General features: G+C 46.8%; 4 protein-coding genes across 4 annotated transcripts in view; 2 read left to right on the forward strand and 2 right to left on the reverse strand.

The window, feature by feature from the left end:
- Positions 1 to 993: 993 nt before the first annotated feature.
- Positions 994 to 30532, reverse strand: slc5a12 (solute carrier family 5 member 12). The gene is made up of 15 exons (XM_055933173.1): positions 30185 to 30532; positions 20480 to 20545; positions 19764 to 19815; positions 19560 to 19627; positions 15993 to 16147; positions 13941 to 14081; positions 13401 to 13530; positions 9531 to 9619; positions 9137 to 9249; positions 7788 to 7855; positions 7598 to 7684; positions 6962 to 7155; positions 5516 to 5619; positions 4366 to 4487; positions 994 to 1356 (listed from the first exon to the last, which is right to left on the reverse strand). The coding sequence occupies exons 1-15, from the start codon at positions 30527 to 30529 to the stop codon at positions 1186 to 1188; spliced, it is 1905 nt and encodes a 634-aa protein (XP_055789148.1). The 5' UTR covers positions 30530 to 30532; the 3' UTR covers positions 994 to 1185.
- A 7729-nt stretch (positions 30533 to 38261) lies between these two features.
- Positions 38262 to 41041, forward strand: LOC129861947 (fin bud initiation factor-like). The gene has a single exon (XM_055933174.1). The coding sequence runs from the start codon at positions 38389 to 38391 to the stop codon at positions 39016 to 39018; it is 630 nt and encodes a 209-aa protein (XP_055789149.1). The 5' UTR covers positions 38262 to 38388; the 3' UTR covers positions 39019 to 41041.
- A 3575-nt stretch (positions 41042 to 44616) lies between these two features.
- LOC129862939 (basic proline-rich protein-like) lies at positions 44617 to 51933 on the forward strand. The gene is made up of 11 exons (XM_055935042.1): positions 44617 to 44680; positions 44782 to 45179; positions 45310 to 45466; positions 45597 to 45731; positions 45862 to 46242; positions 47615 to 47788; positions 50197 to 50331; positions 50380 to 50700; positions 50872 to 51006; positions 51525 to 51639; positions 51729 to 51933. The coding sequence occupies exons 1-11, from the start codon at positions 44617 to 44619 to the stop codon at positions 51931 to 51933; spliced, it is 2220 nt and encodes a 739-aa protein (XP_055791017.1).
- A 15790-nt stretch (positions 51934 to 67723) lies between these two features.
- Positions 67724 to 72089, reverse strand: part of LOC129861948 (transmembrane protein 178B-like) — a 5500-nt gene continuing 1134 nt past the window's right edge. Inside the window, exons 2-4 of the mRNA XM_055933175.1 lie at positions 72087 to 72089; positions 71447 to 71584; positions 67724 to 70533 (exon numbers count right to left, since the gene is read on the reverse strand). The exon at positions 72087 to 72089 is cut by the window's right edge and continues 111 nt beyond it. Coding sequence (XP_055789150.1) covers positions 70271 to 70533; positions 71447 to 71584; positions 72087 to 72089 — 404 coding nt within the window. The 3' untranslated portion in view covers positions 67724 to 70270. The remainder of the gene's footprint in view (positions 70534 to 71446; positions 71585 to 72086) is intronic.

The raw sequence follows: 72089 nt of genomic DNA on the forward strand, positions 1-72089 counted from the left end.
AGGAAGTAGATTCTTATTCACTCCTCGTTTTGTGTTCCAGGAAGTCTATTCAGAATCACGCCTCGTTTTGTGTTCCAGGAAGTAGATTCTTATTCACTCCTCGTTTTGTGTTCCAGGAAGTAGATTCATATTCACGCCTCATTTTGTGTTCCAGGAAGTAGATTCATATTCACGCCTCATTTTGTGTTCCAGGAAGTAGATTCATATTCACGCCTCATTTTGTGTTCCAGGAAGTAGATTCTTATTCACGCCTCATTTTGTGTTCCAGGAAGTAGATTCAGATTCACGCCTCATTTTGTGTTCCAGGAAGTCTATTCAGATTCACGCCTCATTTTGTGTTCCAGGAAGTCTATTCAGATTCACGCCTCATTTTGTGTTCCAGGAAGTCTATTCAGATTCACGCCTCATTTTGTGTTCCAGGAAGTAGATTCATATTCACGCCTCATTTTGTGTTCCAGGAAGTACAAAGGAAAAACATCTGCACTCTTGATTGCTTCTTTAGACCAGAGCCCTATATAACCCTATTCCCTATTTTAGTGCACTACTTTAGATCAGAGCCCTTGTCACGACTTCTGACGAAGTTGGTGCCTCTCCTCGTTTGGCGCTCGTCGTCACCGACTTTCTAGCTGCCACCGATCCATGTTTCTGTTTACCACTTGTTATGTCTTGAGTGTACACACCTGGTTCCCATTAAGTTATTGTTATTTCCCTATTTAACCCTCTGGTTCCCAGTATGTGTTGTGTGTGATTGTTCCTGTTATGTGTTAGAGTTTGTTATTGCCTACGTGGATTCATTTTGTACTTGTATATTTTTCCCCCGAGTAAAGTACGTTATTTTTACTCAGTTCTGTTTCCTGCGCTTGACTACGTCCTCACCTATACACCACTAACGCTGACAGCCCTATAGAACCCTATTCTCTATATCAAGTGCACTACTTTAGACCAGAACCCCAATGAAAGGGTGCCATTTGGAACACACAGAATGTGTGTTTAGTGTGAAGCAGAGAGTTGGTGTCAGTGAGTGGGTGTTACTGCTTTTATCATGTAGTCACCAATCTAAGCATTTTATTACCTTTCAGAGACTAAACATTCTCATGCTTTTAACATACACATAAGAATTACAGTAAGTATTATATTACAGTAAGTGTTATATTACAGTAATTAGTAATTCTAGTTCTATGGCTTTTAAAAAGGCTTTGTGTCTTCGGTAAAGCCAGTGTTGTCATGTCCTTTCTCTCGCAGGTTATAACTGTTTTTGGCCGGTTGTACTTTTCTCCTCATCCCCTTTCTGCCGATATCTTCCTTGACAAAGGGACCTCCATCTTTAACCGTGTCTGTGTCTGGGCACTCCGTGTCCTACTAGACAAGAGAAAGAGGTATTGAGATGTCACACTAGACCCAAGCTGAACACATGCACTTTATTGGTTAAGACTTAGCATTGAGTTTCTCACATACCGGTGTAGTACTACCGTAATTACAGCTATACGCTACGCTATCCCGCTATGCCCTCCGACCAACCATCAATACAGGACTAAAATTTAATCCTACTACACTGGCTCTGACGCTCTTCAGATGTGACAGGGCTTGCAAACAATTACGGACTACAAAGGGAAACCTACCAGACAAGCTAAATTACTTATTTTTATTTAATAATTCACTTTTTTTCTCCCCAATGTTGATCTTGTGTCATCGCTGCAACTCCCCAATGGGAGACGAAGGTCGAGTCATGCGTCCGCTGAAAAATGACCCGCCAAACCGCGCTTCTTAACACCGTGCTCGCTTAACCCGAAAGCCATCCGCACCAATGTGTTGGAGCCCCTCCAGCCAAACCCTCCTCTAACTCGGACGATGCTGGGCCAATTGTGGGGTGTGTACTTAGTCCCCTCCTGTACTCCCTGTTCACCCACGACTGGTGTCCAGGCACGACTCCAACCTCATCATTAAGTTTGCCGACGACACAACGATGGTTGGCCTGATCACTGAATACGATGAGACGGCCTATAGGGAGGAGGTCAGAGACCTGGCCGTGTGGTGCCAAGACAACAACCTCTCCCTCAATGTGAACAAGACAAAGGAGATGATTGTGGACTACAGGAAAAGGAGAACCGAGCACGCCCTCATTCTCATTGACAGGGCTGTAGTGGAGCAGGTTGAGAGCTTCAAGTTCCTCGGTGTCCACAATCATGTTCCAAACACACCAAAACAATCGTGAAAAGGGCACCGCCTGGTACGGCAACTGTTCAACATCCGACCGCAAGGCGCTACAGAGGGTAGTGCATACGGCCCAGTACATCACTAGGGCCAAGCTTCCTGTCATCCAGGACCTCTACACCAAAGACTTTAGCCACCATAGTCATAAACTGTTCTCGCTACTACCGCACGGCAAGTGGTACCGGAGCACCGAGTCTAGGACCAAAAGGCTCATTAACAGCTTCTACCCCCAAGCCATAAGACCGCTGAATAGCTAATCAAATGGCTACCGGACTATTACATTGACCCCCCCCCCCCCCTTTTTTACGTTGCTGCTACTCACCGTTTATCTATGCAGTCACTTTACTCCTATGTACATATTACAGTGACTAACCTGTACCCCCAGCACAGTACCACTACTCGCTACCGATACCCCTGTATATAGCCTTCTTATTTTAAAATTATTGTATTTATTTACTTTTAAATGTTTTTACTTTTGTTTGTTTAGTAAATATTTTCTTAACGCTTCTCTTTCTTAAAACTGTTGGTTAAGGGCTTATAAGTAAGCATTTCATGGTGAGGTCTACACCTGTTGTATTCAGCATTTCACGGTAAGGTCTACTACACCTGTTGTATTCAGCATTTCACGGTAAGGTCTACTACACCTGTTGTATTCAGCATTTCATGGTGAGGTCTACACCTGTTGTATTCAGCATTTCACGGTAAGGTCTACTACACCTGTTGTATTCAGCATTTCACTGTAAGGTCTACTACACCTGTTGTATTCAGCATTTCACTGTAAGGTCTACTACACCTGTTGTATTCAGTATTTCACTGTGAGGTCTACTACACCTGTTGTATTCAGTATTTCACTGTCAGGTCTACTACACCTGTTGTATTCAGCATTTCACTGTAAGGTCTACTACACCTGTTGTATTCAGCATTTCACTGTAAGGTCTACTACACCTGTTGTATTCAGTATTTCACGGTAAGGTCTACTACACCTGTTGTATTCAGCATTTCACTGTGAGGTCTACTACACCTGTTGTATTCAGTATTTCACTGTAAGGTCTACTACACCTGTTGTATTCAGTATTTCACGGTAAGGTCTACTACACCTGTTGTATTCAGCATTTCACTGTAAGGTCTACTACACCTGTTCTATTCAGCATTTCACTGTGAGGTCTACTACACCTGTTGTATTCAGTATTTCACTGTAAGGTCTACTACACCTGTTGTATTCAGCATTTCACTGTAAGGTCTACTACACCTGTTGTATTCAGCATTTCACTGTGAGGTCTACTACTACACCTGTTGTATTCAGCATTTCACTGTAAGGTTTACTACACCTGTTGTATTCAGCATTTCACTGTGAGGTCTACTACACCTGTTGTATTCAGTATTTCACGGTAAGATCTACTACACCTGTTGTATTCAGCATTTCACTGTGAGGTCTACTACACCTGTTGTATTCAGCATTTCACTGTAAGGTCTACTACACCTGTTGTATTCAGCATTTCACTGTGAGGTCTACTACTACACCTGTTGTATTCAGCATTTCACTGTAAGGTTTACTACACCTGTTGTATTCAGCATTTCACTGTGAGGTCTACTACACCTGTTGTATTCAGTATTTCACGGTAAGATCTACTACACCTGTTGTATTCAGCATTTCACTGTGAGGTCTACTACACCTGTTGTATTCAGCATTTCACTGTAAGGTCTACTACACCTGTTGTATTCAGCATTTCACTGTGAGGTCTACTACACCTGTTGTATTCAGCATTTCACTGTGAGGTCTACTACACCTGTTGTATTCAGCATTTCACTGTGAGGTCTACTACACCTGTTGTATTCAGCATTTCACTGTGAGGTCTATTACACCTGTTGTATTCAGCATTTCACTGTAAGGTCTACTACAACTGTTGTATTCAGCATTTCACTGTGAGGTCTACTACACCTGTTGTATTCAGCATTTCACTGTGAGGTCTACTACACCTGTTGTATTCGGGCTCATGTGACAAATAAAATTTGATTTGATTTATATTTCCACTTTTATCTAGGATCAGATGCTACATGTCCTACAAGGTCCTTGTATGGCCATGCTGGTTATGCTATGTTATTTTCTGATATGTAAGCATGGTAATAAAAGTTAGTATGTCTTGTCTCTTTCACCTGTTTTAACTCGTGGTTGACGCCACACCAACACATCTTCTTGTACTTCTTTGACCAAAAGCAGAAGAGGTTACACACCGGTCGTAGGAGCCACGGTTTCACATCTTGACTCCTGGTGTGTCCTGTCAAGAGGTCGAAGATAGACACCACTTTGAAGTTCAGAGAATGACACATCCCAGCTCATGAAATATTGGTTCCCAGAATGTTGTGGGTACATTTAGAATTCAAGTAATGAAATGAGAACCTTTTAAGGGATGTTACAGGAACCCTTTGTGCTAGGTGGGATGGCTGGTAGGTATGTGGTATACTGACAACACGTTAGACCCACTGCAGTAAATACATGGCACACCATATAATATGTCTGCCAAATAGACTTTCCCTCCCTGGCCATTCAGTAATGAATGAGATCATTAATCTGTCTTTCTCAGTGCATTTGAACATATAATCAATGGGTTTTTCTAAATGGCCTTTGTGTGAGTGTAAAATACCACACGCATTAGGGACATAGTCTATAGCAGATGTAGTTAAATCCACACAGACAAACCAGTGTGTGTTGAACCTTTGCAGACAGGCAGGTAATGTGATGACCGAGAGTTCGGGAACCACAGCAACATAACCCAAGAGGTTTAGACCCCCTTTTCCCCCCCATGTCTTTCAGACAGTAGCCATTGATTCCTGTTCTGTATGACTGCTTCCTGCTGATTAATGTCTCTTCCAAGATGTCTTTGCAGCAGGACCACAGGAACGTGTAATAGTATAGAGGGGCTCTACAGCTCTGGAATGGGCTGATGTCTTTGCAGCAGGACCACAGGAGCGTGTAATAGTAGAGGGGCTCTACAGCTCTGGAATGTGCTGATGTCTATGACATCATTTCAGGAGACAAGCACAGCAGCAAAATAACATTTTGAAAGCTGCTCGTCCAATCAGCATCTACCCGTTGTATTTTTTTTTAAATGTTCTATTTGATTCTGTCATCTAATGTTGGTGCTGATGAATCCCCATTCTATGGTTCTAATTGTATGTCTACGCTGCAGACACACAGTACCTGTGATGTGTCTCCACGCTGCAGACACACAGTACCTGTGATGTGTCTCCACGCTGCAGACACACAGTGCCTGTGATGTGTCTCTACGCTGCAGACACACAGTACCTGTGATGAAGGAGATGAGCAGGCCAGCAGTAACGGTGGCTAAAAATCCAACAGCGCTATAGTACAGATAGGACATGGAGTACCAGTGATCAGCCAGGGGTGACCTGTGGAGGACAGAGGAGTCACAATATTCTGTTGTCCACAAGATAGCAACCATTTTGTAACCTTATTTGTAGACTAACTATCCCACAATTCCCAGTTTTTCCAGAAATCCTAGTTGGAGAATAACATCCTAGTTAACATTCTAAGTATTCATTCTAACTATCCCACAATTGTCACACCCTGGCCTTAGTTATCTTTGTTTTCTTTATTATATTAGTTAGGTCAGGGTGTGACATGGGGGATGTTTGTGTGTATTTGTCTCGTCTTGGGTGGTTGTATTGTATATGGGGGTTTTGTAGAGTGTATGGGGTTGTGTTCAGTGTAGGTGTTTAGGAAAGTCTATGGTTGCCTGGTTTGGTTCTCAATCAGAGACAGCTGTTTATTGTTGTCTCTGATTGGGAGCCATATTGAAGGCAGCCATAGGCTTTAGGTGTTTGTGGGTAATTGTCTATGTGATGTTGCATGTTTGCACTTAGTGTTATAGCGGTCACGTTATTTTGTATTGTTTGTTAAGTGTTCTTCATTATTAAAGGGAGGAATGTATTCTAATCACGCTGTGCCTTGGTCCTCTCTTTCACCTATAGACGATCGTGACACTCTCTTTCACTTATAGACGATCGTGACACTCTCTTTCACCTAACGACGATCGTGACAACAATTCCCAGTTTTTCCAGAAATGCTAGTTGGAGAATAGTGAATTTCCTGTTTATTCTATTCTCTCCGGGGAATTTTCAAATTGGGATTTTTGGAAAACCTAAAAAATGTGGGGAAATTATTGGAATTTTGCAACCCTAACTACAAATCACTTGGATGTAAAGTATGGGGAATCCAATGTCATCTTAATTTGATTACTCTTTTGTTTGTGTGAGAATGTTCCTGTACAGCAGGAAATGTACATGTGTAGTGTATTCAAGGTTTTTAAAAGACTTCTGAAGTTTGTAATTTCCACTTTTAAAATGTCAAACTTGATTTGCCCTAACGGAAATTGTATCAACCCCTACCAAAAAAAATGATTTTAATTATAATCAAAATAATAATTGAAATTTGCTGTTACTGCAGGATTATTTTCCCGCTGTAGCAAACTGTCTCAAAGATCCTACATAATTATTAAAGAGAGGTGTATATACACTGTACTGTACATAATACATTTAGTGTATCACAGCTGTGTAAACGTGGATTGTGTTCAGCGGGGAGAAATCGTTTTGAAATATTTTGAAGAGGTTCAGGCACAACCTGAACTTGTCCAGTCACAACACAGATTTAATCTTCCATTAAATCGTTTTGCTACATTTTTTCTCCCGAACTGAACATGGCCCTGGTGACAGAGACTATACAGTACTACACCTTGATGGTAGAGTGGTAGGGTCCAGGTAAGAAGGTGGAACAGTGGTGGTAGGGTCAGATGAGTTCGGTTGAAGACATCCCTCTATACTGAGAGACAGAGGTCTAGTGTTGATGTCTAGAGCAGGGTAGACGAAGGCTCCGACACCTGCCCAGAACGACAGGGCGACGCCCACTGTCAGACCGCCAGCTGCTCCCTGAAGGCAGACGTCAACAAGTTACCGTAACACTTTACAGCCTTCGGGTTTAACGTTTTTACAACTTGTTATAAGCATGTATGAGCCTTTTATAATGTCACATAGTAAGGCTTATGATAACTTATGTTAACATTTGCCCAGAACGACAAGGACCAAGTCAGACCACATTCTGCACCCTGAAGACGACCAGTACAGCACACGGACTGAATTGGGAAAGATAATCAGTTTACTTGATGACTGAATTTATTGAATGTATATGTATGTAGAATTGTTTGTGTTTATATGTGAGTTTTGGTAAAACCATTCCAAGGATAAGTTCCTTAGATAAAGCCTAATTTCTTAATCATTCATTATTCCTAATAGTGAAATAGTTTCTTAGTTCAGGAACTAGGCTTAATCTGTCTGGAAGCACTGTGGAGACAACGAAGAGGTATTTTCTGACCATAGAGTTGGTCCAGGGAAAGAGGATTCCCAGAGAGAAGAGTCCCAGCATGGGACCACCACACATACCATGGATACTCAAAGCTGCCTGGGAAACAAACACACATCAAGACGTATTAAAATCACATAGGCATCAGACTAGTACCTGCATGTACTAGTCATTCCAACACTAATAGGGACAAAGTGTTTACCTGTACAATCCCTCCCATGTAGGATGCAGCAACGGCCATAGTGGTGCAGGCTACGCCGAACACAATACCTGCAGAGGTGAAGATGGTTGAATGTGTATGTTGGCATTATTTTTGCACAAGCTGGGCTCCAATTTATGGCCTCTATTATGGTAATAGCTGGGGAGGTATTCTATTATGGTAATAACTGGTGAGTTATTCTATTATGGTAATAACTGGTGAGTTATTTTATTATGGTAATAACTGGTGAGTTATTCTATTATGGTAATAACTGGGGGTTATTCTAATATGGTAATAACAGAGTTATTATATTATAGTAATAACTGGGGAGTTATTCTATTATGGTAATAACTGGGGAGTTATTCTATTATGGTAATAACAGAGTTAATATATTATAGTAATAGCTGGGGGTTATTCTATTATGGTAATAACTGGTGAGTTATTCTATTATGGTAATACCTGGTGAGGTATTCTATTATGGTAATAACTGGGGGTTATTCTAATATGGTAATAACAGAGTTATTATATTATAGTAATAGCTGGGGGTTATTCTATTATGGTAATACCTGGGGAGTTATTCCAATATGGTAATACCTGGGGAGTTATTCGATTGTGGTAATAACTGGGGAGTTATTCTATTGTGGTAATAACTAGAGATTATTCTAATATGGTAATAACTGGGGAGTTATTCTATTATGGTAATAACTGGGGGCTATTCTAATATGGTAATAACATAGTTATTATATTATAGTAATAACTGGTGGTTTACCTATTATAGTAATAACTGGGGGTTTACCTATTATAGTAATAACTGGGGGTTATTCTAATATGGTAATAACAGAGTTATATTATAGTAATAACTGGTGGTTATTCTATTATGGTAATAACTGGGGGTTATTCTATTATAGTAATAACTGGGGAGTTATTCTATTATGGTAATAACTGGGGGTTATTCTAATATGATAATAACATAGTTATATTATAGTAATAACTGGTGGTTATTCTATTATGGTAATAACTGGGGGTTATTCTATTATGGTAATAACTGGGGGTTATTCTATTATAGTAATAAATGGGGGTTTACCTATTATAGTAATAACTGGGGGTTATTCTAATATGGTAATAACATAGTTATTATATTATAGTAATAACTGGGGGTTTACCTATTATGGTAATAACTGGGGGTTATTCTAATATGGTAATAACAGAGTTATATTATAGTAATAACTGGTGGTTATTCTATTATGGTAATAACTGGGGGTTATTCTATTATAGTAATAAATGGGGGTTATTCTATTATGGTAATAACTGGGGGTTATTCTATTATAGTAATAACTGGGGGTCATTCTTACACAGTCCTTTACTGATCCAGCCGCTGGCTTTGTTGGAGAGGTTAGTACAACACTGCTTAACAAAGTCTTCATAGGTCACCGTGGCTAGGGCATTGATGCTGGCTGCCACAGTACTGAGAGAGGCATAGACTGGGAATTAGTTGAGATCTCCTAATAAATTCTGTAGTTTAGTTAGAGTGCAATGAAGGCAAGACAATGTCATTCTGGGCTGGGTTTTTCCCAAAGCCTTGGTTTGTTTAATGCATTGAAGAATGACCTTCCAAAACACAGATTTTACAATTACTCTCTTGTGGCTGCGTTGTGGAGCAAAAGAGCATCCTACTTTAGCTACGAAGGCTTTGGAAAAAAGCATCCCTAAACAATTTAAAATGATCCACACAGTGATTCCTCTAACCTGAGTGTTCCACTGAACGCACAGGCAACAAACAGCCCTGGAAGCCCAGGATAATCCCCCAGAATCTCCATGACAAAATACGGCATGAGCTGTAGAGAGACACAGCGTGAAAAGGTCATGGCATGAGCTGCACAGACACAGCGTGAAAAGGTTATGGCATGAGCTGCACAGACACAGCGGGAAAAGGTTATGGCATGAGCTGCACAGACACAGCGTGAAAAGGTCATGGCATGAGTAGAGACATAAGGTGAAGTTCATGAGTACTGGGTAGCAGAGCGCAGGACACAAACACTAGAGACTCTATCAACGTAGGCCACTCAACACCAGGGTTGGAGTCAATTCCATTTCAATTCAGTCACTTCCTGAATTGAAATGGAATTCACCCGAACTCTGTAAACACTAATGACCAGATGTGAATTTAAGGGTTAGATATTACTGCACTGTTGGAGCTAGAAACACAAGCATTTCGCCAAAAGAACCCGCAATAACATCTGCTAAATGTTGTGTATGTGACGAATATAATTTGATATAGAACAGCCCCACTAATTAGACAGTAGTGACCTACGTGGTTTGTGGCTGTGACAGAGTAAGAATTGGAGAAGACAAGTTAATTAGGGATAGAAATATAACAGGCTGTGTCCCAAATGGCACCCTATTCCCTATTATAGTGCACTACTTTAGACCAGAGCCCTATAGAACCCTATTCCCTATATAGTGTACCACTTTAGACCAGGGCCAATAAGGCTTTGGTCAAAAATAGTGCCCTACTTTATATAGGGAATAGGGTGACATGGGACACAACCAGAGACACTTATTGGTGTAGAAAGGATAGTAACAGTAACCAGGTGTCCTGATCTGTTTCACCTGTCTTTGTGCTTGTCTCCACCCCCCTCCAGGTGTCACACCCTAATCTGTTTCACCTGTCTGGTGCTTGTCTCCACCCCCCTCCAGGTGTCACACCCTAATCTGTTTCACCTGTCTTTGTGCTTGTCTCCACCCCCCTCCAGGTGTCACACCCTGATCTGTTTCCCCTGTCTTTGTGCTTGTCTCCACCCCCCTCCAGGTGTTGCCCATCTTCCTCCATTATTGTTTTGGGGCGGTAGGTAGCCGAGTGGTTAGAGTGTTGGGCTAGTAACCGAAAGGTTGCTGGATCGAATCCCCGAGCTGACAAGGTAAAAATCTGCTGTTCTGCCCCTGAACAAGGGGCTGTCATTGTAAATAAGAATTTGTTCTTAAACTGACTTGCCTAGTTAAATAAAAAATAAATTAAAAATCCCCTGTGTATTTATACCTGTGTTCTCTGTTTGTCTGTTGGTTTTGTTCATGAAACCTACTAGCGTTTGTTTTCCCTGTTCCTGCCTGTTTCTTGCTCTTAAAATCAGACGCATGTTTTCATTGATAAATCAGAGCCATATTGTATTTGTATATAAGCTCTGACATTAAAAAGGCTATGACATCACTCTCCTTTCTCAGTCACAGCAATACCATATTTACATTTAAGTCATTTAGCAGACGCTCTTATCCAGAGCGACTTACAAATTGGAAACACATGGTATTGCATAATTTTTTTTTTCCTTTATTTTTTTATTTAACTAGGCAAGTCAGTTAAGAACAAATTCTTATTTTCAATGACGGCCTAGGAACAGTGGGTTAACTGCCTTGTTCAGGGGCAGAACGACAGATTTGTACCTTATCAGCTCGGGGATTTGAACTTGCAACCTTGCGGTTAGTAGTCCAACGCTCTAACCGCTAGGCTACCCTGCCGCCCCGTCTAGGCTACCAGTCTATTTTCTTTAAGCGTGCTTGGTTATTGGATGAATGGTAACCAAGCGTGCTTGGCTATTGGACGAATGGTAATCAAGCGTACTTAGCTATTGGATGAATGGTAATCAAGCGTACTTAGCTATTGGATGAATGGTAAACCAAGCGTACTTAGCTATTGGATGAATGGTAACCAAGCGTACTTAGCTATTGGATGAATGGTAATCAAGCGTACTTAGCTATTGGATGAATGGTAAACCAAGCGTACTTAGCTATTGGATGAATGGTAACCAAGCGTGCTTGGCTATTGGATGAATGGTAACCAAGCGTGCTTGGCTATTGCATGAATGGTAATCAAGCGTAATTAGCTATTGGATGAATGGTAACCAAGCGTGCTTGGCTATTGGATGAATGGTAACCAAGCGTGCTTGGCTATTGGATGAATGGTAACCAAGCGTGCTTGGCTATTGGATGAATGGTAACCAAGCGTGCTTGGCTATTGGATGAATGGTAACCAAGCGTGCTTGGCTATTGGATGAATGGTAACCAAGCGTGCTTGGCTATTGGATGAATGGTAAACAAGCGTGCTTGGCTATTGGATGAATGGTAACCAAGCGTGCTTGGCTATTGGATGAATGGTAACCAAGCGTACTTAGCTATTGGATGAATGGTAACCAAGCGTGCTTGGCTATTGGATGAATGGTAACCAAGCGTGCTTGGCTATTGGATGAATGGTAACCAAGCGTACTTAGCTATTGGATGAATGGTAACCAAGCGTGCTTGGCTATTGGATGAATGGTAACCAAGCGTACTTAGCTATTGGATGAATGGTAACCAAGCGTGCTTGGCTATTGGATGAATGGTAACCAAGCGTGCTTGGCTATTGGATGGATGGTAATCAAGCGTGCTTGGCTATTGGATGAATGGTAACCAAGCGTGCTTGGCTATTGGATGAATGGTAACCAAGCGTGCTTGGCTATTGGATGAATGGTAACCAAGCGTGCTTGGCTATTGGATGAATGGTAACCAAGCGTGCTTGGCTATTGGATGAATGGTAACCAAGCGTGCTTGGCTATTGGATGAATGGTAACCAAGCGTGCTTGGCTATTGGATGAATGGTAACCAAGCGTAACCAAGCGTGCTTGGTTATTGGATGAATGGTAACCAAGCGTGCTTGGCTATTGGATGAATGGTAACCAAGCGTGCTTGGCTATTGGATGAATGGTAACCAAGCGTAACCAAGCGTGCTTGGCTATTGGATGAATGGTAACCAAGCTTGCTTGGCTATTTGATGAATGGTAACCAAGCGTGCTTGGCTATTGGATGAATGGTAACCAAGGGTGCTTGGCTATTGGATGAATGGTAACCAAGCGTGCTTGGTTATTGGATGAATGGTAACCAAGCGTGCTTGGCTATTGGATGAATGTTAACCAAGCGTGCTTGGCTATTGGATGAATGGTAACCAAGCGTGCTTGGCTATTGGATGAATGGTAACCAAGCGTGCTTGGCTATTGGATGAATGGTAACCAAGCGTAACCAAGCGTGCTTGGCTATTGGATGAATGGTAACCAAGCGTAACCAAGCGTGCTTGGCTATTGGATGAATGGTAACCAAGCGTAACCAAGCGTGCTTGGCTATTGGATGAATGGTAACCAAGCGTAACCAAGCGTGCCTGGCTATTGGATGAATGGTAACCTAACATCGGTTGTGTAGCAGTCATGATTTAGGCCCGTATAAATTAGACTATGCTTCTGTTTTATCATTAGCCTACATTTTAATGTTTTTATTAACCTACCATTGTTTCAATTCAAACGCCTCCATTTCCCCCCAAAATAACAACGTTTGCTTGTAATACAGTTCTTCAACCACTACAAGTCGTGCTACGCTACGGTCTGAGATACGAACACTTTCATGTCAAGTTCATATTTGATAAATATCAACCTTTTAGGGAAAAGTGGTGCTTTGTGCTTACGCACTTTCCCTGGTCTGGTGTACTACTGTATAAAGGGACAATCAGAGACATTATAGATTGTAGTAGTAACCTGGTCTGGTGCTGTGACTGTGTAAAGGGACAACCAGAGACATTATAGATAGTACAATAGTAGTAACCTGGTCTGGTGCTGTGACTGACTGGGCGGTCCATGGATCACAGTTGGCGTAGAAAGCATACATAATGAGACCGGAGAACACCGCACACATCAGGATGACCAGCAGACCCAGCAGGTTGAAATACAGAGCTCTGAGGACGACAGACAAATGATACTGAAAATCACAACTAAATGTATAGAGCTCTTTTCACATCAACCGCTATCCCAAAGTTGCTTTACAGTAACTCAGCCTTGACACGTGGATAGCAGACAAAAGGTAGCTGGGCCGGGTAGTGATATTAAGCATCCTGACTGTTCCACACAGACACTCTTTAATAATAAAGGGATACAGTATATTGTTACAGTTGTCCAGAACCGGCTCGAAGGACCATAGATAAGAGTAGCACCTAGTTAGAGTGGACTCCGAAAAACACGTGTCAGATCTGGATGGTGGGCTGGTTTCAACTATGGCGGATGCATAAAGCAGGCCAGGTTGAGTACAGCTCGGCTCGGCTCAGTAGTGTGAGAACGGTATATGTCTTTAGTGAAGGAATATGCTTACAGTTTGGCGTGTGTCTCGGTTTTGCAGGAGATGCATCTCTGTATAGTTGACTGGTTAACCCCGTAGATGCCCAGCCAGGTGAAGGTTCCACCAATAGAGATGGTCCAGAACGTATGACGTCTCAGTGGGTCAGGGTCAAAGCTGAGGGCATAGAGTCGTAATTCATTAAGTGCAGGAGTTCTCAAAGTAGGGTACTGCAGAGGGTCCGAGACCAGATATACACTCTATAATATATACACTCTTTCCATGCCATAGACTGACCAGTGAATCCAGGTGAAAGTTATGGTCCCTTATTCATTTGTTAAATTCAGAGGAGAGGAGACCAGTTAAAGAAGGATGTTTAAGCGTTAAGACAATTGAGACATGAATGTGTGTCATTCAGAGGGTGAATAGACAAGCAAAACATTGAAGTGCCTTTGAACGGGGTATGGTAGTAGGTGTCAGGCGCGCCGGTTTGCGCTGCTGGGTTTTTCATGATCAATAGTTTCCCGTGTGTATCAAGAATGGTCCACCACCCAAAGGACTTCCAGCCAACTTGACACAACTGTGGGAATCATTGGAGTCAACATGGGCCAGCATCCCTGTGGAGTCAACATAGGCCAGCATCCCTGTGGAGTCAACATGGGCCAGCATCCCTGTGGAGTCAACATGGGCCAGCATCCCTGTGGAACACTTTCAACACCTTGTAGAGTCCCATGCCCCGACGAATTGAGGCTGTTCTGATGGCTAAGGGTGGGGTGGCAACTCAATATTAGGAAGTTATTCTTAATGTTTGGTATAATCAGTGTATATATATATATATATATATAATATATTTTTCATTAATATTACTAACAAGATCAGATTAAACCAATCATGGTCAAGGGATCCATGAAAGAAGTTTAGAGGGTGTAAGACAATACAATGTTATATTATGAATCTACAATTTATGTTCTTATCTTCGTGTGCTGGTCGGGGCTGGGGGGCTCAGCCGGTTGGTCGTTCTGAGGTTTTCCTGGATTTCCTGGTTCTGACTGGCATGTGGATGCTGCATTAACCATGGGCAACATGGTCCTGGGAGCCTCACAGGGATATTGGTATGCACAGTACTCCACCAATTATACATGCTTCAACTCAATACTTATTTTATTCCCCCGAAAATAGATTTTTATGAACAAACTGCTAAGTTTTGTCTCTGCTTCATGGCAAAATGTGTAGAATTGCAGGAAATTTGCTTGAAAAAATATCTCTCCAATACCAAGACATGAGCCTTTAAAATGTTCCTTCCCAGGGCCCGAGACTAGTTCGGCCATGCACTGCCAAAATCATTGTAGAACTCCTTCTATTTGTATCTCACTCGAGTTGTGTTCTGATTGTGATCGGGGACCCTGATGAATTGTCTATCACAAAAGGGGATCCCCGGCCCACAAAAAAAGGTTTGAGAACCCTACCATTAGTGCACAATTTAGGAAAACATAGCAAGACGTTTTGCAACGGAAAATGGAGAAGAGTTTCTTATTGGACAAAATTATATCGTCCCTCCTATTCGTCCAATCATAAAAGGGATTGTTCACTCACTTTTTTGGGATGGGGGAGGGGTTGTTTTATTTCATCCAAACCTTTCTATGTCTACTAACAGATTATTTAGCAAAGTCCAGCATAAGGCAAAAATAAAGTCTAAACTATCCCTTTAAATGCCTCTAAACTTCACATTCAAATACATTGTGTTCAATAGACAGTGTGACAGACAGAGAGAAGTGTCTATGGGAAAGCCGTTTAACAAACCGAGACCTGAGAAGAGTATGATGTCATCGGTGTGGTACTTATGATGTCATCATATGCCGGGGCGGCAGGGTAGCCTAGTGGTTAGAGCGTTGGACTAGTAACCGAAAGGTTGCAAGATGGAATCCCCGAGCTGACAAGGTAAAAATCTGTTGTTCTGTTCCTGAACAATGCAGTTAACCCACTGTTTCCTAGGCTGTTATTGAAAATAAGAATTTGTTCTTCTTAACTGACATGCCTAGTTAAACCTTTAAATAAAAGGTTAAATAAAAATCAGTGGGTTGTACTTACTCAAAGATGTCGAGTCTGTTTCCGTTTTTAGCCACCTCCCACACGGAGGCCGCGCCCCCTGTTTTCTGGGTCCCCTGGACCAGCACGGTCATGAAGCCCACTACCATCACCACCATCTGGAACGCATCTGTCCACACCACTGCCTTCAGCCCACCCTTCAGACAGACAGACAGACAGACAGACAGACAGACAGACAGACAGACAGACAGACAGACAGACAGACAGACAGACCAGACAGACAGACCAGACAGACAGACAGACAGACAGACAGACAGACAGACAGACAGACAGACAGACAGACAGACAGACAGACAGACAGACAGACAGACAGACAGACATGCAGGGACACACACACCAGAGATAATTACCACAGACAATCCATCATCCCCACAGCATGGCCTCCCCCCACACGACCATCACTCTGTACAGCATAAATCCACATAACCACCACTCTGTACAGCATAACCACACGACCATCACTCTGTAGAGCTTATGCTGTACAGAGTGGTGGTTATGTGGTTATGCTGTACAGAGTGATGGTTATGCTGTACAGAGTGATGGTCATGTGGTTATGCTGTACAGAGTGATGGTTATGCTGTACAGAGTGATGGTCATGTGGTTATGCTGTACAGAGTGATGGTTATGCTGTACAGAGTGATGGTTATGCTGTACAGCGTGATGGTCATGTGGTTATGCTGTACAGAGTGATGGTTATGCTGTACAGAGTGATGGTTATGCTGTACAGAGTGATGGTTATGCTGTACAGAGTGATGGTCGTGTGGTTATGCTCTACAGAGTGATGGTCGTGTGGTTATGCTGTACAGAGTGATGGTTATGCTCTACAGAGTGATGGTTATGCTGTACAGAATGATGGTCATGTGGTTATGCTGTACAGAGTGATGGTTATGCTGTACAGAGTGATGGTTATGCTGTACAGAGTGATGGTCATGTGGTTATGCTGTACAGAGTGATGGTTATGCTGTACAGAGTGATGGTTATGCTGTACAGAGTGATGGTCATGTGGTTATGCTGTACAGAGTGATGGTTATGCTGTACAGAGTGATGGTTATGCTGTACAGAGTGATGGTTATGCTGTACAGAGTGATGGTTATGCTGTACAGAGTGATGGTCGTGTGGTTATGCTCTACAGAGTGGTGGTTATGTGGTTATGCTGTACAGAGTGGTGGTTATGTGGATAACCACCACTCTGTACAGCATAACCACACGACCATCACTCTGTACAGCATAACCATCACTCTGTACAGCATAACCACATGACCATTACTCTGTACAGCATAACCATCACTCTGTACAGCATAACCATCACTCTGTACAGCATAACCACACGGCCATCACTCTGTAGAGCATAACCATCACTCTGTACAGCATAACCACACGGCCATCACTCTGTACAGCATAACCACATGACCATCACTCTGTACAGCATAACCATCACTCTGTACAGCATAACCACCACTCTGTACAGCATAACCATCACTCTGTACAGCATAACCACCACTCTGTACAGCATAACCATCACTCTGTACAGCATAACCACATAACCACCACTCTGTACAGCATAACCACATGACCATCACTCTGTACAGCATAACCACACGACCATCACTCTGTACAGCATAACCATCACTCTGTACAGCATAACCACATGACCATCACTCTGTACAGCATAACCATCACTCTGTACAGCATAACCACATGACCATCACTCTGTACAGCATAACCACATGACCATCACTCTGTACAGCATAACCACATGACCATCACTCTGTACAGCATAACCACCACTCTGTACAGCATAACCACATGACCATCACTCTGTACAGCATAACCACATGACCATCACTCTGTAAAGCATGACCACCACTCTGTACAGCATAACCACACGACCATCACTCTGTACAGCATAACCACCACTCTGTACAGCATAACCACATGACCATCACTCTGTACAGCATAACCACATGACCATCACTCTGTACAGCATAACCATCACTCTGTACAGCATAACCATCACTCTGTACAGCATAACCACATGACCATCACTCTGTACAGCATAACCATCACTCTGTAGAGCATAACCATCACTCTGTACAGCATAACCATCACTCTGTACAGCATAACCATCACTCTGTACAGCATAACCACACGACCATCACTCTGTACAGCATAACTGAATGGTCCCATGTCCTGACCTGGCACCAGGAAGTGCTTTGTTTACACTGTCACTGTTTATGTTACGAGACAGGCTATTTATTCAGGTGTGCTCTGCTCCTCTTTCAAAAACACAGTAAGAGAGGATGTCTGGAAGAAGGCAGGAACTCTATCGTTAGTAAGTAGGACTGTAACGGTCGTCTTCTGGTGAATGAGCGGACCAAGGCGCAGCGGGTGATGAATACATAATGAATTTAATAAGAAAAAGAATAACGATGACGAAGCACACTTTAGAAATTAAGAAAATAACAAAACGAACTAAACAGACCTGAACATGGGAACTTACATAACACGAAGAACGCACGAACAGGAACAGACTAAACAAACAAAACAGTCCCGTGTGGTGACGAACACAAACACGGAAGACAATCACCCACAAACAGTGAGAACAGCCTACCTTAATATGGTTCTCAATCAGAGGAAACGTCAAACACCAGCCATGAGCAGCAAGAGCCGCCAGCCAGCCATGAACAGCCAGAGCTGCCAGCCAGCCAGGATCCGCCAGAGCCAGCCAGCCAGGATCCGCCAGAGCCAGCCAGCCAGGATCCGCCAGACAGTCCGGAGCTGCCACTCAGTCCGGCGCTGCCACTCAGTCCGGAGCTGCCCCTCAGTCCGGAGCTGCCCCTCATTCCGGTGTTGCCCCTCATTCCGGTGTTGCTCCTTAGTCCGGTGCTGCCCCTTAATCCAGTGGGGTTAATTTGGAGGGTGGCCATTGGGAGGAGGCTACGGAAGCGGGGATTGACTATGGTGGGGTGGGGACCACGTCCGGAGCCGGAGCCGCCACCGTGGACAGATGCCCACCCAGACCCTCCCCTAGACTTTGGTTGTGCGCCCGGAGTTCGCACCTTGAGAGGGGGGTTCTGTCACGTTCCTGACCTGTTTTCCATTGTTTTTGTATGTGTGTAGTTGGTCAGGGTGTGAGTTGGGTTGGGCATTCTATGTTATGTGTTTCTATGTTGGGTTAAATGTGTTGCCTGATATGGTTCTCAATTAGAGGCAGGTGTTTGACGTTTCCTCTGATTGAGAACCATATTAAGGTAGGCTGTTCTCACTGTTTGTGGGTGATTGTCTTCCGTGTTTGTGTTCGTCACCACACGGGACTGTTTCGTTTGTTTTGTCTGTTCCTGTTCGTGCGTTCTTCGTGTTATGTAGTTCTCATGTTCAGGTCTGTTTAGTTCGTTTTGTTATTTTGTAATTTCTAAAGTGTGCTTCGTCATCGTTATTCTTTTCCTTATTAAATTCGTTATGTATTCATCACCCGCTGCGCCTTGGTCCGCTCATTCACCACAAGACGACCGTTGCAAGGACGACGCCTGTTATCCCAACCCAACTCACCAGGGTACAGTAGAACGTACACACGACGCCTGTTGCGAATATAGATCCCCAAAGGTTGAAGCCAGTGACTGTGGGAAGAAATTTAAAGGTTCAGAAGAAGAACAATTCTTTAGAGGTAAAAGAACTTGCCTTGAACTCATGAGCTTTATGGCGGTTTTGGATTTGTTATTTAACGTGGTAAAAGTTCTGAACAAAATGACATGCCTTGATTGAGTGCCAGAGCGGGAGCGTACACCACAACCCCAGTATATAAGATCTGAAATGGATTTAAACACAAACAGATCAGGATTAGAATACTAGGAAAATACAACAACTATAACTGGAAATTCCCTGAATGTTTGTTGACATTGTTTATATGGAAAACAAGCTGGATATGAGAGCTACATGTCATGTATGTTAACAAGAGAGGAACATTAGAGCTATATGTCATGTATGTTAACAAGAGAGGAACATGAGAGCTACATGTCATGTATGTTAACAAGAGAGGAACATTAGAGCTACATGTCATGTATGTTAACAAGAGAGGAACATGAGAGCTACATGTCATGTATGTTAACAAGAGAGGAACATTAGAGCTATATGTCACGTATGTTAACAAGAGAGGAACATGAGAGCTACATGTCATGTATGTTAACAAGAGAGGAACATTAGAGCTATATGTCATGTATGTTAACAAGAGAGGAACATTAGAGCTATATGTCATGTATGTTAACAAGAGAGGAACATTAGAGCTATATGTCATGTATGTTAACAAGAGAGGAACATTAGAGCTATATGTCATGTATGTTAACAAGAGAGGAACATTAGAGCTATATGTCACGTATGTTAACAAGAGAGGAACATTAGAGCTACATGTCATGTATGTTAACAAGAGAGGAACATTAGAGCTACATGTCATGTGTGTTTCCAAACCAACTCACCGTCTGCAAAATATAAATCACAGTGGCAGCCATGCGAACCCCCTTACAGAACCTCATCTCTAAATACTAAAGTACACACACACACACACACACACACACACACACACACACACACACACACACACACACACACACACACACACACACACACTAACACACACACACACACACACACACACACACACACACACACACACACACACACACACACACACACACACACACACACACACACACACACACACACACACACACACAGAGAGAGATAGATGTTGTTAGATCAGAGTAACAACGGATAACAAACACCAGTTATGTGTTCAAAGCATCTGTTTCTAATCTGCATCAGGGCATCATCGTCGAGTATCACAGTCAACCTTTATCAAAGTCAGACAGTCCCACAGGTTCACCCCGACAGTGATTAATATGACATCATCAAGGGTGGTCTCGAACAGTGATTAATATGACATCATCAAGGGTGGTCTCGGACTGTCTCTAATTCAGGTTCACACTGACAGTGATTAATATGACATCATCAAGGGTGGTCTCGGGACTGTCTCTAATTCAGGTTCACCCTGACAGTGATTAATATGACATCATCAAGGGTGGTCTCGGACAGTGATTAATATGACATCATCAAGGGTGGTCTCGGACTGTCTCTAATTCAGGTTCACCCTGACAGTGATTAATATGACATCATCAAGGGTGGTCTCGAACAGTGATTAATATGACATCATCAAGGGTGGTCTCGGACTGTCTCTAATTCAGGTTCACACTGACAGTGATTAATATGACATCATCAAGGGTGGTCTCGGGACTGTCTCTAATTCAGGTTCACCCTGACAGTGATTAATATGACATCATCAAGGGTGGTCTCGGACAGTGATTAATATGACATCCTCAAGGGTGGTCTCGGACTGTCTCTAATTCAGGTTCACCCTGACAGTGATTAATATGACATCATCATCATCATCCATAGAAGAAGAAAAAAGGTTATAGGATTAAGATTAGACGAAATGTATTTTTTATATTTAGTCTTGTACCTTGCCGTCTCAACACAATCTCATCCCTCAATTTGAGCAAAAAAGTATTTCATCAGTTTTTTTGTGTGGCTTATTTCATGTGAAAATACAACACATTTTATATACATCTTAATTGATTATAGTCCAGACTTGTTATAGATATGCCTTAATTGATTATAGTCCAGACTCGTTATAGATATGTCTAATCAATTAAGACATATCTTAATTGACTATAATCAATTAAGACATATCTATAACGAGTCTGGACTATAATCAATTAAGACATGTCTATAACGAGTCTGGACTATAATCAATTAAGACATATCTATAACGAGTCTGTACTGTGATCAATTAAGACATATCTTTAACGAGTCTGGACTATAATCAATTAAGACATATCTATAACGAGTCTGGACTATAATCAATTAAGACATATCTATTACGAGTCTGGACTATAATCAATTAAGACATATCTATAACGAGTCTGTACTGTGATCAATTAAGACATATCTTTAACGAGTCTGGACTATAATCAATTAAGACATATCTATAACGAGTCTGGACTATAATCAATTAAGACATATCTATTACGAGTCTGGACTATAATCAATTAAGACATATCTATAACGAGTCTGGACTACAATCAATTAAGACATATCTTTAACGAGTCTGGACTATAATCAATTAAGACATATCTATAACGAGTCTGGACTGTGATCAATTAAGACATATCTATAATGAGTCTGGAGTCTGGACTGTGATCAATTAAGATATATCTATAACGAGTCTGGACTGTGATCAATTAAGACATATCTATAACGAGTCTGGAGTCTGGACTGTGATCAATTAAGACATATCTATAACGAGTCTGGACTATAATCAATTAAGACATATCTATAACGAGTCTGGACTGTGATCAATTAAGACATATCTATAATGAGTCTGGACTGTGATCAATTAAGACATATCTATAACGAGTCTGGACTGTGATCAATTAAGACATATCTATAACGAGTCTGGAGTCTGGACTCTGATCAATTAAGACATATCTATAACGAGTCTGGACTATAATCAATAAAGACATATCTATAACGAGTCTGGACTGTGATCAATTAAGACATATCTATAACGAGTCTGGAGTCTGGACTCTGATCAATTAAGATATATCTATAACGAGTCTGTACTGTGATCAATTAAGACATATCTTTAACGAGCCTGGACTATAATCAATTAAGACATATCTATAACGAGTCTGGACTATAATCAATTAAGACATATCTATTACGAGTCTGGACTATAATCAATTAAGACATATCTATAACGAGTCTGGACTACAATCAATTAAGACACATCTATAACGAGTCTGGACTATAATCAATTAAGACATATCTATAACGAGTCTGGACTGTGATCAGTTAAGACATATCTATAACGAGTCTGGAGTCTGGACTCTGATCAATTAAGACATATCTATAACGAGTCTGGACTATAATCAATTAAGACATATCTATAACGAGTCTGGACTGTGATCAATTAAGACATATCTATAATGAGTCTGGACTGTGATCAATTAAGACATATCTATAACGAGTCTGGACTGTGATCAATTAAGACGTATCTATAACGAGTCTGGAGTCTGGACTCTGATCAATTAAGACATATCTATAACGAGTCTGGACTATAATCAATTAAGACATATCTATAACGAGTCTGGACTGTGATCAATTAAGACATATCTATAATGAGTCTGGACTGTGATCAATTAAGACATATCTATAACGAGTCTGGACTGTGATCAATTAAGACATATCTATAACGAGTCTGGAGTCTGGACTCTGATCAATTAAGACATATCTATAACGAGTCTGGACTATAATCAATTAAGACATATCTATAACGAGTCTGGACTATGATCAATTAAGACATATCTATAACGAGTCTGGACTATGATCAATTAAGACATATCTATAACGAGTCTGGAGTGTGATCAATTAAGACATATCTATAACGAGTCTGGACTATGATCAATTAAGACATATCTATAACGAGTCTGGACTGTGATCAATTAAGACATATCTATAATGAGTCTGGACTGTGATCAATTAAGACATATCTATAACGAGTCTGGACTGTGATCAATTAAGACATATCTATAACGAGTCTGGAGTCTGGACTCTGATCAATTAAGACATATCTATAACGAGTCTGGACTATAATCAATTAAGACATATCTATAACGAGTCTGGACTATAATCAATTAAGACATATCTATAACGAGTCTGGACTGTGATCAATTAAGACATATCTATAACGAGTCTGGACTATAATCAATTAAGACATATCTATAACGAGTCTGGACTGTGATCAATTAAGACATATCTATAACGAGTCTGGAGTCTGGACTGTGATCAATTAAGACATATCTATAACGAGTCTGGACTGTGATCAATTAAGACATATCTATAATGAGTCTGGACTATAATCAATTAAGACATATCTATAACGAGTCTGGACTGTGATCAATTAAGACATATCTATAACGAGTCTGGACTATAATCAATTAAGACATATCTATAACGAGTCTGGACTCTGATCAATTAAGACATATCTATAACGAGTCAGGACTATAATCAATTAAGACATATCTATAATGAGTCTGGACTATGATCAATTAAAACATATCTATAATGAGTCTGGACTATGATCAATTAAAACATATCTATAACGAGTCTGGACTATAATCAATTAAGACATATCAATGCAGTTAAACAGGTTCATGGTAAATAATCAATTATGTTGGTTTCCACATGTGGTTCTTCCAAGGCCGGTTCATGATGATTATTACGCTCCTGTCAATCATGTTATATACGTAGGCTACTGTAACAAGACATATGCCAGCATTGTAGATCTACTGTCTCTGCCCAGAGGCCAACTAAGCTTTCATGACAATGGCCGTTAGAGGTCACTTTGCCACGTATTAGCCCTGGTTAGAACCATGTCTAAGCCCTGGTTAGAACCACATATGAGCCCCTGGTTAGAACCACGTATGAGCCCTGCTTAGAACCACGTATGAAGCCTGGTTAGAACCATGTATGAGCCCCAGGTTAGAACCATGTCTAAGCCCTGGTTAGAACCACGTATGAGCCCTGGTTAGAACCATGTCTAAGCCCTGGTTAGAACCACGTATGAGCCCTGGTTAGAACCACGTATGAGCCCTGGTTAGAACCACGTATGAGCCCTGGTTAGAACCACGTATGAGCCCTGGTTAGAACCACGTATGAGCCCCTGGTTAGAACCACGTATGAGCCCCTTGTTAGAACCACGTATGAGCCCTGGTTAGAACCACGTATGAGCCCTGGTTAGAACCACGTATGAGCCCTGGTTAGAACCACGTATGAGCCCTGGTTAGAACCACGTATGAGCCCTGGTTAGAACCACGTATGAGCCCTGGTTAGAACCACGTATGAGCCCCTGGTTAGAACCACGTATGAGCCCTGCTTAGAACCACGTATGAAGCCTGGTTAGAACCATGTATGAGCCCCAGGTTAGAACCATGTCTAAGCCCTGGTTAGAACCACGTATGAGCCCTGGTTAGAACCATGTCTAAGCCCTGGTTAGAACCACGTATGAGCCCTGGTTAGAACCACGTATGAGCCCTGGTTAGAACCACGTATGAGCCCTGGTTAGAACCACGTATGAGCCCTGGTTAGAACCACGTATGAGCCCCTGGTTAGAACCACGTATGAGCCCCTTGTTAGAACCACGTATGAGCCCTGGTTAGAACCACGTATGAGCCCTGGTTAGAACCACGTATGAGCCCTGGTTAGAACCACGTATGAGCCCTGGTTAGAACCACGTATGAGCCCTGGTTAGAACCACGTATGAGCCCTGGTTAGAACCACGTATGAGCCCTGGTTAGAACCACGTATTAGCCCTGGTTAGAACCACGTATGAGCCCTGGTTAGAACCACGTATCAGCCCCTGGTTATAACCACGTATGAGCCCTGGTTAGAACCACGTATGAGCCCCTGGTTAGAACCACATATGAGCCCCTGGTTAGAACCACATATTAGCCCCTGGTTAGAACCACGTATGAGCCCCTGGTTAGAACCACGTATGAGCCCTGGTTAGAACCATGTATGAGCCCTGGTTAGAACCACGTATGAGCCCCTGGTTAGAACCACATATGAGCCCCTGGTTAGAACCACGTATGAGCCCTGGTTAGAACCATGTATGAGCCCTGGTTAGAACCACGTATGAGCCCTGGTTAGAACCACATATGAGCCCCTGGTTAGAACCACATATGAGCCCCTGGTTAGAACCACGTATGAGCCCTGGTTAGAACCACATATGAGCCCCTGGTTAGAACCACATATGAGCCCCTGGTTAGAACCACATATGAGCCCCTGGTTAGAACCACGTATGAGCTCTGGTTAGAACCACGTATGAGCCCCTGGTTAGAACCACATATGAGCCCCTGGTTAGAACCACGTATGAGCCCCTGGTTAGAACCACGTATGAGCCCTGGTTAGAACCACGTATGAGCCCTGGTTAGAACCACGTATGAGCCCTGGTTAGAACCACGTATGAGCCCCTGGTTAGAACCATGTATGAGCCCTGGTTAGAACCACGTATGAGCCCTGGTTAGAACCACGTATGAGCCCTGGTTAGAACCACGTATGAACCCTGGTTAGAACCACGTATGAGCCCTGGTTAGAACCACGTATGAACCCTGGATAGAACCACGTATGAGCCCTGGTTAGAACCACGTATGAGCCCTGGTTAAAACCACGTATGAGCCCTGGTTAGAACCACGTATGAGCCCCTGGTTAGAACCGCGTACGAGCCCTGGTTAGAACCACGTATGAGCCCTGGTTAGAACCACGTATGAACCCCTGGTTAGAACCACATATGAGCCCTGGTTAGAACCACGTATGAGCCCTGGTTAGAACCATGTATGAGCCCTGGTTAGAACCACGTATGAGCCCTGGTTAGAACCACATATGAGCCCTGGTTAGAACCACGTATGAGCCCCTGGTTAGAACCACATATGAGCCCCTGGTTAGAACCACGTATGAGCCCCTGGTTAGAACCATGTATGAGCCCCTGGTTAGAACCACATATGAGCCCCTGGTTAGAACCACGTATGAGCCCTGGTTAGAACCACGTATTAGCCCTAGTTAGAACCACGTATGAGCCCCTGGTTAGAACCACATATTAGCCCCTGGTTAGAACCACGTATGAGCCCTGGTTAGAACCACGTATGAGCCCTGGTTGGAACCATGTATGAGCCCTGGTTAGAACCACGTATGAGCCCTGGTTAGAACCACGTATGAGCCCCTGGTTAGAACCACGTATGAGCCCTGGTTAGAACCACGTATGAGCCCTGGTTAGAACCACGTATGAGCCCTGGTTAGAACCACGTATGAGCCCCTGGTTAGAACCATGTATGAGCCCTGGTTAGAACCACGTATGAACCCGGGTTAGAACCACGTATGAGCCCTGGTTAGAACCACGTATGAACCCTGGTTAGAACCACGTATGAGCCCTGGTTAGAACCACATATGAGCCCTGGTTAGAACCACGTATGAGCCCTGGTTAGAACCACGTATGAGCCCTGGTTAGAACCACGTATGAGCCCCTGGTTAGAACCACATATGAGCCCCTGGTTAGAACCACGTATGAGCCCTGGTTAGAACCACATATGAGCCCTGGTTAGAACCACGTATGAGCCCTGGTTAGAACCACGTATGAGCCCCTGGTTAGAACCACATATGAGCCCCTGGTTAGAACCACGTATGAGCCCTGGTTAGAACCATGTATGAGCCCCTGGTTAGAACCACATATGAGCCCCTGGTTAGAACCACGTATGAGCCCCTGGTTAGAACCACATATGAGCCCCTGGTTAGAACCACGTATGAGCCCTGGTTAGAACCACGTATGAGCTCTGGTTAGAACCACATATGAGCTCTGGTTAGAACCACGTATGAGCCCTGGTTAGAACCACGTATGAGCCCTGGTTAGAACCACGTATGAGCCCCTGGTTAGAACCACGTATGAGCCCTGGTTAGAACCACGTATGAGCCCTGGTTAGAACCACGTATGAGCCCTGGTTAGAACCACGTATGAGCCCCTGGTTAGAACCACGTATGAGCCCTGGTTAGAACCACGTATGAGCCCTGGTTAGAACCACGTATGAGCCCCTGGTTAGAACCACGTATGAGCCCTGGTTAGAACCACGTATGAGCCCTGGTTAGAACCACGTATGAGCCCTGGTTAGAACCACGTATGAGCCCCTGGTTAGAACCATGTATGAGCCCTGGTTAGAACCACGTATGAGCCCTGGTTAGAACCACGTATGAGCCCTGGTTAGAACCACGTATGAACCCTGGTTAGAACCACGTATGAGCCCTGGTTAGAACCACGTATGAACCCTGGTTAGAACCACGTATGAGCCCTGGTTAGAACCACGTATGAGCCCTGGTTAGAACCACGTATGAGCCCTGGTTAGAACCACGTATGAGCCCTGGTTAGAACCACGTATGAGCCCCTGGTTAGAACCACATATGAGCCCCTGGTTAGAACCACGTATGAGCCCTGGTTAGAACCACATATGAGCCCTGGTTAGAACCACGTATGAGCCCTGGTTAGAACCACATATGAGCCCCTGGTTAGAACCACGTATGAGCTCTGGTTAGAACCACATATGAGCCCTGGTTAGAACCGGGTATGAGCCCCTGGTTAGAGTCCCTGTTGCAGCTTTCACTGTCTCCCGCTACACTGGTGGCAGCGTTGGGATCACGTCCAGCTCACGTCTAGTCATGTGATCTAGTGGTGGGAAGCATTCTGTTTTTCAGCACTGTGTTGGGTGTCGTTACATCGATATATCTAGTGAACAGTGGATAAGCAACCATGAGTATGACGGATAGAAGTGGTCACCACAGGTGTGATCAAGCCTTCCATCAATGTTACCTGAAGCTGAATGGGAAAGTGTTATGCCCTGATCAGTTATTCAGAAGGAAATCCTCTGTGACTGTAGTCTAATTTACATCAGTTAACTTATCAGTGTGGATCCAAAACAAACACATTCTACACATTTACACAACAACCTGTTTAAAGTGACATTAGAACCAAGGCGTTACTGAAACGGTTAATATCCTGACAAGGCTCCACATCATACGGGTAGACATATAACGTAAGTGTGTGTTGAGCAGAAAAAAACACAACTAACCTTTTTGTTTTTAAGGATGCAAACCATTCATATGAATCACTGTTTGATTCCATCCCGTTCTGATCTAATGAGATGGAATGGAGGATTTGCTACGGCCTAGAATCGAGGCCTTTTCCCCCAGGCATGAAGGACGAAGCTTGGCCCCTCTTGGTTCTCATGGGCGAAGACTGAACTCAAGTTAGGGGTTATATATCAGACTCTCCTATACCACTTTGCCCAACTTGTTATAAATAAACCCTTTTTAAGGTGACGTAACTTGTATCATTATTGTAGGGCTGTGAAACCCATCGCCCAATGGCTTCAGACTGAGCATTTCTCACCTTTTATTTACGAAGAGCAATTTCCGTTTAATAACAGCTAGTGTCCATTTATTTACAGTAGTGTGTTGATTAATTCTTGCTTTCTTCAGTGGACATACAGAATATGTATAAAAATGCCAAATATACCAAAAAGCTAAATGAAGCAGAGATTTACGACTATTTAACCACGTTAATCATTACTGAAACACACAAACGACAAACATTTAACCAGTGAAACATAATGAATACATGACAACTAGATACAAATATTGTATTAAAACATTTTTCATCCAAAAGTCAAGAGTTGGCTATAACAAAGTGAGTGTGTGTAAGTGTGTGTGTGTGTGTGTGTGTGTGTGTGTGTGTGTGTGTGTGTGTGTGTGTGTGTGTGTGTGTGTGTGTGTGTGTGTGTGTGTGTGTGTGTCTATTATAGTGTGTATTATATTTTCCCAACATATAAATGTATCCCCAGTGCCCAAACAAATACCTTCATCGATACCACAACAAAATAAAAGATCTGTATTTTTTTCTCCAACCTGGCAACCCTCGTCAAATTCGACATAGTCTTGTATAGAGTGCATTGTGAAAGAGATGGTGTAATGTACAGAATTGAAAAGTGAATCCTTGTATTAAATACATTGTGTAATGTAGATTCCACGAGATATGAAATGTGTTGAGAAGAACGTTCATCACCCCTCTTGTTTAAGCACCTCTTCTCCTCCTTTATTTAGCTCCTTTGCACCCCATTATTTATATTTTGCACATTCTTCCACTGCAAATCTACCATTCCAGTGTTTTACTTGCTATATTGTATTTACCTCGCCACCATGGCCTTTTTTTTTCGCCTTTATCTCCCCTTATCTCACCTCATTTGCTCACATTGTATATAGACTTATTTTTCTACTGTTTTATTGACTGTATGTTTTGTTTACTCCATGTGTAACTCTGTGTTGTTGTATGTGTCGAATTGCTATGCTTTATCTTGGCCAGGTCGCAGTTGTAAATGAGAACTTGTTCTCAACTAGCCTACCTGGTTAAATAAAGGTGAAATAAATAAATAAAATAAAAAGCATGGCGAGGTACCCACTTGGTTGTTGTTAGAATCTCATATTGCCCCTTTAAATGAAGATTAAATCCTTTAAAAAAGACACAGTACCTCGTAGGTACTCGTGATCCCCGATCTGTAGAACACTGGCACAAACAGTTCAGCTGTAGCGATGACCACGAAGGTGTAGGCCACGCCGAAGAGGACGAACGACCCCCCAAAACGGTAGACGTCGGAGGGTGCCCCCAGCACGGTGACAGCAGACATGAAGCTGGCAGTGAGGGACAGAGCCACGGGACCGCAGGTCATCTGACGACCCCCTACCAGGAACTCCGACGAGGGGTTCTTCCTCTCCTTCACCGCGAAGAACACCCCTATCCCTGAGGAGACCACAAACAGACATGCGAATACGACATAGTCCCACGATACAAAGGTCCCCACTCGTTCGTCATCCATGCCGGTTATAGGAGACGGTTGTGGTCAGAGGGCCACAATTGAAATACGTTGTAGAAGATTTTTAGTGTTGTTGTCCTCAATTATTTGTTAATTGACAAATAAATCAAATTAAATGAAAAAAAGACTTTGGCAAAGTGGCTTTTATCTCTCTGTCTGTCTGTCTGTCTCTCTCTCTCTCTCTCTCTCTCTCTCTCTCTCTCTCTCTCTCTCTCTCTCTGTCTCTCTCTCTCTCTCTCTCTCTCTCTCTGTCTCTCTCTCTCTCTCTCTGTCTCTCTCTCTCTCTCTCTCTCTCTCTCTCTCTCTCTCTCTCTCTCTCTCTGTCTCTCTCTCTCTCTCTCTCTCTGTCTGTCTCTCTCTGTCTCTCTCTCTCTGATCCGTTCTCTAAAGATGTTGTTTCTTAGCTAACTGAATAACTAAAAGTGCTTAGTACTTACCAAGAGTTGATGATTCTGGAAGTTTGTCAAATTTGCTGATGAAGTTTGTCACCAGCGGTGGTTAATCACATCAATCATTAACTTCTCCCGTCTACCCACATGCTGAGAGAGTCAATGTGATTTACTCCTCTGTCAGTCTCATTAACCTGCAACATGCTGAGACAGTCAATGTGATTTACTCTGTCAGTCTCAATAACCTACAACATGCTGAGACAGTCAATGTGATTTACTCTGTCAGTCTCAAAAACCTACAACATGCTGAGACAGTCAATGTGATTTACTCTGTCAGTCTCAATAACCTACCCACATGCTGAGACAGTCAATGTGATTTACTTCTTAACATAACAAACCCCTATTCTGTCTTTGTCAGTTACACAGATCTCTCACAGCACAAGTATAGAAGTGCTATTGGGTTTACCAGTTACTGAGACACTGTCACTTTTAATCAATTATTAATGTTCCTAAAAAAAATACCCTTTGTCAACATGTTTCTGACTGACTAATATATTACGGATCTTGGCTGAGAAACTGCTGAGAGACAGTATTTCTGAAAGTAGTGGGTGAGAGTAGGCTGGGTTGACATGTGACCAGGAAGTAGGAAGTAGAATGTTTAAGTGGTGAAACAGCACTTCTGTGTTTTATATTTTTAAGACATCTATATATTTTATAACTTTAAAACATTTGTTTTTTTAAGTGTTTTATTTTGGGACCACAGTGTTAATGCTGTTCTGAACACACTATGTTGGCTGGATTTTGTCTTCTCCTGCAGCTAGCTAGTTAGCGGGCTAGCCCCGGCTAGTTACAACTAGCTAGGTTATCTGGCTGTCACCGACAAAGCTTATCTAACGTTGTGGTTGACAGGACCACTGTTTCTGGGAGTTTAAGCATGTCGGATTTTCTCTGATTTGGAGTGGGATCCGGAGATGGACGATAAAAGCCGTGAAATATGAGACCTGTTCACTGTAGTGAAAGACAAATAATTTATTCACTTATACACTTGTGAAAGGTGTTAACGGCTCTTTGACCCAATAGAAAGGATCATTGAACTACCAGAGAAGAAAAAGGTCCATTTAGAATGTCTCGCTCTGGCTAAGAAGACTTCCAGACTGCATGACTCCAGACTGCAGACTGCAGACTCCAGACTCCAGACTCCAGACTCCAGACTCCAGACTGCAGACTCCAGACTGCAGACTGCAGACTCCAGACTGCAGACTCCAGACTGCAGATTCCAGACTGCAAACCCCAGACTGCAGACCGCAGACTCCAGACTGCAGACTCCAGACTGCAGACTCCAGACTCCAGACTTCCAGACTGCAGACTCCAGAATGCAGACTCCAGACTGCAGACTCCAGACTCCAGACTGCAGACTCCAGACTCCAGACTGCAGACTCCAGACTGCAGACTCCAGACTCCAGACTGCAGACTCCAGACTGCAAACCCCAGACTGCAGACTGCAGACTCCAGACTCCAGACTGCAGACTCCAGACTGCAAACCCCAGACTGCAGACTCCAGACTCCAGACTCCACAGCCCAGACTGCAGACACTATACTGCAGACTCCAGACTCCAGACTGCAGACTGCAGACTCCAGACTGCAGAATGCAGACTCCAGACTCCAGACTCCAGACGCCAGACTGCACACCCCAGACTGCAGACGCTAGACTGCAGACTCCAGACTCCAGACTGCAGACTCCAGACTCCAGACTGCAGACTCCAGACTGCAGAATGCACACTCCAGACTCCAGACTGCATGCTGTTTTTGATGCAATCTAAATGACTGAGGGGGAAATCCAGGATGCTGCTCTCCAGTACCTACGGACCATCCGTTTTAAACACATCCCTCCGACGAGAACCGTAGGACTACTGAGTCCTGCTCTACTCCATCGGATACAAAGTGGAATCAAGTTAGAAGTAAGAGAGGAGGAACATTCCAACGTATCCTCCCTCTGCCCTCTTGTCCACGCCTGCGGCTATCTAACAGACCCCTTGACTCTACACGGAGCCCTCTGACATGGTCCTACGCCCGCTCCTTCTGTCTTTCCCACTCCACCTCAGCACCCAGTGCAAACACATCTGGATCTGGTCGTCCCCTGGATCCCCTGGCTCCACCAGTGGCTTAAAGGGGAATGGAACACTTTAGTCGTCTCCTCTGGCTCCACCAGTGGCTTAAAGGGGAATGGAACACTTTAGTCGTCTCCTCTGGCTCCACACGTGGCTTAAAGGGGAATGGAACACTTTAGTCGTCTCCTCTGGCTCCACTAGTGGCTTAAAGGGGAATGGAACACTTTAGTCGTCTCCTCTGGCTCCACCAGTGGCTTAAAGGGGAATGGAACACTTTAGTCATCTCCTCTGGCTCCACTCGTGGCTTAAAGGGGAATGGAACACTTTAGTCGTCTCCTTTGGCTCCACTAGTGGCTTAAAGGGGAATGGAACACTTTAGTCATCTCCTCTGGCTCCACCAGTGGCTTAAAGGGGAATGGAACACTTTAGTCGTCTCCTCTGGCTCCACCAGTGGCTTAAATGGGAATGGAACACTTTAGTCGTCTCCTCTGGCTCCACCAGTGGCTTAAAGGGGAATGGAACACTTTAGTCGTCTCCTCTGGCTCCACCAGTGGCTTAAAGGGGAATGGAACACTTTAGTCGTCTCCACTCGTGGCTTAAAGGGGAATGGAACACTTTAGTCGTCTCCTCTGGCTCCACTAGTGGCTTAAAGGGGAATGGAACACTTTAGTTGTCTCCTCTGGCTCCACCAGTGGCTTAAATCCTACTGCTCCCCAATGGATTTGGAGAACATTGACAATTTTGACAATTTTGGGAAATGCCCCAGTTTTACAAGAGGGATGGTTTGCATCCAAATATGAAAGGCGTAAAATGTATATCACGGCCTCTTACGGTATAAAACATTGACTCAAAATCAGCCTAACCCTTGCTCTTCCCAATCCCACTTTTTCACAGCGTTCTCATACTGCTTCAGATACTCCCAGCGGTTTTGTCAGTACTAGTCTTGTACTGCTACAGATAACCAAACTCCCAGCGGTATTGTCAGTACTAGTCTTGTACTGCTACAGACAACCAAACTCCCAGCGGTATTGTCAGTACTAGTCTTGTACTGCTACAGATACTCCCAACGGTATTGTCAGTACTAGTCTTGTACTGCTACAGATAACCAAACTCCCAGCGGTATTGTCAGTACTAGTCTTGTACTGCTACAGACAACCAAACTCCCAGCGGTATTGTCAGTACTAGTCTTGTACTGCTACAGATAACAGGATTGTCAGTACTAGTCTTGTACTGCTACAGACAACCAAACTCCCAGCGGTATTGTCAGTACTAGTCTTGTACTGCTACAGACAACCAAACTCCCAGCGGTATTGTCAGTACTAGTCTTGTACTGCTACAGACAACCAAACTCCCAGCGGTATTGTCAGTACTAGTCTTGTACTGCTACAGACAACCAAACTCCCAGCGGTATTGTCAGTACTAGTCTTGTACTGCTACAGACAACCAAACTCCCAGCGGTATTGTCAGTACTAGTCTTGTACTGCTACAGATACTCCCAGCGGTATTGTCAGTACTAGTCTTGTACTGCTACAGATAACCAAACTCCCAGCGGTATTATCAGTACTAGTCTTGTACTGCTACAGATAACCAAACTCCCAGCGGTATTGTCAGTACTAGTCTTGTACTGCTACAGACAACCAAACTCCCAGCGGTATTGTCAGTACTAGTCTTGTACTGCTACAGATAACCAAACTCCCAGCGGTATTGTCAGTACTAGTCTTGTACTGCTACAGATACTCCCAGCGGTATTGTCAGTACTAGTCTTGTACTGCTACAGATAACCAAACTCCCAGCGGTATTGTCAGTACTAGTCTTGTACTGCTACAGATAACCAAACTCCCAGCGGTATTGTCAGTACTAGTCTTGTACTGCTACAGATAACCAAACTCCCAGCGGTATTGTCAGTACTAGTCTTGTACTGCTACAGATAACCAAACTCCCAGCGGTATTGTCAGTACTAGTCTTGTACTGCTACAGACAACCAAACTCCCAGCGGTATTGTCAGTACTAGTCTTGTACTGCTACAGATAACCAAACTCCCAGCGGTATTGTCAGTACTAGTCTTGTACTGCTACAGATAACCAAACTCCCAGCGGTATTGTCAGTACTAGTCTTGTACTGCTACAGATAACCAAACTCCCAGCGGTATTGTCAGTACTAATCTTCTAACCATAAAGTTGAATCCCACTGTTAGCGCTGTTACTGTTAGCCCACTGTGTTAAAATGATACAGTGCTATTATATCAAAATATACATGTATAGAATCCTGGTTGGGGGGGAGATTATATTTCAAAAACATTCACACTATTTTTTTTCTGTTGAGTTTCATAAATGATTGATATTAACACAGCAAACGCCTCAGTCTTTGATACTTCATGTTGAAGATTCTATGAGACAGATTACCGTTTGTTCTGGCTTTGTTGGGGGATGTCATGCTGTTTGAGTCTGACAGCTCATTTAGATTTGTGCTTCTTCATCTGTACTGACAAACTAATCCCCCCCCCCCCACCCCCACCCTTAGAGCCGGCCACTGGAATGGCCATGCATGGCAGAGTTGTTGACAAATATCCAACACATGGCTTTTTTGTTAGTTTGGCACTGTTAAATCAACATACATTTGGATTAAAATGTCAAGAAGACAGGAGAAGCAGCGTACTGGAATGTGTTACGGATGTTAGAAACTGGGGAGTTTTTTTCTGATGCTACCAAGCATGCATCTGCAGTCAGTGTACAACTGAGGCTCTGTTTACATTTAATGTTTAGCTAGCCATTTGTTTTTTCTCAGCAGTTTGAGTTGTGTCCTTTTCTTGACAGGGAAGTGTAGCTCTTACCACAGATAGAACAACGAGCCAGATATTTGACCGGGTGTATAAATGTGAAGCATCCGGTTGGCGTTTCCACCCACTACCAAATATGGTGTTGAGAGGAAGCCTAGCGGCCGGGAGAAGATGGAGCCAGATGGCAGACAATCTGCTAATTGTCTCATCAATGAAACATTTGATCTCCATACAGTTTTCTGTTTCCGAAACTAGAATACGTAACAAACAGTGGACTGTGTTTTGTAGACTTTACCCTTTGCCAAAGTTTCTCCAAATGGCGTTGTGTAGAAGGAGTGCGAGGGAGAATTGAGTTCTTGCACACCCACACTTCACAGAGTAGGCGATCCCTAATTGACATATGCAAATAAAATGTATCGGTGGTCATCGGCCATTGGACATAAACATTACACAACAAGTTGGAAATCACAAATTCAACAATGAGTGGTTTGGAAGGAATCAGTGGCGTTGCAAATCGATCACTAGCCTGCTATTCAGTGGAGTGGGTGTGTGGTCCCAAGTCTGGGTTTAAGGGTCTCTTTTCCCAAGGATAAACATTCACATGCAACACCATGGGCCAGAAAAGGTTGAATACATCGGCCATGTTGTCAATCCAGCATGCTTTCAGCCGTGTTCAAAACAACTGGAAACTCGGAACTGGGAAATCTCAGACTTCAGTGAGTTCAAAACAACCGGGAACCTCCGACTGGGAAAATACGTTTTGAACGGTCATTCAACTCAGAATTCTAAGTCGGAAACTCGGGCCGCTTTCTAGAGCTCCGATCTGAAGACCACTAACGTCATGATTCAACCTTGTTTTTTCCCAGAGTTCCCAGTCGTCTTGAAACCACCATAAATCCAGAGAATGCCAGACTTTGATGACAAAGTTTGGTGACAAAAGTTTCCCACAAGAAGGACCGCCACGCCATCTTTCTGTTCAAGTGAGCACAGCATATAAAGGTGAGTTGCTGCATAAATGATGTAATATGCCAGGGAGATATGTATAATGTAGCTAAGAAAGTAATACTAAGTGTATGTTGTGTAGTAAGCTGCTAGTAGCCCATGTGACTACTGTTCTGACTTGGTGGTGCACATTTACCCTATTGCCTGTTTTAGAGAAATGTAATCATTGAATATTGTATAAGAGCTTAAGAGCTTTTATTGCCTGCTTACAGTATATCCCCCCTTTATTTATCCTACGATTCTGACTTGGTGTACAGGGAGAATACTGTAAGAACAGCCCATGTTCTCAATTCTGTCGCTGTACATTTTCAAAAGTGCTGATCAAATAGTTATATTGACTTTGTTCATCCTAGCTCGCTTATTAATGTCTGAATCGAAATTCTGGATTGCCTCTCATCCGTTCGCCATCCCCTTATGCCATAGTTTGTACATCTCAATTGTCATTAGAAACCACGTTTGTTTATTAAGCAAGTCAGCCATATCAGCTATGTGTTTTAAAAAGGCAGTAAATGAGGCTGAATGAACTGTTTCGCTGCCAGACAAGGCTCCGCTGATAACCAGGTGTAGAGGTGGTAAAGATTCACTGCATGGTGCTGAAAAGAAAGCTCTGCTGTTGGGGCAGCTTTATGTAGGCTCTAATAGTTTGTGTGCACCGTGTGTCACCGTTATAGTGCAATTAGTGTACTGTTTAGTGTTGTGTTGTGAAGTGGCTTTGCTGGCATGCATAAAAAAAAAATGTTTTGCCACACCAAGATTTACATGCTAAAATCGCCACTTGATATGATGGTAGGGAGATTAGAATGTTGTTGATGTGTGCAGAGGGTCCCTGGTTCGCGCCCGTGTCGGGGCGAGGGGACGGTCTAAAGATATACTGTTACATAACATTGAGCTTCAACCAAAGCACACTAGTGTCGCGCCGGTGCAACAATAGCCTAATACTATATTTAAGCAATAAGGCACGAGGAGGTGTGCTATATGGCCAATATACCGCGGCTAAGGGCGCTTCTTTATGTACGACGCAATGCGGAGTGCCTGGACACAGCCCTCGGCCGTGGTATATTGGCAATATATCACAAACCCCTGAGGTGCCTTATTGCTATTATAAACTGGTTACCAATGTAATTAGAGCAGTAAAATAAATGTTATGTCATGCCTGTGGTATATGGTCTGATATACCACGGCTGTCAGCCAATCAGCATTCAGGGCTCGAACCACCCAGCCAATCAGCATCCAGGGATTCACTCCATGGCCATAAAACACCTTTCTTCTGCCTACTTTTTTTCCGCACGTCTTTGTCTAGAGGCCTATATCAATTTACAATAATAATATATAAGCTGGCTATGTCCATTTCAAATATTTTCTGGCACGATTGTCTGGGGTCTGGTTATGGCTGTCTGTGCCTTTTATTAGTGACGGGAGAACTGTAACTTGAGTCGGAATGCAGTGGGCAGGGGCTGCGCGCCACGGTGCGGTGGGCTGGTGCGCTCAGTGCGCAGTCAGTCAATAGGCTACACATGTTTTGCGCCTCTCAGAGGACAGCGTCAAACTAAACCGTGACCGTGCTGAAACTAAATAAAAAAGGATATAATGGCTTCTATTCCACTGGTGCTGCTACTTTTAATGTCTTCTTCGGCGCTTTACTGGGCAGTTTATACCGGACCGTTAAAACCGGAAATGTCCAACGGCACTTTTCATCACTTCTTCGTACCGGACGGTGATTATGAGGATAATGATGACCCCGAGCAATGTCAAATGCTTTTTAAATTCGCAGACCGGCGTGCGTGTGGTGTCCATCACGACGACGACAGCGATTCGGTGGTACGTGACGACTTTATCATCGTGAAGCACCAAATTGAAGACGCCGCAAGGTTGTTGGAAAGCATCGGCATGAGTATTTCACACGACCTGGACGGAGAGGATAGCTATGAGAAGTTTCTCACTGGGGAGATCACTCAGATCTCTGAGGCTTTTACAAGCGTGGAGAAATCTCTCCTGGAGTTGGAGGTGAAGTTCAAACAGAGTCAAGACAACGATCTGAGAGGGGAGAGCCAGCTCAATGACTACGTTCTGAAGCCTATCTATGAAGTTAAGGACTCACTGAGGGAGACAACGGACATTTCATTGGGACTCAGAGATAAACATGAACTGTTGTCTCTCATTGTTCGCAGTCAAGGGTCAAGGTTGAGTCGCCTCAAGACAGATTATCTCAATGTATAGTATAAATGTTAAAAACAATTGTAATTTGTTATTATCTATGGATAAGAGCGTCTGCTAAATGACTTAAATGTAAATGTAAATGTAAAGGAATGTATGTGACTCAGATTGTGTGTGTGTGTGTGTGTGTGTGTGTGTGTGTGTGTGTGTGTGTGTGTGTGTGTGTGTGTGTGTGTGTGTGTGTGTGTGTGTGTGTGTGTGTGTGTGTGTGTGTGTCATAAGACTATGACTCTTTAGCCCAATAAACACCTGGAAAGTTCATTGAGGTTGAAATGATTATATGATTAAATTACTCCTAGTCTCTTATCTCTCTCTCTCTCTCTCTCTCTCTCTCTCTCTCTCTCTCTCTCTCTCTCTCTCTCTCTCTCTCTCTCTCTCTACTCCAACTCTCTCTCTCTCTCTCGCTCTCTCTCTCTCTCTCTCTCTCTCTCTCTCTCTCTCTCACACTCTCTCTCTCTCTCTCTCTCTCAATTCAATTCAATTCAAGGGGCTTTATTGGCATGGGAAACATGTGTTAACATTGCCAAAGCAAGTGAGGTAGACAATACACAAAAGTGAAACAAACAAAACAAATTAACAGTAGACATTACACATACAGAAGTTTCAAAACAATAAAGACATTACAAGTGTCATATTAAATATATACAGTGTTGTAACAATGTACAAATGGTTAAAGCACACAAGTTAAAATAAGTGAGCATAAATATGGGTTGTATTTACAATGGTGTTTGTTTTTCACTGGTTGCCCTTTTCTTGTGGCAACAGGTCACAAATCTTGCTGCTGTGATGGCACACTGTGGAATTTCACCCAGTAGATATGGGAGTTTATCAAAATTGGATTTGTTTTCAAATTCTTTGTGGATCTGTGTGATCTGAGGGAAATATGTGTCTCTAATATGGTCATACATTGGGCAGGAGGTTAGGAAGTGCAGCTCGGTTTCCACCTCATTTTGTGGGCAGTGTGCACATAGCCTGTCTTCTCTTGAGAGCCATGTCTGCCTACGGCGGACTTTCTCAATAGCAAGGCTATGCTCACTGAGTCTGTACATAGTCAAAGCTTTCCTTAAGTTTGGGTCAGTCACAGTGGTCAGGTATTCTGCCACTGTGTACTCTCTGTTTAGGGCCAAATAGCATTCTAGTTTGCTCTGTTTTTTTGTTAATTCTTTCCAATGTGTCAAGTAATTATCTTTTTGTTTTCTCTCTCTCTCTCTCTCTCTCTCTCTCTCTCTCTCTCTCTCTCTCTCTCTCTCTCTCTCTCTCTCTCTCTCTCTCTCTCTCTCTCTCTCTCTCTCTCTCTCTCTCTCTATCCCTCTATTTCTCTCTCTACTCCAACTTTCTCTCTATCTCTCTCTCTCTCTCTATCACTATTTCTCTCTCTCTCCTCTCTCTCTTTCTCTCTCTCTCTCTCTCTGTCTCTCTCTCTCTCTATCACTCTATTTCTCTCTCTCTCTACTCCAACTCTCTCTCTCTTTCCCTCCCACTCTATTTACTTTCCTAATTGTCTGTGACCCGTGTCTTTCTTCCTGACTTGTAATGGTGTTATTTGGAAATACTTCTAAGGAAAACATCACTACATTCCTCAGTAAGAGCGGACAGATGGGGAAAAGAGAGGAGAGCACAGGGGAGAGATGAAAAGTGATCCTTAGCTAAATTATGCCTGGGCTATGCTGTGCTAAGTGATCCTAAATTATGCCTGGGCTATGCTGTGCTAAGTGATCCTAAATTATGTCTGGGCTATGCTGTGCTTAGTGATCCTAAATTATGCCTGGGCTATGCTGTGCTTAGTGTTCCTAAATGATGAATTGCTTGGCTGTCTGTGCCCCCCTGTCCGCCTCTGTCTAATTGAGCTATTCAGCCGTACTGTATAATGAGGTCTATGTTTATACCCTTCCTTATGTTATCCTGGAGTCTCACCATTGATTATACTTCAATCATGAAACAGACAATATCAGTTTGAATCCCAGGCTTTTAAAAAAAAGTATATGTTACTGCTCATTTATTAATAAAAACCTAACCATTAATCTCACCTGTGCTCTGACTTGCATTCCATGCAGAAAATGGTGTTGTGAGACGGTTTACTGTAGAGGCGGCTTGCTTGAAAATGACTTCGTCCTAAGGACAGTAGACCATTTTTTTTTGGTATGGCCTTTATATATATCTTCATGCGCTCAAGGAGTCTAGAAGACGGGGCAAATCAAAGAGCTCTTTGTGTGATGTTTTTTCTGTGCAGCTGGTGGTGCTCTGAGGTGTTCCCAGTGGACTGCTGGTATGCTATTGGTATACTGCTGGTATGCTATACTGCTGGTATGCTATTGGTATACTATACTGATGATATGCTATACTGCTGGTATGCTATTGGTATACTATACTGCTGGTATGCTATTGATATACTATACTGCTGGTATGCTATTGGTATGCTATTGGTATACTATACTGATGATATGCTATACTGCTGGTATGCTATTGGTATACTATACTGCTGGTATGCTATTGGTATGCTATACTGCTGGTATGCTACTGGTATGCTATTGGTATACTATACTGATGATATGCTATACTGCTGGTATGCTATTGGTATACTATACTGCTGGTATGCTATTGATATACTATACTGCTGGTATGCTACTGGTATGCTATTGGTATACTATACTGATGATATGCTATACTGCTGGTATGCTATTGGTATACTATACTGCTGGTATGCTATTGATATACTATACTGCTGGTATGCTATTGGTATGCTATTGGTATACTATACTGATGATATGCTATACTGCTGGTATGCTATTGGTATACTATACTGCTGGTATGCTATTGGTATGCTATACTGCTGGTATGCTACTGGTATGCTATTGGTATACTATACTGATGATATGCTATACTGCTGGTATGCTATTGGTATACTATACTGCTGGTATGCTATTGATATACTATACTGCTGGTATGCTATTGGTATGCTATTGGTATACTATACTGATGATATGCTATACTGCTGGTATGCTATTGGTATACTATACTGCTGGTATGCTACTGGTATGCTATACTGCTGGCATGCTATACTGCTGGTATGCTACTGGTATGCTATACTGCTGGTATGCTATTGGTATGCTATTCTGCTGGTATGCTATTGATATACTATACTGCTGGTATGCTATTCTGCTGGTATGCTATTTGTATACTATACTGCTGGTATGCTATTCTGCTGGTATGCTATTGGTATGCTATACTGCTGGTATGCTATTGGTATGCTATACTGCTGGTATGCTATTGGTATGCTATTGGTATGCTATTGGTATGCTATTGGTATACTATACTACTGGTATACTATACTGCTGCTATGCTATTGGTATGCTATACTGCTGCTATGCTATTGGTATGCTATACTGCTGGTATGCTATTGGTATGCTATACTGCTGGTATGCTATTGGTATGCTATACTGCTGGTATGCTATTGGTATGCTATACTGCTGGTATGCTATTGGTATGCTATTGGTATGCTATTGGTATGCTATTGGTATACTATACTACTGGTATACTATACTGCTGCTATGCTATTGGTATGCTATACTGCTGGTATGCTATTGGTATGCTATACTGCTATACTATATTGTGTTCCTGATAAATCCTGTTTTCATGGAAGCCAAAAACTAATTTCTGTTTGACCTACCACCCTGGTTATTTCTTTCAGGACAGACTGGTAGTTCTAACACCATTTGGTTATGTCTTCCGAGATCAATTAGACCCTAAATGGACAATTAAGCTTTTGATTATTGAGTATGTTGGCGGTTCTCCCCTCTACCACAGAAAGTGGACCTACCCTGCTTTGAATGTTGACTCTTCTCCCCTCTACCACAGAAAGTGGCCCTACCCTGCCATGAATGTTGACTCTTCTCCCCTCTACCACAGAAAGTGGACCTACCCTGCCATGAATGTTGACTCTTCTCCCCTCTACCACAGAAAGTGGACCTACCCTGCCATGAATGTTGACTCTTCTCCCCTCTACCACAGAAAGTGGACCTACCCTGCCATGAATGTTGACAGTTCTCCCCTCTACCACAGAAAGTGGACCTACCCTGCTTTTCCTGTTTTCTTAGCCTCTTACAGAGTTTTAAATGGTGATGTAATAGTAAGAGAGGGGGACCATGCAGAGAGATTGACGTTGGCACTTTCACCTGAACATTACATGGCGTCTCGTCTGTCACAGGAATCTCTTATCCATATGGAAACTTTTTTATGTCTTTTCATTTATCCATCAAATACTTTCATTTATGCTGTCATAATCCATATTAAACATGACACGTGTAGGTGTTATGTTTCAGATGTTTTTATTACCCACATTGCCCAGTGGTTGTGGTCAATAAATACATATACTAATCTGTGAGTTATAGTCCCCTGTAAATAATATGTGTGTATGCTATAGTATAATTGTTGTGTGGAACGTTAGGCCGTTAAATTGACAGGTACAGAAAGCATTGTCTCCTATTAGGCTCTAGAGAGCATGAGGAAAAAGTTACATGTTGTTTTCCCCTGTGCTCGGACTGATGGACACTGACGGAGTGCTGATGGACACTGATGGACACTGATGGAGTGCTGATGGACACTGATGCAGTGCTGATGGACTGCAGATGGACACTGATGTAGTGCTGATGGACTGCTGATGGACACTGATGGAGTGCTAATGGACACTGACGGAGTGCTGATGGACTGCTGATGGACAATGATGGAGTGCTGATGGACACTGACGGAGTGCTGATGGACACTGACGGAGTGCTGATGGACACTGATGGACACTGATGGAGTGCTGATGGACAATGATGGACTGCTGATGGACACTGATGGACTGCTGATGGACAATGACGGAGTGCTGATGGACACTGATGCAGTGCTGATGGACTGCAGATGGACACTGATGCAGTGCTGATGGACTGCTGATGGACACTGATGGACACTGATGGAGTGCTGATGGAGTGCTGATGGACACTGATGGACACTGATGCAGTGCTGATGGACACTGATGGACACTGATGGAGTGCTGATGGAGTGCTGATGGACTGCTGATGGACACTGATGGACACTGATGCAGTGCTGATGGACACTGATGGACACTGATGGAGTGCTGATGGACACTGATGGACACTGATGGACACTGATGCAGTGCTGATGGACACTGATGGACACTGATGGAGTGCTGATGGACTGCTGATGGACACTGATGGAGTGCTGATGGACACTGATAGAGTGCAGATGGACACTGATGGAGTGCTGATGGACACTGATGGACTGCTGATGGACACTGATGGAGTGCTGATGGACACTGATGGAGTGCTGATGGACACTGATGGACAGAATTGAAACTGTTGCAGGGATTCTTGGGAATAAACATATGGTATGCTAATAATACAGGCTTTCACATTCTGTTCTCTAGAGGATAGAAGTGTTTCAAATGGAAACTCTCTACTACTGAATCTGGCCTCATTCCTTCCGACCACAGGAACAACCACAAAGCAGCTGTTAAGCGTGACCGTATTTTAAAGAGATGATCCCCAGGGAGGGAAGGATGGAGGCAGGGAAAGGGGGAGAGAGAGAGCCAGACGGACTGCCATGGGTCAGAGGGGCGGAGGGGTGGAAGGGGCGATGGGTGTGGAGGGGCGGAGAGGCCCGACGGGTGTGGAGGGCCAAAGGGGGGCAACGGGTGTGGATGGGGTGACTGGGAGGGACTGTTTGTGATTTATTCTGTCAGGCTTCCCTCTTCCCTCACGGCCCCAGCCTCCATCTCACGGCCGCAGCCTCCACCTCACGGCACCAGCCTCCCCCTCACGGCACCAGCCTCCCCCTCACGGCACCAGCCTCCCCCTCGCGGCTCCAACCTCCCCCTCACGGCCACAGCCTCCCCCTCACGGCACCAGCCTCCCCCTCACGGCACCAGCCTCCCCCTCACGGCCACAGCCTCCCCCTCACGGGCCCCAGCTTCCCCCTCACGGCCACAGACCCCCCCTCACGGGCCCCAGCCTCCCCCTCACGGCACCAGCCTCCCCCTCACGGCCACAGCCTCCCCCTCACGGGCCCCAGCCTCCCCCTCGCGGTCCCAGCCTCCCCCTCAAGGGCCCCAACCTCCTCCTCGCGGCCCCAGCTTCCCCCTCACGGGCCCCACCCTCCTCCTCGCGGTCCCAGCCTCCCCCTCACGGGCCCCACCCTCCTCCTCACGGCACCAGCCTCCCCCTTACGGCCACAGCCTCCCCCTCACGGGCCCCAGCCTCCCCCTCACGGCCACAGCCTCCCCCTCACGGGCCCCAGCCTCCCCCTCACGGGCCCCACCTTCCTCCTCGCGGTCCTAGCCTCCCCTTCACGGGCCCCACCCTCCCCCTTGCGGTCCCAGCCTCACCCTCACGGGCCCCACCCTCCTCCTCGCGGTCCCAGCCTCCCCCTTACGGGCCCCACCCTCCTCCTCGCGGCCCCAGCCTCCCCCTCACGGGCCCCACCCTCCTCCTCGCGGTCCCAGCCTCCCCCTCACGGGCCCCACCCTCCTCCTCACGGCACCAGCCTCCCCCTCACTGCCACAGCCTCCCCCTCACGGGCCCCAGCCTCCCCCTCACGGGCCCCAGCCTCCTCCTCGCGGTCCCAGCCTCCCCCTCACGGGCCCCACCCTCCTCCTCACGGCACCAGCCTCCCCCCACTGCCACAGCCTCCCCCTCACGGGCCCCAGCCTCCCCCTCACGGTCCCAGCCTCCCCCTCACGGGCCCCACCCTCCTCCTCGCGGTCCCAGCCTCCCCCTTACGGGCCCCACCCTCCTCCTCGCGGCCCCAGCCTCCCCCTCACGAGCCCCACTCTCCTCCTCGCGGTCCCAGCCTTCCCCTCACGGGCCCCATCCTCCTCCTCGCGGCCCCAGCCTCCCCCTTACGGCCACAGCCTCCCCCTCACGGGCCCCAGCCTCCCCCTCACGGGCCCCAGCCTCCCCCTCACGGCCACAGCCTCCCCCTCACGGGCCCCACCTTCCTCCTCGCGGTCCCAGCCTCCCCCTCACGGGCCCCACCCTCCTCCTCACGGCACCAGCCTCCCCCTCACTGCCACAGCCTCCCCCTCACGGGCCCCAGCTTCCCCCTCACGGGCCCCAGCCTCCTCCTCGCGGTCCCAGCCTCCCCCTCACGGGCCCCACCCTCCTCCTCACGGCACCAGCCTCCCCCCACTGCCACAGCCTCCCCCTCACGGGCCCCAGCCTCCCCCTCACGGTCCCAGCCTCCCCCTCACGGGCCCCACCCTCCTCCTCGCGGTCCCAGCCTCCCCCTTACGGGCCCCACCCTCCTCCTCGCGGCCCCAGCCTCCCCCTCACGGGCCCCACCCTCCTCCTCGCGGTCCCAGCCTCCCCCTCACGGGCCCCACCCTCCTCCTCACGGCACCAGCCTCCCCCCACTGCCACAGCCTCCCCCTCACGGGCCCCAGCCTCCCCCTCACGGTCCCAGGCTCCCCCTCACGGGCCCCACCCTCCTCCTCGCGGTCCCAGCCTCCCCCTTACGGGCCCCACCCTCCTCCTCGCGGCCCCAGCCTCCCCCTCACGGGCCCCACCCTCCTCCTCGCGGTCCCAGCCTCCCCCTCACGGGCCCCACCCTCCTCCTCACGGCACCAGCCTCCCCCTCACTGCCACAGCCTCCCCCTCACGGGCCCCAGCCTCCCCCTCACGGGCCCCACCCTCCTCCTCGCGGTCCCAGCCTCCCCCTCACGGGCCCCACCCTCCTCCTCGCGGTTCCAGCCTCCCCCTCACGGGCCCCACCCTCCTCCTCGCGGTCCCAGCCTCCCCCTCACGGGCCCCATCCTCCTCCTCGCGGCCCCAGCCTCCCCCTCGCGGCTCCAGCCTCCCCCTCACGGCCCCAGCCTCCCCCTCACGGGCCCCACCCTCCTCCTCGCGGTCCCAGCCTCCCCCTCACGGGCCCCACCCTCCTCCTCTGCACAGCTGCACCGCTCCGCTCCCCTCATCCAGCCCTGCCAAAGAACTGGGGCTCCATGCTTCCTGCCTTTGAGAAACCAGAGACAGTGGTCTGTGGGTGTTGCTGTAATTTTCACTTTTTTTGGAAGGCTTAGAATCTACAAAGATGCTGTGGTTGATTGTTCTAAGCCACAATTGGCTGAATCTTTTAGAAAATACTTATTTTTTCCCTCATGCTATCAGTTGTATGATGAAATCTGTTTTAAGAAAGACTTCTCCATGTCTGAAATGCAAACAAATAATGCACAGTGGTGTATTTTCCTACTCGTGATTCAACCAGGGCCAGTCAGATTGGGTTTGCTGTATTTGGCATGTAATCATTCACCACTGGTGTATTTTCCTACTCGTGATTAATCTTAGACACATGGAAGGTCGGGTGAATACGGAGGGTATGGGGTAACACAAGACGGACAGCAGTGGAATTCAGGACTCTGGAGATGGGAAAAGGACCTATGAGCCGGGTAGACAGCTTGCGGGACTCTACTCGAAGGGGCAGATCCCGAGTGGAAAGCCATGCCCTCTGCCCAATGCGGTAGCTGGGAGCTGGGGTCCGGCGACGGTCCGCTTGTCAACGTTACCTGGAGTTGGTCGTGAGGATAGCCGCCCTGGCTCTTCTCCAGGGACGTCGACAGCGGCGGACAAACATCTGGGCCGAGGGAACGCTGACCTCCTGCTCATGTTCAGGGAAGAGTGGAGGCTGATACCCCATGGAACATTCGAAAAGGGAGAGTCCCGTGGCAAAACTGGGAAGGGTGTTCCGGACATACTCAACCCAGACCAGTTGACGGCTCCAGGTAGTGGGGTTGGTTGAGACCAGGCACCTTAATGTGGCTGGTCTCCGGAAGACATGCTGCACCATAAGCTGGGTCGTCTCCTTGGCAGAAGGTAGTTTGGGGAGAGGGATGAAATTGGGGGCCTTGGAGAACCGGTCGTCTACCGTCAGAATGACAGTGTTGCCATCAGATGGAGGGAGGCCAGTGACAAAGTCCAGAGATATATGAGACCAAGGACGATGAGGGACCGGTAGTGGCTGCAGGAGGCCAGAAGGAGCTTGCCATGGAAACTTGTTTTGAGCACACACAGTGCATGCAGTGACAAAGGCAGAGACATCAGGGACCATTGTGGGCCACCAGAAACGTTGTCGAAGGTGTATGACGGGACCCTGGATGACAGGTCAGCCTGGAGGAATGAGCCCATTCCAGGACTGGACTGGATTAGGGACAAACAGCCAGTTAGTCAGGTCCCCTTCAGGTCCAGGCTCGGAGCGTTGCGCCTCGCGGACCAGGTTCTCAATACCCCAATCCACAGTGGCAGCAAGGCATAGGGTAGGGAGAATAAGGTAGGGAGAATGGTTTCAGAAGTCAAGGGTGTGGCAGAGGAACTGTATAGGTGGGAGAGGGCGTCAGGTTTTACATTCTTTGACCTAGGGCGGTAGGAAATGGTGATGTTAAATCTGGTGAACAGGAGGGCCCACCGGGCCTGCCTGGAGTTGAGGTCCTTGGCTGTACGGAGATATTCCAGGTTTTTATGGTCGGTCCAGACCAGGAATGGCTGTTCTGCTCCTTCCAGCCAGTGCCTCTACTCTTCCAACGCCATCTTCACCGCCAGGAGTTCTCGGTTGCCAACATCGTAGTTCCTTTCAGCAGGATTGAGACGATGGGACAGTAAGGCACAGGGATGAAGCTTCTGGTCTTGGGCAGATCGCTGGGACAGGATGGCCCGCACTCCAACATCCGAAGCATCCACTTCCACCACAAATTGACGCGAGGGGTCCGGATGGATGAGGATGGGTGCTGTTGTCAACCGACGCTTCAGGTCCACAAAGGCTTTGTCGACAACTGCAGACCACTTGAACGGTACCTTGGGTCAGTGCCGAGAGGGTGGCCGCCAGGGTGCTGTAGTCCTGAATGAAACGGCGGTAGAAGTTTGCAAAACCAAGAAATCGTTGCAACTGCACCCTGGACGTAGGTTGAGGCCAATCCACCACTATTTTCACCTTTCCAGGATCCATCTGAACATTGCCCTCAGCAATGACATATCCCAGAAAGGTGATTGTTGAGCGGTGGAACTCACACTTCTCGGCCTTTCAGGAACAGTTGGTTCTCCAGGAGGCGCTGAAGGACCTGTCTGACATGAAGAACATGCCTTACTGAAGACCCCCAGGAGGTCGTTGTTGACATACATTCAATTAGTATTTGGTTGCATTGCCTTTAAATTGTTTAACTTGGGTCAAATGTTTCGGGTAGACTTCCACAAGCTTCCCACAATAAGTTGGGTGAATTTTCGCGTCAGGTTTGTAGTCCTACTTGCTCGCATACGCTTTTTCAGTTCTGCCCACAAATTTTCTATAGGATTGAGGTCAGAGCTTTGTGATGGCCACTCCAATACCTTGACTTTGTTGTATGCTTGGGGTCATTGTTCATTTGGAAGACCCATTTGCGACCAAGCTTTAACTTCCTGACTGATGTCTTGAGATGTTCTTTCAATATATCCACATAATTTTCCTCCATCATAATGCCATCTATTTTGTGAAGTGCACCAGTCCCTCCTGCAACAAAGCACCCTCACAACATGATGCTGCCAACCCCGTGCTTCACGGTTGGGATGGTGTTTTTCGGCTTGCGAACATCCCCCTTTTTCCTCCAAAAATAACAATGGTCATTATGGCCAAACAGTTCTATTTTTGTTTCATCAGACCAGAGGACATTTCTCCAAAAAGTACGATCTTTGTCCCTATGTGCAGTTGCAAACCGTAGTATGGCTTTTTTATGGCGGTTTTGGAGCAGTGGCTTCCTTGCTGAGCGGCTTTTCAGGTTATGTCGATATAGGACTCATTTTACTGTGGATATAGATACTTTTGTGCCTCTTTCCTCCAGCATCTTCACAAAGTCCTTTGCTGTTGTTCTGGGATTGATTTGCACTTTTCGCACCAAAGTACGTTCATCTCTAGGACACAGAACGCGTCTCCTTCCTGAGCGGTACCCCTTGCGGTCCCAGCCTCACCCTCACGGGCCCCACCCTCCTCCTCGCGGTCCCAGCCTCCCCCTTACGGGCCCCACCCTCCTCCTCGCGGCCCCAGCCTCCCCCTCACGGGCCCCACCCTCCTCCTCGCGGTCCCAGCCTCCCCCTCACGGGCCCCACCCTCCTCCTCACGGCACCAGCCTCCCCCTCACTGCCACAGCCTCCCCCTCACGGGCCCCAGCCTCCCCCTCACGGGCCCCAGCCTCCTCCTCGCGGTCCCAGCCTCACCCTCACGGGCCCCACCCTCCTCCTCACGGCACCAGCCTCCCCCCACTGCCACAGCCTCCCCCTCACGGGCCCCAGCCTCCCCCTCACGGTCCCAGCCTCCCCCTCACGGGCCCCACCCTCCTCCTCGCGGTCCCAGACTCCCCCTTACGGGCCCCACCCTCCTCCTCGCGGCCCCAGCCTCCCCCTCACGAGCCCCACTCTCCTCCTCGCGGTCCCAGCCTTCCCCTCACGGGCCCCATCCTCCTCCTCGCGGCCCCAGCCTCCCCCTTACGGCCACAGCCTCCCCCTCACGGGCCCCAGCCTCCCCCTCACGGGCCCCAGCCTCCCCCTCACGGCCACAGCCTCCCCCTCACGGGCCCCACCTTCCTCCTCGCGGTCCTAGCCTCCCCCTCACGGGCCCCACCCTCCCCCTTGCGGTCCCAGCCTCCCCCTCACGGGCCCCACCCTCCTCCTCGCGGTCCCAGCCTCCCCCTTACGGGCCCCACCCTCCTCCTCGCGGCCCCAGCCTCCCCCTCACGGGCCCCACCCTCCTCCTCGCGGTCCCAGCCTCCCCCTCACGGGCCCCACCCTCCTCCTCACGGCACCAGCCTCCCCCTCACTGCCACAGCCTCCCCCTCACGGGCCCCAGCTTCCCCCTCACGGGCCCCAGCCTCCTCCTCGCGGTCCCAGCCTCCCCCTCACGGGCCCCACCCTCCTCCTCACGGCACCAGCCTCCCCCCACTGCCACAGCCTCCCCCTCACGGGCCCCAGCCTCCCCCTCACGGTCCCAGCCTCCCCCTCACGGGCCCCACCCTCCTCCTCACGGTCCCAGCCTCCCCCTTACGGGCCCCACCCTCCTCCTCGCGGCCCCAGCCTCCCCCTCACGGGCCCCACCCTCCTCCTCGCGGTCCCAGCCTCCCCCTCACGGGCCCCACCCTCCTCCTCACGGCACCAGCCTCCCCCCACTGCCACAGCCTCCCCCTCACGGGCCCCACCCTCCTCCTCGCGGTCCCAGCCTCCCCCTTACGGGCCCCACCCTCCTCCTCGCGGCCCCAGCCTCCCCCTCACGGGCCCCACCCTCCTCCTCGCGGTCCCAGCCTCCCCCTCACGGGCCCCACCCTCCTCCTCACGGCACCAGCCTCCCCCTCACTGCCACAGCCTCCCCCTCACGGGCCCCAGCCTCCCCCTCACGGGCCCCACCCTCCTCCTCGCGGTCCCAGCCTCCCCCTCACGGGCCCCACCCTCCTCCTCGCGGTTCCAGCCTCCCCCTCACGGGCCCCACCCTCCTCCTCGCGGTCCCAGCCTCCCCCTCACGGGCCCCATCCTCCTCCTCGCGGCCCCAGCCTCCCCCTCGCGGCTCCAGCCTCCCCCTCACTGCCACAGCCTCCCCCTCACGGGCCCCACCCTCCTCCTCGCGGTCCCAGCCTCCCCCTCACGGGCCCCACCCTCCTCCTCGCGGTTCCAGCCTCCCCCTCACGGGCCCCACCCTCCTCCTCGCGGTCCCAGACTCCCCCCCACGGTCCCAGCCTCCCCCTCACGGCACCAGCCTCCCCCTCACGGCTACAGACTCCCCCCCACGGCACCAGCCTCCCCTTCGGCCCCAACCTCCCCTCTTCTTAAAACACTCAAACACACTCTGCACAGCTGCACCGCTCCGCTCCCCTCATCCAGCCCTGCCAAAGAACTGGGGCTCCATGCTTCCTGCCTTTGAGAAACCAGAGACAGTGGTCTGTGGGTGTTGCTGTAATTTTCACTTTTTTTGGAAGGCTTAGAATCTACAAAGATGCTGTGGTTGATTGTTCTAAGCCACAATTGGCTGAATCTTTTAGAAAATACTTATTTTTTCCCTCATGCTATCAGTTGTATGATGAAATCTGTTTTAAGAAAGACTTCTCCATGTCTGAAATGCAAACAAATAATGCACAGTGGTGTATTTTCCTACTCGTGATTCAACCAGGGCCAGTCAGATTGGGTTTGCTGTATTTGGCATGTAATCATTCACCACTGGTGTATTTTCCTACTCGTGATTAATCTTAGACACATGGAAGGTCGGGTGAATACGGAGGGTATGGGGTAACACAAGACGGACAGCAGTGGAATTCAGGACTCTGGAGATGGGAAAAGGACCTATGAGCCGGGTAGACAGCTTGCGGGACTCTACTCGAAGGGGCAGATCCCGAGTGGAAAGCCATGCCCTCTGCCCAATGCGGTAGCTGGGAGCTGGGGTCCGGCGACGGTCCGCTTGTCAACGTTACCTGGAGTTGGTCGTGAGGATAGCCGCCCTGGCTCTTCTCCAGGGACGTCGACAGCGGCGGACAAACATCTGGGCCGAGGGAACGCTGACCTCCTGCTCATGTTCAGGGAAGAGTGGAGGCTGATACCCCATGGAACATTCGAAAAGGGAGAGTCCCGTGGCAAAACTGGGAAGGGTGTTCCGGACATACTCAACCCAGACCAGTTGACGGCTCCAGGTAGTGGGGTTGGTTGAGACCAGGCACCTTAATGTGGCTGGTCTCCGGAAGACATGCTGCACCATAAGCTGGGTCGTCTCCTTGGCAGAAGGTAGTTTGGGGAGAGGGATGAAATTGGGGGCCTTGGAGAACCGGTCGTCTACCGTCAGAATGACAGTGTTGCCATCAGATGGAGGGAGGCCAGTGACAAAGTCCAGAGATATATGAGACCAAGGACGATGAGGGACCGGTAGTGGCTGCAGGAGGCCAGAAGGAGCTTGCCATGGAAACTTGTTTTGAGCACACACAGTGCATGCAGTGACAAAGGCAGAGACATCAGGGACCATTGTGGGCCACCAGAAACGTTGTCGAAGGTGTATGACGGGACCCTGGATGACAGGTCAGCCTGGAGGAATGAGCCCATTCCAGGACTGGACTGGATTAGGGACAAACAGCCAGTTAGTCAGGTCCCCTTCAGGTCCAGGCTCGGAGCGTTGCGCCTCGCGGACCAGGTTCTCAATACCCCAATCCACAGTGGCAGCAAGGCATAGGGTAGGGAGAATAAGGTAGGGAGAATGGTTTCAGAAGTCAAGGGTGTGGCAGAGGAACTGTATAGGTGGGAGAGGGCGTCAGGTTTTACATTCTTTGACCTAGGGCGGTAGGAAATGGTGATGTTAAATCTGGTGAACAGGAGGGCCCACCGGGCCTGCCTGGAGTTGAGGTCCTTGGCTGTACGGAGATATTCCAGGTTTTTATGGTCGGTCCAGACCAGGAATGGCTGTTCTGCTCCTTCCAGCCAGTGCCTCTACTCTTCCAACGCCATCTTCACCGCCAGGAGTTCTCGGTTGCCAACATCGTAGTTCCTTTCAGCAGGATTGAGACGATGGGACAGTAAGGCACAGGGATGAAGCTTCTGGTCTTGGGCAGATCGCTGGGACAGGATGGCCCGCACTCCAACATCCGAAGCATCCACTTCCACCACAAATTGACGCGAGGGGTCCGGATGGATGAGGATGGGTGCTGTTGTCAACCGACGCTTCAGGTCCACAAAGGCTTTGTCGACAACTGCAGACCACTTGAACGGTACCTTGGGTCAGTGCCGAGAGGGTGGCCGCCAGGGTGCTGTAGTCCTGAATGAAACGGCGGTAGAAGTTTGCAAAACCAAGAAATCGTTGCAACTGCACCCTGGACGTAGGTTGAGGCCAATCCACCACTATTTTCACCTTTCCAGGATCCATCTGAACATTGCCCTCAGCAATGACATATCCCAGAAAGGTGATTGTTGAGCGGTGGAACTCACACTTCTCGGCCTTTCAGGAACAGTTGGTTCTCCAGGAGGCGCTGAAGGACCTGTCTGACATGAAGAACATGCCTTACTGAAGACCCCCAGGAGGTCGTTGTTGACATACATTCAATTAGTATTTGGTTGCATTGCCTTTAAATTGTTTAACTTGGGTCAAATGTTTCGGGTAGACTTCCACAAGCTTCCCACAATAAGTTGGGTGAATTTTCGCGTCAGGTTTGTAGTCCTACTTGCTCGCATACGCTTTTTCAGTTCTGCCCACAAATTTTCTATAGGATTGAGGTCAGAGCTTTGTGATGGCCACTCCAATACCTTGACTTTGTTGTATGCTTGGGGTCATTGTTCATTTGGAAGACCCATTTGCGACCAAGCTTTAACTTCCTGACTGATGTCTTGAGATGTTCTTTCAATATATCCACATAATTTTCCTCCATCATAATGCCATCTATTTTGTGAAGTGCACCAGTCCCTCCTGCAACAAAGCACCCTCACAACATGATGCTGCCAACCCCGTGCTTCACGGTTGGGATGGTGTTTTTCGGCTTGCGAACATCCCCCTTTTTCCTCCAAAAATAACAATGGTCATTATGGCCAAACAGTTCTATTTTTGTTTCATCAGACCAGAGGACATTTCTCCAAAAAGTACGATCTTTGTCCCTATGTGCAGTTGCAAACCGTAGTATGGCTTTTTTATGGCGGTTTTGGAGCAGTGGCTTCCTTGCTGAGCGGCTTTTCAGGTTATGTCGATATAGGACTCATTTTACTGTGGATATAGATACTTTTGTGCCTCTTTCCTCCAGCATCTTCACAAAGTCCTTTGCTGTTGTTCTGGGATTGATTTGCACTTTTCGCACCAAAGTACGTTCATCTCTAGGACACAGAACGCGTCTCCTTCCTGAGCGGTACCCCTTGCGGTCCCAGCCTCACCCTCACGGGCCCCACCCTCCTCCTCGCGGTCCCAGCCTCCCCCTTACGGGCCCCACCCTCCTCCTCGCGGCCCCAGCCTCCCCCTCACGGGCCCCACCCTCCTCCTCGCGGTCCCAGCCTCCCCCTCACGGGCCCCACCCTCCTCCTCACGGCACCAGCCTCCCCCTCACTGCCACAGCCTCCCCCTCACGGGCCCCAGCCTCCCCCTCACGGGCCCCAGCCTCCTCCTCGCGGTCCCAGCCTCACCCTCACGGGCCCCACCCTCCTCCTCACGGCACCAGCCTCCCCCCACTGCCACAGCCTCCCCCTCACGGGCCCCAGCCTCCCCCTCACGGTCCCAGCCTCCCCCTCACGGGCCCCACCCTCCTCCTCGCGGTCCCAGACTCCCCCTTACGGGCCCCACCCTCCTCCTCGCGGCCCCAGCCTCCCCCTCACGAGCCCCACTCTCCTCCTCGCGGTCCCAGCCTTCCCCTCACGGGCCCCATCCTCCTCCTCGCGGCCCCAGCCTCCCCCTTACGGCCACAGCCTCCCCCTCACGGGCCCCAGCCTCCCCCTCACGGGCCCCAGCCTCCCCCTCACGGCCACAGCCTCCCCCTCACGGGCCCCACCTTCCTCCTCGCGGTCCTAGCCTCCCCCTCACGGGCCCCACCCTCCCCCTTGCGGTCCCAGCCTCCCCCTCACGGGCCCCACCCTCCTCCTCGCGGTCCCAGCCTCCCCCTTACGGGCCCCACCCTCCTCCTCGCGGCCCCAGCCTCCCCCTCACGGGCCCCACCCTCCTCCTCGCGGTCCCAGCCTCCCCCTCACGGGCCCCACCCTCCTCCTCACGGCACCAGCCTCCCCCTCACTGCCACAGCCTCCCCCTCACGGGCCCCAGCTTCCCCCTCACGGGCCCCAGCCTCCTCCTCGCGGTCCCAGCCTCCCCCTCACGGGCCCCACCCTCCTCCTCACGGCACCAGCCTCCCCCCACTGCCACAGCCTCCCCCTCACGGGCCCCAGCCTCCCCCTCACGGTCCCAGCCTCCCCCTCACGGGCCCCACCCTCCTCCTCACGGTCCCAGCCTCCCCCTTACGGGCCCCACCCTCCTCCTCGCGGCCCCAGCCTCCCCCTCACGGGCCCCACCCTCCTCCTCGCGGTCCCAGCCTCCCCCTCACGGGCCCCACCCTCCTCCTCACGGCACCAGCCTCCCCCCACTGCCACAGCCTCCCCCTCACGGGCCCCACCCTCCTCCTCGCGGTCCCAGCCTCCCCCTTACGGGCCCCACCCTCCTCCTCGCGGCCCCAGCCTCCCCCTCACGGGCCCCACCCTCCTCCTCGCGGTCCCAGCCTCCCCCTCACGGGCCCCACCCTCCTCCTCACGGCACCAGCCTCCCCCTCACTGCCACAGCCTCCCCCTCACGGGCCCCAGCCTCCCCCTCACGGGCCCCACCCTCCTCCTCGCGGTCCCAGCCTCCCCCTCACGGGCCCCACCCTCCTCCTCGCGGTTCCAGCCTCCCCCTCACGGGCCCCACCCTCCTCCTCGCGGTCCCAGCCTCCCCCTCACGGGCCCCATCCTCCTCCTCGCGGCCCCAGCCTCCCCCTCGCGGCTCCAGCCTCCCCCTCACGGCCCCAGCCTCCCCCTCACGGGCCCCACCCTCCTCCTCGCGGTCCCAGCCTCCCCCTCACGGGCCCCACCCTCCTCCTCGCGGTTCCAGCCTCCCCCTCACGGGCCCCACCCTCCTCCTCGCGGTCCCAGACTCCCCCCCACGGTCCCAGCCTCCCCCTCACGGCACCAGCCTCCCCCTCACGGCTACAGACTCCCCCCCACGGCACCAGCCTCCCCTTCGGCCCCAACCTCCCCTCTTCTTAAAACACTCAAACACACTCTGCACAGCTGCACCGCTCCGCTCCCCTCATCCAGCCCTGCCAAAGAACTGGGGCTCCATGCTTCCTGCCTTTGAGAAACCAGAGACAGTGGTCTGTGGGTGTTGCTGTAATTTTCACTTTTTTTGGAAGGCTTAGAATCTACAAAGATGCTGTGGTTGATTGTTCTAAGCCACAATTGGCTGAATCTTTTAGAAAATACTTATTTTTTCCCTCATGCTATCAGTTGTATGATGAAATCTGTTTTAAGAAAGACTTCTCCATGTCTGAAATGCAAACAAATAATGCACAGTGGTGTATTTTCCTACTCGTGATTCAACCAGGGCCAGTCAGATTGGGTTTGCTGTATTTGGCATGTAATCATTCACCACTGGTGTATTTTCCTACTCGTGATTAATCTTAGACACATGGAAGGTCGGGTGAATACGGAGGGTATGGGGTAACACAAGACGGACAGCAGTGGAATTCAGGACTCTGGAGATGGGAAAAGGACCTATGAGCCGGGTAGACAGCTTGCGGGACTCTACTCGAAGGGGCAGATCCCGAGTGGAAAGCCATGCCCTCTGCCCAATGCGGTAGCTGGGAGCTGGGGTCCGGCGACGGTCCGCTTGTCAACGTTACCTGGAGTTGGTCGTGAGGATAGCCGCCCTGGCTCTTCTCCAGGGACGTCGACAGCGGCGGACAAACATCTGGGCCGAGGGAACGCTGACCTCCTGCTCATGTTCAGGGAAGAGTGGAGGCTGATACCCCATGGAACATTCGAAAAGGGAGAGTCCCGTGGCAAAACTGGGAAGGGTGTTCCGGACATACTCAACCCAGACCAGTTGACGGCTCCAGGTAGTGGGGTTGGTTGAGACCAGGCACCTTAATGTGGCTGGTCTCCGGAAGACATGCTGCACCATAAGCTGGGTCGTCTCCTTGGCAGAAGGTAGTTTGGGGAGAGGGATGAAATTGGGGGCCTTGGAGAACCGGTCGTCTACCGTCAGAATGACAGTGTTGCCATCAGATGGAGGGAGGCCAGTGACAAAGTCCAGAGATATATGAGACCAAGGACGATGAGGGACCGGTAGTGGCTGCAGGAGGCCAGAAGGAGCTTGCCATGGAAACTTGTTTTGAGCACACACAGTGCATGCAGTGACAAAGGCAGAGACATCAGGGACCATTGTGGGCCACCAGAAACGTTGTCGAAGGTGTATGACGGGACCCTGGATGACAGGTCAGCCTGGAGGAATGAGCCCATTCCAGGACTGGACTGGATTAGGGACAAACAGCCAGTTAGTCAGGTCCCCTTCAGGTCCAGGCTCGGAGCGTTGCGCCTCGCGGACCAGGTTCTCAATACCCCAATCCACAGTGGCAGCAAGGCATAGGGTAGGGAGAATAAGGTAGGGAGAATGGTTTCAGAAGTCAAGGGTGTGGCAGAGGAACTGTATAGGTGGGAGAGGGCGTCAGGTTTTACATTCTTTGACCTAGGGCGGTAGGAAATGGTGATGTTAAATCTGGTGAACAGGAGGGCCCACCGGGCCTGCCTGGAGTTGAGGTCCTTGGCTGTACGGAGATATTCCAGGTTTTTATGGTCGGTCCAGACCAGGAATGGCTGTTCTGCTCCTTCCAGCCAGTGCCTCTACTCTTCCAACGCCATCTTCACCGCCAGGAGTTCTCGGTTGCCAACATCGTAGTTCCTTTCAGCAGGATTGAGACGATGGGACAGTAAGGCACAGGGATGAAGCTTCTGGTCTTGGGCAGATCGCTGGGACAGGATGGCCCGCACTCCAACATCCGAAGCATCCACTTCCACCACAAATTGACGCGAGGGGTCCGGATGGATGAGGATGGGTGCTGTTGTCAACCGACGCTTCAGGTCCACAAAGGCTTTGTCGACAACTGCAGACCACTTGAACGGTACCTTGGGTCAGTGCCGAGAGGGTGGCCGCCAGGGTGCTGTAGTCCTGAATGAAACGGCGGTAGAAGTTTGCAAAACCAAGAAATCGTTGCAACTGCACCCTGGACGTAGGTTGAGGCCAATCCACCACTATTTTCACCTTTCCAGGATCCATCTGAACATTGCCCTCAGCAATGACATATCCCAGAAAGGTGATTGTTGAGCGGTGGAACTCACACTTCTCGGCCTTTCAGGAACAGTTGGTTCTCCAGGAGGCGCTGAAGGACCTGTCTGACATGAAGAACATGCCTTACTGAAGACCCCCAGGAGGTCGTTGTTGACATACATTCAATTAGTATTTGGTTGCATTGCCTTTAAATTGTTTAACTTGGGTCAAATGTTTCGGGTAGACTTCCACAAGCTTCCCACAATAAGTTGGGTGAATTTTCGCGTCAGGTTTGTAGTCCTACTTGCTCGCATACGCTTTTTCAGTTCTGCCCACAAATTTTCTATAGGATTGAGGTCAGAGCTTTGTGATGGCCACTCCAATACCTTGACTTTGTTGTATGCTTGGGGTCATTGTTCATTTGGAAGACCCATTTGCGACCAAGCTTTAACTTCCTGACTGATGTCTTGAGATGTTCTTTCAATATATCCACATAATTTTCCTCCATCATAATGCCATCTATTTTGTGAAGTGCACCAGTCCCTCCTGCAACAAAGCACCCTCACAACATGATGCTGCCAACCCCGTGCTTCACGGTTGGGATGGTGTTTTTCGGCTTGCGAACATCCCCCTTTTTCCTCCAAAAATAACAATGGTCATTATGGCCAAACAGTTCTATTTTTGTTTCATCAGACCAGAGGACATTTCTCCAAAAAGTACGATCTTTGTCCCTATGTGCAGTTGCAAACCGTAGTATGGCTTTTTTATGGCGGTTTTGGAGCAGTGGCTTCCTTGCTGAGCGGCTTTTCAGGTTATGTCGATATAGGACTCATTTTACTGTGGATATAGATACTTTTGTGCCTCTTTCCTCCAGCATCTTCACAAAGTCCTTTGCTGTTGTTCTGGGATTGATTTGCACTTTTCGCACCAAAGTACGTTCATCTCTAGGACACAGAACGCGTCTCCTTCCTGAGCGGTATGATGGCTGCATGGTCCCATGGTGTTTATTACTATTGTTTGTACAGATGAACGTGGTATCTTCAGGCATTTGGAAATTGCTCCCAAGGATGAACCAGACTTGTGGAGGTCTACAATTTTTTTTCTGAGGTCTTGGCTGATTTCTTTTGATTTTCCCATGATGTCAAGCAGAGGCACTGAGTTTGAAGGTAGGCCTTGAAATACATCCACAGGTACAGCTCCAATTGATTTAAATTATGTCAATTAGCCTATCAGAAGCTTCTGAAGCCATGACATCTTTTTCTGGAATTTTCCAAGCTGTTTAAAGGCACAGTCAACTTAGTGTATGTAAACTTCTGACCCTCCTGGAATTGTGATACAGTGACTAATAAGTTAAATAATCTGTCTGTAAACAATTGTTGTAAAAAGTACTTGTGTCATGCTCAAAGTAGATATCCTAACCGACTTGCCAAAACTATAGTTTGTTAACAAGAAATTTGTGGAGTGGTTGAAAAATTAGTTTTAATGACTCCAACCTAAGTGTATGTAAACTTCCGACTTCAACTGTACAAGTCTCCAACTTCAGCGATTTTTGCAAATCGTTCCAGTCATTGGCAGCAGAGAACTGGAAGGAAAGGTGGCCAAAGAAGGTGTTGGCTTTGGGGATGATAAGTGAGATATACCTGCTGGAGCGCGTGCTACGGGTGGGTGTTGTTATGGTGACCAGTGAGCTGAGATAAGGTGGAGGATTTAAAATAAGCGAGCACTGAGAAAGAAAACCCCGGCAGGCACCAGGATTCCCCGAATATCGCTCTGGAGGAGGTAAGCGGGGTTCTCGGGGAGCCGGGATAGGCTGTACAAACTCACCACAGAGAGGGAAAAAATTACTGGGTGATTGTGGTTTTTCCAGAGGTGGCAGAGAGTCTGACTCCCTGATTTGCTCCATAATAGCCTTTAACACATGGTTGTGACGTTCCTTCAAGGACCTGAGCCCTTCCAAAAGGCCCTGTACCAACTCCTCGTGTCTCCTAATGGTGGCTCCCTGCAAGGAGACAACGTGGCGGAGCTGGTCCAAGTCTGCTGGGTCTGTCATGGCCAGTTCGTACTATCATGACACAAGGCGAGACCCAAATGCAGACACAGGAGGCAGATGGTTGGAGTCTTACAATGTTTATTAATCCAAAAGGAGTAGGCAAGAGAATGGTCGTGGACAGGCAAAAAGGTCAAAACCAGATCAGAGTCCAGGAGGTACAGAGTGGCAGACAGGCTCGTGGTCAAGGCAGGCAGAATGGTCAGGCAGGCGGGTACAGAGTCCAGAAACAGGCAAGGGTCAAAACCGGAAGGACTAGAAAAAGGAGAATAGCAAAGGCAGGAGTACCGGAAAAATCGTTGGTTTACTTGGAACATACAAGATGAACTGGCACAGAGCGACAGGAAACACAGGGATAAATACACTGGGGAAAATAAGTGACAACTGGAGGGGGTGGAGACAACAACGAAGAAAGGTCAAACTGATCAGGGTGTGACAGTATCATTTACCGGTGGTGTATTTTCCTACTCGTGATTCAACCAGGCCCAGTCAGACTGAGTTTGCTGTATTTGGCATGTTATCATTCACCAGTGGTGTATAAAATTCCCGAATTGTCATACTTGAGTAAAAGTAAAGATAGATAGAAAATGACTCAAGTGAAAGTCACCCAATAAAATACTACTTGTTCTTGTTTTATTCATTTATGGATAACCAGGGACTCCAACACTAAGCCAGATCAGAGGCAGTACGGATGACCAGGGAATAAATCAATACAACAAAAATCTGTCCTGCTAAGCATTTAAAATGGAACGAGTACTTTTGGGTGTCAGGAAAATCTATGGTAGTAAAAAGTATACGTATTTTCTTTAGGAATGTAGTAAAGTAAAAGTTGTCAAAAAAAATATAAATAGTAAAGTACAGATACCCCAAATAAACTACTGAAGTAAGTCGCTCTGGATATGAGCGTCTGCTAAATGACTAAAACGTAAATGTAGTATTTTTATTTCATGTTACTTTACACCACTGCCGTTTACGGTCTTGTCATTTCGATCATGAATGTCTGAATTGTAGAGCAATCACCCGGGAAAGGTTTAAGGGTTTGCTGAGTATTTAGCAGAGGGGGGACAAAGCGAGAGGGAGAGGGGGAAGAGAGAGGGGGGTAGAGGGGGTAGAGAGAGGGGGGTAGAGGGGGTAGAGAGAGAGGGAGGGGGGGACAGAGAGAGGGGGAGAGAGGGATAGAGAGAGGGGGGTAGAGGGGGATAGAGAGAGAGGGAGGGGGGACAAAGAGAGAGGGAGAGGGGGAGAAAGGGATAGAGAGAGAGAGGGGTAGAGGGGGATACAGATAGAGAGAGGGGGGACAGAGAGAGAGGGAGAGGGGGAGAGGGGGGGGTCGAGAGAGGGGGTAGAGGGGAATAGAGAGAGAGGGGGGATCGAGAAAGAGAGAGAGAGAGGGGGCAGTGGAGGGGGATAGAGAGGGGGGTAGAGGTGGGGAGAGAGAGAGCGATAGGGGGGGTAGAGGGGGATAGAGAGAGAGGGGGGGTAGAGGGGGATAGAGAGAGGGGGTAGAGGGGGATAGAGAGAGAGGGGGGAGGTAGAGGGGGATACAGAGAGAGAGAGAGGGATGAGGTAGAGGGGGATACAGAGAGAGAGAGAGGGGGGATCGAGAGAGAGAGGGGGGGGGGATCGAGAGAGAGAGAGAGAGAAGGGGCAGTGGAGGGGGATAGAGAGGGGGAAGAGGTGGGTAGAGAGAGAGCGATAGAAATGGGGGGTAGAGAGAGGGGGTAGAGGGGGGTAGAGAGAGAGAGAGAGAGGGGGGGTGGTGTAGGGGCATAGAGAGGGGTAGAGGTGGGTAGAGAGAGAGTGATAGAAAGGGGGGGTAGAGGGGGGTAGAGAGAGGGGGTAGAGAGAGAGAGGGGGTAGAGAGAGAGAGGGGGGCATCGAGAGAGAGAGGGAGGAGGTAGAGGGGGATACAGAGAGAGAGAGGGGGATCGAGAGAGAGAGAGAGAGAGAGAGAGGGGGTGGGGGTGGAGGGGGATAGAGAGGGAGGGTAGAGAGGCATAGAGAGAGAGAGAGAGAGAGAGAGGGGGTAGAGGGTGATAGATAGAGAGAGAAGGGGTTAGAGAGAGGGGGGTAGAGGGGGATAGAGAGAGGGGGATAGAGAGAGAGGGGGGTAGAGGGAGAAAGAGAGAGACAGAGAGAGAGAGACAGAGAGAGAAAGAGAGAGACAGAGAGAGAGAGAGAATAAATAAATGAGAGAACCAGCTGTGTTTATATTAGATGTCTGACTGATTTAATGGGAAGATTATGGTAAAGTGATTACCCTATTACTCTGAGCTAAGCAGAACTTTCCTTTCGTGTCTATTGTCAATGGGAATTTTTATAGGGAAATACTATACTATTGTTTGTATATTGTATATACATCAGAATACAATAGTGCATATTTGCGACAGTAATACACTGGTGGCATAGCTACGGAGTCTCATAAAAGAGCTTCAAAGTTACAGGGCCAAGAAGTGGCCACGTTAAATACCCGCCTGCCAGCCACCAATCTCCTGTATTTTATTGGGAGCCACAATGCCAACCACGGCTGTTCTAAACATGCTGTTGTTGACAACAGAAAGGTTCTGGAGGACTTGTCTCCTCTGTCCATGTGATTGTTTATTAACTCTGACGTGGCCTCAGCCGGTATCACTGTATCATTTCACAGAGTTGGAATGGAACCCTATATGGAATGGAACCCTATATGGAATGGAACCCTATATGGAATGGAACCCTATATGGAATGGAACCCTATATGGAATGGAACCCTATATGGAATGGAACCCTATATGGAATGGAACCCTATATGTAATGGAACCCTATATGGAATGGAATGGAACCCTATATGGAATGGAACCCTATATGGAATTTGTAAGTCGCTCTGGATAAGAGCGTCTGCTAAATGACTTAAATGTAAATGTAAATGGAATGGAACCCTAAATGGAACGGAACTCTATATGGAATAGAACCCTATATGGAATGGAACCCCATATGGAATTGAACCCTATATGGAATGGAATGGAAGCCTAAATGGAATGGAACCCTATATGGAATGGAACCCTAAATAGAATGGAAACCTATATGTGTGGAATGGAATGGAACCCTATATGGAATGGAATGGAACCCTAAATGGAATGGAACCCTATATGGAATGGAATGGAATGGAATGGAACCCTAAATGGAATGGAACCCTGTATGGAATGGAGTCCTATATGGAATGGAACCCTGTATGGAATTGAGCCCTATATGGAATGGAACCCAATATGGAATGGAACCCTATATGGAATTGAGCCCTATATGGAATGGAACCCTATATGGAATGGAATGGAATGGAACCCTAAATGGAATGGAACCCTGTATGGAATGGAGTCCTATATGGAATGGAACCCTGTATGGAATTGAGCCCTATATGGAATGGAACCCAATATGGAATGGAACCCTATATGGAATTGAGCCCTATATGGAATGGAACCCTATAAGGAATGGAACCCTATATGGAATGGAACCCTATATGGAATGGAACCCTATATGGAATGGAATAGAGTCATATATGTAATGGAACCCTATATGGAATAGAAAGGAACCCTATATGGAATGGAACCCTACATGAAATGGAACCCTATGTGGAATAGAATGGAACCCTATATGGAATGGAACCCTATATGGAATGGAATGGAACCCTATATGGAATGGAACCCTATATGGAATGGAACCCTATATGGAATGGAACCCTATATGGAATGGAATAGAGTCCTATATGTAATGGAACCCTGTATGGAAAAGAATGGAACCCTATATGGAATAGAATGGAACCCTATATGGAATGGAACCCTATATGGAATGGAACCCTATATGGAATGGAATAGAGTCCTATATGGAATGGAACCCTGTATGGAATGGAATGGAACCCTATATGTAATGAAACCCTATATGGAATGGAATGGAACCCTATATGGAATGGAACCCTATATGGAATGGAACCCTATATGGAATGGAATAGAGTCCTATATGTAATGGAACCCTGTATGGAATAGAATATAACCCTATATGGAATAGAATCCTATATGGAATGGAACCCTATATGGAATAGAATGGAACACTATATGGAATGGAACCCCATATGGAATGGAACCCTATATGGAATGGAACCGTATATGGAATGGAACCCTACATTGAATGGAATGGAACCCTATATGGAATGGAATGGAACCCTATATGGAATGGAATGGGACCCTATATGGAATGAAACCCTATATGGGATGGAATGGAACCCTATATGGAATGGGACCCTATATGGAATGAAACCCTATATGGAATGGAATGGAACCCTATATGGAATGGAGTCCTATATGGAATGGAGTCTTATATGAAATGGAACTCTATATGGAATGGAATGGAAACCTATATGGAATGGAACCCTATATGGAATGGAATAAAATCCTATATGGAATGGAACACTGTATGGAATGGAACCCTATATGGAATGGAATGGAACCCTAAATGGAATGGAACCCTATATGGAACGGAACCCTATATGGAATGGAATGGAACCCTATATGGAATGGAGTCCTATATGGAATGGAGTCCTATATGGAATGGAACCCTATATGGAATTGAATGGAACCCTGCATGGATTGGAACCCTATATGGAATGGAACCCTATATGGATGGAACCCTATATGGAATGGAATGGAACCCTATATGGAATGGAGTCCTCTATGGAATGGAGCCCTGTATGGAATGGAATGGAACTCTATATGGAATGGAGCCCTATTTGGAACGGAACCCTATAAGGAATGGAACCCTATGAAGAATGGAATGGAACCCTATATGGAATGGAACCCTATATGGAAAAGAGTCCTATATGGAATTGAACCCTATATGGAATTGAATAGAACCCTAAATGGAATGGAACCCCATATGGAATGGAATGGAACCCTATATGGAATGGAACCCTATATGGAATGAAACCCTGTATAGAATGGAGTCCTATATGGAATGGAACCCTGTATGGAATGGAATGGAACCCTACATGGAATGGAACCCTATATGGAATGGAACCCTATATGGAATGGAATGTAACCCTATATGGAATGGAACCCTATATGGAATGGAATGGAACCCTATATGAAATGGAACTCTATATGGAATAGAATGGAACCCTATATGGAATGGAACCCTATATGGAATGGAATAGAGTCCTATATGTAATGGAACCCCGTATGGAATAGAATGGAACCCTATATGGAATAGAATGGAACCCAACATGGAATGGAACCCTATATGGAATGGAATAGAGTCCTATATGGAATGAACCCTGTATGGAATGGAATGGAACCCTATATGCAATGAAACCCTATATGGAATGGAATGGAACCCTATATGAAATGGAACCCTATATGGAATGGAACACTATATGGAATAGAATGGAACACTATATGGAATGGAACCCCATACGGAATGGAACCCTATATAGAATGGAACCCTATATGGAATGGAAACCTATATTGAATGGAATGGAACCCTATATGGAATGGAATGGAACCCTATATAGAATGGAATGGGACCCTATATGGAATGAAACCCTATATGGGATGAAATGGAACCCTATATGGAATGGGACCCTATATGGAATAAAACCCTATATGGAATGGAATGGAACCCTATATGGAATGGAGTCCTATATGGAATGGAACCCTATATGGAATGAAATGGAACCCTAAATGGAATGGAACCCTATATGGAATGGAGCCCTGTATGGAATGGAATGGAATTCTATATGGAATGGAACCCTATATGGAATGGAATGGAACCCTAAATGGAATAGAACCCTATATGGAATGGAGCCCTGTATGGAATGGAATGGAACCCTATATGGAATGGATCCCTATATGGAATTGAACCCTATATGGGATGGAATGGAACCCTATATGGAATGGGACCCTATATGGAATAAAACCCTATATGGAATGGAATGGAACCCTATATAGAATGGAGTCCTATATGGAATGGAATGGAATCCTATATGGAATGGAACCCTATATGGAATGGAATGGAACCCTAAATGGAATGGAACCCTATATGGAATGGAGCCCTGTATGGAATGGAATGGAATTCTATATGGAATGGAACCCTATATGGAATGGAATGGAACCCTAAATGGAATAGAACCCTATATGGAATGGAGCCCTGTATGGAATGGAATGGAACCCTATATGGAATGGATCCCTATATGGAATGGAACCCTATATGGAATTGAATGGAACCCTAAATTTAATGGAACCCCATATGGAATGGAATTGAACCCTATATGGAATGGAACCCTATATGGAATGGAACCCTGTATGGAATGGAGTCATATATGGAATGGAACCCTATATGGAATGGAATGGAATCCTATATGGATTGGAACCCTGTATGGAATGAAGTCAAATATGGAATGGAACCCTGCATGGAATCGAGTCCTATATGGAATGGAACCCTATATGGAATGGAACCCTATATGGAATGGAGTCCTATATGGAATGGAATGGAACGTTATATGGAATGGAATGGAACCCTATATGGAATGGAACCCTGTATGGAATGGAGTCCTATATGGAATGAAATGGAACCCCATATGGAATGGAATGGAACCCTATTTGGAATGGAGTCCTATATGGAATGGAACCCTGTATGGAATGGAACCCTATATGGAATGGAGTCCTATATGGAATGGAACCCTGTATGGAATGGAACCCTATATGGAATGGAGTCCTATATGGAATGGAACCCTGTATGGAATGGAACCCTATATGGAATGGAACCCTATATGGAATGGAACCCTATATGGAATGGAACCCTGTGTCTTTTGTTGTATAATAGTAGTATAAATTTAACCACCACAAGAGCAACAGTTTGTATCATCATTTTATTTTTCAAAAATATCTTGATTGGACGGGCTATCATGATCAGTAAACAGCAAAAACATCAAAACATTTCCCATCAAATACAGTCTTGTATCTTAATGCTCATGTTTTCTTTGAATACATACAAATGCAAACCTGCATACATTTTCAAAATGTAATTTACATATTATTTTGGTTTCAGTGGGTACATAAAGGAATACTACATGTTTGCTCTTCAAAAATGTGAGAATACACGTCCATATTATTTTCATTTTCAACTTTATTAAGTGTTATCTAGGGGGAACATGTCAAATTTTCACTTGGCCATGCATTGACGTCAGTGGGAGACTAAGGGCTCTATTCAATACGTATAGCGGAGGTTCAACGTTACATCGGGATTGAAATTTAAAGGTAATGTTCCTGCGTTAGTGGATACTGAATTCACGGTAAACACTGCGTTATGTCTGCTCAATCTGGAATGACCTTTACATTTCTATTGCGCAATCTGTAACTCTTCAGCCATCTGTAACGCTTCAGCCATCTGTAACCCTTCAGAGATCTGTAACCCTTCAGAGATCTGTAACCCTTCAGCGATCTGTAACCCTTCAGCCATCTGTAACCCTTCAGCCATCTGTAACGCGTCAGAGATCTGTAACCCTTCAGCCATCTGTAACCCTTCAGAGATCTGTAACCCTTCAGAGATCTGTAACGCTTCAGAGATCTGTAACGCTTCAGCCATCTGTAACCCTTCAGAGATCTGTAACGCTTCAGAGACCTGTAACCCTTCAGCCATCTGTAACCCTTCAGAGATCTGTAACGCTTCAGAGATCTGTAACCCTTCAGAGATCTGTAACGCTTCAGCCATCTGTAACCCTTCAGAGATCTGTAACGCTTTAGAGATCTGTAACCCTTCAGCCATCTGTAACCCTTCAGAGATCTGTAACGCTTCAGAGATCTGTAACCCTTCAGCCATCTGTAACGCTTCAGCGATCTGTAACGCTTCAGCGATCTGTAACCCTTCAGAGATCTGTAACCCATCAGAGATCTGTAACCCATCAGAGATCTGTAACGCTTCAGAGATCCGGACAGAATAGAGCCCTTAAGTGAACATTGCAGAAGTGGAAGTTCAACTCTTAAAGTTGGTGTTAACATTGTTCTTCTGTCTTCTTCAATTTTGTAGAACCAGCATAAAAGGTCAAAGGTACAGGAATATATTTACTAGAGTAACTTCTCCACTAAACAATTCATTACGGGACAGAAATATAATTCTGTAGCTGTTGACCGTTTTGATTAGGGAGGAAGGAGGAGGAGGACAGAAGAAAAGAAAGAAGAAGAATTGAATTCCTCTTCCGTAATCTGTCATCATCCGACCCTAATAAATTCCCTTCAAGCTTGAGAGCCAGAATATTTGTCAGTTTCTTTTCTTTGTGCAATCAATGCTGTGTGTCTGACAGATCTTACTTCTTAGTCTCTGGGTAACGTCCCCAGTCCAGTCAGACCAGCACATATCAACATATTTTTTCAGAGGAAGGGATGACTGACTGTCAGAGGATGGAGAAGAGACAAGACTCAGGAGGGATGAGAGTCCTGTCACTGGAAAGTCTGGCAGATACTGACACGGTCACACACTCCTGTCACTGGGAGTTGAAGGTTTGGCAGAGTGCCACACATAGAAATAGAATTACTAGAACAGACATTCTCAAATGGATATTCCCATTACTAGAACGGACATTCCCATTACTAGAACGGACATTATTCCCATTACTAGAATGGACATTCCCATTACTAGAATGGACATTCCCATTACTAGAATGGACATTCCCATTACTAGAATGGACATTCCCATTACTAGAATGGATATTCCCATTACTAGAATGGATATTCCCATTACTAGAATGGACATTCCCATTACTAGAATGGACATTCCCATTACTAGAATGGACATTCCCATTACTAGAATGGACATTCCCATTAGTAGAACGAATATTCCCATTACTAGAACACACATTCCCATTACTAGAACACACATTCCCATTACTAGAATGGACATTCCCATTACTAGAATGGACATTCCCATTACTAGAATGGATATTCCCATTACTAGAATGGACATTCCCATTACTAGAATGGACATTCCCATTACTAGAATGGACATTCCCATTACTAGAATGGACATTCCCATTACTAGAATGGACATTCACATTACTAGAATGGACATTCCCATTACTAGAATGGACATTCCCATTACTAGAATGGACATTCCCATTACTAGAATGGACATTCCCATTACTAGAATGGACATTCCCATTACTAGAACGGACATTCCCATTACTAGAACGGACATTCCCATTACTAGAACGGACATTCCCATTACTAGAATAGATATTCCCATTACTAGAATGGACATTCCCATTACTAGAATGGACATTCCCATTACTAGAATGGACATTCCCATTACTAGAACACACATTCCCATTGCTAAAATGGACATTCCCATGACTTAAAATGGATATTCCCATTGAAGTCAAATAGTAATTCTATTTCTATGGTGTCACACACAGCCGTTCTCATGTCGAGGCTTGCGTTGCGACCTCTCTACCATAGTGTGAGGCACAGGGGGGTAGAGGGAAGGAGCCAGCGTGCACAGGAAGCCAGCCAATAGGGTGAGACCTAGGCCCCCCCATGCGCAGAACATGGACCAACCGTATCCGTGACCGATGTCCTCTGGGATCCCATACATGTACCGAGGATAACGGGACAGTTGGAAGTTGATCCCTGCTACACATGTACACAGAGAGATGATACAGCATGTTCCTGATGGGACAGGGAGAGAGGGAGGAGGGGAGAGAGGGAGAGGTGGGAAAGAGAGGGGGAGAGAGAGGGGGAGTGGGTGGGATAGAGAGAGAGAGAGAGGGTGGGAGAGAGAGAGAGAGGGTGGGAGAGAGAGAGAGAGAGGGTGGGAGAGAGAGAGAGAGGGTGGGAGAGAGAGAGTGAGGGTGGGAGAGAGAGAGAGAGGGTGGGATAGAGAGAGAGAGAGGGTGGGAGAGAGAGAGAGAGAGAGAGAGGGTGGGAGAGAGAGAGAGAGGGTGGGAGAGAGAGAGTGAGGGTGGGAGAGAGAGAGAGGGTGGGAGAGAGAGAGAGAGGGGGGGGGTTATTTCACCCATGTGACACACGTTCTTCCTTTCTAGCCATCCTCTACATACATGGACAACATTTATGAACCGTTTCATGCATTTGTCAATGGTATTATAATTATATCTGTATTCCAAATCGAACCTTAGTCCATACTCCCTAGTCCCCTAATACCTAGTCACTCCTGCAGATCTGAGCGGATTCTTACCAAGCCAATCAGAGGGCAAGATAATACTTATATCTATCCAATCCTCTCAGATTCTACAGGAGTGACTAGATTTGCGGTAGATTAGAATTCGACATATTTCTGCCGAGCAGGACAATGTGTACGTCCCAAAAGGCACTCTACTACCCTTTATAGGGTCCATATTGCTGTTGTCAAAGGGAATATGGTGCCATGGTAGGACTCGCACAATGCCTCACTCTCCATTTTTAAAAAAACACTGACGCCCCCAAGTGGTGCTTTGTGGTAATGCTCTGTTCTTCTACTGTACAGCAACTCTCAGTACTCACCTCTCCTGAGGAAGAACAGTCCTGCTACGTACTGCGCACTGTGCGTGTGCGTGTGCGTGTGTGTGTAAAACAGTTCTCTCACCTCCCATGAGGAAGAGCAGTCCCGCTACGTACTGCATCAGGTCATGCTGCTGACAGCAGCCCAGAGCCCCGATCACCCAGCCAAACAGGATGATGGACACAGCCATGCCGATGAAACTGGTTGTCATTCTCTGCAGGTCTACACAGGGAGCGAGAAATTGGATGAAGAAATTCCGATCAAAACGTCAGCAAATATACAATCTAAAACCTGCAGGGATAATGCTTCATAACATGTTAAAAGCCCGTATGAGGCTTTATGATTTTGGGGCGGCAGGTAGTCTAGTGGTTAGAGCGTTGGGCCAGTAACCAAAAGTGATTGCTAGAACGTATCCCCGAGCTGACAAGGTATAAATCTGTCGTTCTGCCCCTGAACAAGGCAGTTAACCCACGGTTCCCCAGTAGGCCGTCATCATTAATAAGAATTTGTTCTTAACTGACTTGCCTAGTTAAATAAATATATATATATATTATAATACGGCTTAGAATATGGTAATTCCTCTGTGAAGGATATTTTTAACTGAATCATAATGTCTGTTATTAAGTCGGGATCATTATGAGATGACTGATTACAGTAGACTGTGTCTTCTTCTTCGCCTGGATAGAGATGGAGATTAAAAAAGGGGTATTGTGGGTAAACTTACGGA

This window comes from Salvelinus fontinalis, chromosome 9, assembly GCF_029448725.1.
Source record: "Salvelinus fontinalis isolate EN_2023a chromosome 9, ASM2944872v1, whole genome shotgun sequence".
Taxonomy (NCBI): Eukaryota; Metazoa; Chordata; class Actinopteri; order Salmoniformes; family Salmonidae; genus Salvelinus; species Salvelinus fontinalis.

What these genes read in the sequence shown, in the direction of transcription:
- slc5a12 (XM_055933173.1), bottom strand. Translation starts at nt 30,529, where the DNA reads ATGGATGACGAACGAGTGGGGACCTTTGTATCGTGGGACTATGTCGTA. An exon ending in CAGTCACAGCACCAGACCAG is followed by an intron (nt 9,620 to 13,400) that starts GTTACTACTATT and finishes GTCTCTCTACAG; the next exon opens with CTCATGCCGTATTTTGTCAT. An exon ending in CCTACCACTCTACCATCAAG is followed by an intron (nt 5,620 to 6,961) that starts GTGTAGTACTGT and finishes TGTCCTCCACAG; the next exon opens with GTCACCCCTGGCTGATCACT.
- LOC129861947 (XM_055933174.1), top strand. Translation starts at nt 38,389, where the DNA reads ATGGCTTCTATTCCACTGGTGCTGCTACTTTTAATGTCTTCTTCGGCG.
- LOC129862939 (XM_055935042.1), top strand. Translation starts at nt 44,617, where the DNA reads ATGGGTCAGAGGGGCGGAGGGGTGGAAGGGGCGATGGGTGTGGAGGGG. An exon ending in AGACCAGTTGACGGCTCCAG is followed by an intron (nt 47,789 to 50,196) that starts GTAGTGGGGTTG and finishes CACGGGCCCCAG; the next exon opens with CCTCCCCCTCACGGGCCCCA. An exon ending in GCCCCACCCTCCTCCTCGCG is followed by an intron (nt 50,701 to 50,871) that starts GTCCCAGCCTCC and finishes CACGGGCCCCAG; the next exon opens with CTTCCCCCTCACGGGCCCCA.